Source organism: Thamnophis elegans, chromosome Z (genome assembly GCF_009769535.1).
Source record: "Thamnophis elegans isolate rThaEle1 chromosome Z, rThaEle1.pri, whole genome shotgun sequence".
NCBI lineage: Eukaryota > Metazoa > Chordata > Lepidosauria > Squamata > Colubridae > Thamnophis > Thamnophis elegans.
In genome coordinates this window covers 83,126,048-83,198,136 of record NC_045558.1, presented here as the reverse complement: position 1 = coordinate 83,198,136, position 72,089 = coordinate 83,126,048, and the positions used below count along the sequence as shown (strand labels likewise).

Genomic DNA, 72,089 nt, shown 5'->3' with positions numbered 1-72,089 from the left:
CCGGTCTATCACAGGAATGCTGGGTTGTGTCTTATTTTTAGAAACTTTTGATGACTGCTCTTTTGTAGGTGTCTGCATATTTTCTTCCAGGGGAAGGCTATGAAAGCAATTGTTCAGTTCCAGAGGGCTTCTTTGGAGTGAGCTCTTGTTTTCTGTTTTCTTCTATATGTGACATGTTCCATTAGTCTTGTTCTTTGGGTTCGTATATAGGGTCATTTTTTGGGGAAGCTGTTTGTTCCCTATTGTGTGCAATTTTGGTGTATCGGTTTTCTTCTTTTGTTCATATATGGGGTCATTTTTAAAGAAGCTGTTTGCTCCCTATTGTGTTTAATTTTTTTTTTTTTTAAATATATTTTATTCATTTTCACATTCCATTTTGCAATCACTTATATACAGGGTAAGAAAAGAAAACACAATCAAAAAGAAAACACAACTCATCGTTCACAACCCCACCTGACGCTTTCATCCTCCATACACCCCATCTACCCCCTCCAACTTTCCTTTCTCCCTCTAACACTCCCCGCCTACTTCCCTTTCCCCTCAAACCTTCCTTCTCCCCTTACTCCCAACACGCCCTCCTTTCATTCCCCTTACTCCTTCCTTACTCCTCCCTCTTCTTTCCCTCTACCTCCCTCCTTGGTGTATGCCTTTATTCAAGTGCTGTTTAATCTGATAAACCAAGGAAAAAAAAATATAAAGAAAGAAAAGAAAAGGAAAAGAAAACAAAAAAAAGAAAAAAGAAAAACAACCGTATATAAGTACATTCTTGTTCTTATTGAAACTATGTTAACACCCACCCACCCACCCCAAGAATCCCCATCCCTAATCCCCCCGACTTCCCAGGGCCCACACCTGGCACTGCCTTCTGTCTAAAGTATCTTGTGTACGTATGGATTAAAAATAAAAGTAATATATTAGAAGAAAGAAAGAAAAAAAAAAAGAAAAGGAAAAACTCTTTGTGTTGAGCTCAGCCCCCCATCTTTATCTATGCTTAAATAGTATAAGTCATTCTATCTATATTTTATTCTCGTCTCTTACTTCTTTGTTATTTACCCCAACCTCCTGTAGACTCTCCCGTTCCTCTTCCTTAACCTTGTATTCAGATAAACATTTACCGTATATACTCGAGTATAGGCCGACCCGAATATAAGCCGAGGCACCTAATTTTACCACAAAAAACTGGAAAAGTTATTGACTCGAGTATAAGCCTAGGGTGGGAAATGCAGCAGCTATCGGTAAATTTCAAAAATAAAAATAGATACCAATAATGTTTTTGAATATTTATTTCAAAGAAAACAGTAAACTAGCGGTGTATTCAATGAAATACTTCACTCACCTCATGATGCTGATGTCCCGCTGTGATGATGATGTCCCGTGCAGCCGCGGGAGCGATGTCCCGCCTCCTATGACACACGGCACAGTGATTCCTATCATTGGATCACTGTACCAGAGGAGGTGGGACATCGCTATGTGGCTGCTTGCCATAACAAGGAGGAGGTGGGACATCGTTGCAGAGCGGCAGGAGGGGGAGGAAGGGGAATCGTAAGACAGCCCTGCATTACATTAGAACGTGAGGAGGGGGGATGGTGCGGTGCGCGCTGTGCGGCAAACTGACACAGAGGGAGGGGAAACTCACAGGGGCACTGGGCCATTCACGAGTGTCACCCAGCGGCATGGCCCCGCCCCTTTTTCTCCTCCATTTCGGGCAAATTTTTCACTGACTCGAGTATAAGCCGAGGCGGCTTTTTTCAGCCCAAAAAGTGGGCTGAAAAACTAGGCTTATACTCGAGTATATACAGTATACAGATTTGTGTAGGCATCGATATACAGTCTAACCAAAAATAGTCCCTTCCGGTAAAGTTTAAGCAACGTGGCTCATGCCACATATTCAAATATTACTTTACAGAGGAATAATCAAACTTTCCCTTCTAATAGAATTTAAACAATGTAAATAATCTTTCTTAACCTCATTTTAAAACAATAATTCAAAATAATCTAACCAAACTTTGTTTAAGCAGCGTGTATCAAGTATTACTTTACACAAAAATCAGTTTACGTTCTATCTTAAGATAATCCCAACCGGCTTTCTCTTCTAATAGAATTTAAACAACGTAAATCATTCCGCATGCATTTTACCCTCATCCCTTGCTTGTCTGATATTTACCACTATCAAATTTATGCAAACATTAGTTTAAAATCTAGCTCAAAGTAATTTCACCCAACTTTCCCTTCTAATAAGAATTAAATAATATGGATCATTCCACATATTCAAATAATACTTTCAACAAAAGTCAGTTAATCTTCTGTTTTCAAACTTTCCCTTCTAATAAAATTTAAGCAGCGTAAATAATCTTTCTTAACCTCATTTTAAAACAGTAATTCAAAATAATCTAACCAAACTTTCCCTTCTTAGTAAAGTTTAAGCAGCATGAATCAAGTATTACTTTACACAAAAATCAGTTTACGTTCTATCTTAAGATAATCCCAACCGGCTTTCTCTTCTAATAGAATTTAAACAACGTAAATCATTCCGCATGCATTTTACCCTCATCCCTTGCTTGTCTGATATTTACCACTATCAAATTTATGCAGACATTAGTTTAAGATCTAGCTCAGAGTAATTTCACCCAACTTTCCCTTCTAATGAGAATTAAGTAACATGGATCATTCCACATATTCAAATAATACTTTCAACAAAAGTCAGTTAACCTTCTGTTTTAAGGTAATCCCTTCTAACAGAATTTAAGCCACATAAATCATTCCACATTCATTACAATCAATATCACCCCACCAATAAGTTCCGCTTTTTCTACCGGAGAGAGGTCGCAAACCCCCATTCAGTCCACAACTTTGGCAAATATTTTAAAATGTCTAAATCCTCGATCTCCGCTTTTCCGCTTCTCCAAGGGAGGAAAGGCTACCCCCTCCATCTTGCAGCCACGCGGCCTGCCGCTTGCCTTCTCCTTCCGCTTGTCTCTCCTCTTTTCCAAGTGAATCAGGAGGTCCCGCCTTCAAAGTCTTGTAATAGAAATCTCGAGCCTCCGAAACAGAGTTAAGACGAAATCTTTGATTCTCAAATGTGACCGTAATGCCGGCTGGGGCCTCCCATCTGTATTGAATCTGTTGGTTCCTAAGCTCTTTAGTTAAAAAGGCGTAGTCTCTTCTTGCTTTCAACATCTGGAAAGGAATTTCTTTAAAGACAATCAAGTCCTGATTATCAACTCGCAGACTGTTATTATGAAACTTTTGCATAATCGCGTTTCTGGATTCTTTTGTGGAAAAATATATAATTATGTCCCTCGGGAGCTGTCGCTGTTCCGCTACCAATGAGTTCTGGCGATAGATTTTCCGAATCTGCCAATCAAAGTTAAGTCCCGGGCTTCCCACCACATGGCTGAGGGCTTCAACAAAGGTCTGTTTCAAATTCTCTCGCTCCTTTTCGCGGCGTCCTCTGACTCTTATTGCAAATGCCTTCCTATTAAAATTCATCATCACAAGCTGTTCTTCGGTGTCTCTAATTTTTTGTTGTAATATTTGAATATTAGTAGTCAAATTAAAATTAGCCTCCTCCAAGCTTTCCAATTTATTCTCTATTTCAGCAGAATAATCTGACAGGGCAGACACGGCTGCAAACGTATTCGCCTTCATTTGGTCAATTTTAGACTTTAAATCATCATATAGCTCCAATACAAATTCCTTGATTTCTTGTTTAAAATCCTTAAACATTTGAAAGAAAGATTCCTGTATTAAAAATTCTCCAGTAGAGGGCATAGGAGACAAGGGCTGTGACTCCAATATAAATTCTTTAGATTCTTTAGGCACATTTGTAGAGAGACGCTTCGATTTTGATCTGGGTGCCATAATAAATAAACAAATAAACAGCGCCTTCGCTCCCCTCTGTTTCCAAGGAAAAAAAAAGTTTATTTTGTTAAGGAGCGGTCTGCAGGAAGGTAAAACCGGCTAAGTACATCCACTATCAGTCACCAACGGAGAGAAATCGCCATTTTGAAGTCCGTTTAGACAAAGAAGTCTCTAAGACAAATGGTGCTGGTATTTAAGATAGTAATAAAAGCATAAATCTCGCAGGAGTGGGACCCGCCCGTATTAATCCTGGCTTGAAACAACTTTGCTTTGTCCTGGGGAGGGGCTCGCCTGTCTGGGGCTGCAAAAAAAAGCAGCTAAGGAGAACTGGCTGGAGATAAAAGCTCCGCTCCTGCTGGGTCTAATCTCTGTCCACAGCCGAAAAAAAGAGAAAGGCTGTGGATTACGAATAGACCCTAGCACACAGAGCACGCAGAGCTACTCCCTGCCCCTTTCTTAGCCAAAAAGGGGTGATATCTATGATCTTATTTAGATATACAGACCAGATCTCTGAGAGGAGCTCGGTTGAGCCCTCCTCGGCAACAGGCTCCGCCCCTCGGATCCCCTATTGTGTTTAATTTTGATGTAGTCTTCTTGTTTAGGTTGGAGATTCTCACTTTGTTCATTGAATTTCGGAGTTCCTAAGAGTTTCTTCTAGACCCTTTACTTTTTCTTCTAGTAATTTATATGATTTACATTTGATACATATTTGTAGTTTGTAGTGATCCAGGCAGCACACAAGCAAATAATTCAGCAGGATTCATTATATAGAAGAAACTTCTTTATATATAAAAATATAAAACATGATGCATATATACAATACCCATGCAGCTCTTACAACGTTAAAGGGAGAAGTAGTAGCACGTACACTCAAGCAAAGACAAACTGACTCTCACAGCACAGAACAGTTAAGCTAAGCCGTGCCCAGGCTCCAAGCCATCTCACATGGCTCACACAACAAAATCCTATGTCTCAGTCACCAAACAGTTCCCATTGGCTGACTTGTTGCTATAACTATTCCAGTTCATAAATTATTATATACTAACAATACATATACAGTTTGGGTCTTCTGTGAGCATAAGCTCAAATATATGACGTAGTTTCCTGATCTAATAAAAATATTAGGTCAGAAAAATAGGTTACTTTGGTGTCTTATCCCAAAGTGATTTTCTCCCTGCTGCAGACAGCTGATTTACTGCCAAAACTGGTATTTTTGGCTGCACATAGCTCCCTAGATTTGAATGTGAGCTCCTAGAAATGATCCAAAATTACCATTGCAACTACCTGAAAAGGAATCTTGATGATTGCAATTTTCGGTAGTGGCCAGAGCATTGGGTTTCCACCATTTATTTTCAGCTATATATTTTTAAACCTGCTTTGATTTTAATCCCACATTTTAGTTTTAAATACTAATCAATTTGTTGAATGTTGAATTATTCTAAACCCTTGGTAGTATTTAAAGTAGATTCTCTGTACTTTCTCTTATTCCTTGATAGCAGTTCTAAATCAATTTCATTTTTTCTCTATGGAGTTGCATGGCAATTCTCTGGAATCAGGAATTATTTGCATTTGTATTGGACTTTCACATTTCACATTTTATTAATTTTTAAAAGCTCTGGTCTTCTGTTTTTTTTAATTTTTCCTTATATCTCTTACTATGGAAAAGATTTTTTCAATCTTCTCTGAATTCCTTTATCATGGTTCCTCCCTTGTCTTAGAATTGTTTTGACTAGCTGTAAAAATTCAGATACAGGACAGTCCTGTATTAAAACAAAAATGCAAACAATAAGTCAACTTAAAGACAAGGCTCTTTGGGAAGCTTTCAACAATAAAATGTTTTTCAGTTTACAAGCTCTAATTGAAACTTTAGTTTAAAAGTTTGATTAATTAACAATGGTTTTAAATTCACCTAAGGATGATCAGTTATGAACGACAATTATTGAGTCAGTTTGACCACCAAGTGAATTGGAATTTAATTTGTTGCTGGCAGGATCTGAAGAAGGATCCCGGTTTGAATGCAGGCTCCTTGGTGACAGCTGAAAGGCTATGGATCTTAAAGACTCAAAGCTGATAGAATTAATGACTGATGAAATGGGTTATTTCAAGAAGATTGATGGAGATTGGGGAGTTGAACTATTATATTTAATTGGAAAATAAATATTAAGAGACATTGTGTCTCAACCTAGAGAGGATCTATGACTTTGGGAAATGAGAAGCAATTGTTCAGAAAAATCTTAATTAAAATTTTAAGGAAATATATTATTATTAATAAGCAAACAAAGATATTTGATCCTGGACGGTTCTGAGACCATGAACGTGGTAGTCAGTGGTAGATAAGAAGCCGTTGTAGACCTTCTACAAGTTAAATATAATAACATATTGTTAACAGAAGGTTTTGAAATTTAACTTCATTGTTGGATTACCTGTTAATTACCTTTTTTATACAAAGATAGCAGGTCAATTGGTTGCAAATAGATTTGTAGATTTATAAATTATGTCCCTGTTTTGCAAGGGGGGGGGAACATTGCTACTAGTATTCAACTAGGGAGGACAAGATATATTATGTATTTTTGCCTTTTTTAATGCACATTTTTTTCTAATAAGCTTTGACTAGTTCCTTTTATCGAAAGGGTTTTGAAGTTTGTATTTTAATTTTCTGAATGAAATAAATTTTTTTGAAGAAAAAAAATTTAAAACATTAAAACCTCAGAAAAAAAAATGATTAAAGATGATGAAGTGACAATCAATAATATTCACACAAGAGAGATCTGTTGTATAGACTTTGTTGTCAGGGCCAAAAAATAATAATAATCAAAAGTTATTTTATTCAAAGCTGGAAGAAAATTAAGGTTGAATCCATGGGACAGACATTTGCATATGGTTTGATTTATGCAGTAGACTCCTATGTATATACCAAATGACTTTCTTATCTGCATTAAAACAACTTTATTAACAAAAATCCTTGAAATTTCTGCTTTTACCTAGTTTTATTAGAGATTTGAGATTTAGAACTGTCTGATCTTTGATAATCTAAAATCAGGGTAGGGTATTTTTTTGGGGGAGTTCTAGTTGTTTTCCCTGCAACTGGGAAAATATATGAATATATTTTCATATTATTTATCTTCAGGCAATGAAAAGCATAATCTTCAGGTTGATTCTCAAGAGGATAGTCAACCAACAGTACATGATTTGGCTTTACTAACTGAGCAAGTAACTGGAGTTCCAGTTTCTTTTCAGAAACTGATATATAAGGGTAAGTACAACTTCCATGTATATTCAGGCACAAGTCCTATTAAGTTCTATCCAGCTTACTCCCAAGATATAAAAATGTAAGTAAGGTGCTTGATGTATCCATTATTAAAGATTCTACTTAGTTGGAAGATTGTGATAGTTAAAATAACTCCATATTTTATTCATCTACGGATTGATTTTAAAATCAGATAAAATTATTTTATTGTTGAGGAAAATATACAAGAAATGTTTACAAAGAAATTTTATAATATTTCATAACAACTTTTTTACTTAGGAATAGTTGAAAAATAAAGATGATGTAGATTAACAAAACTATCTGTAATATCCAAGAATAATGAAACTATTCCAAATTATTTTAATGGCTTTCCGTTTTTAACAATATTAATGAAAATTAAATTTTAAACTATTTTTTAAAATTTGAAATAAAATTGAAATGTTAAAATAATTGTTAACTTAGTGGATTGAAAAGAACTTAATACAAAAATTATTTTGGTTTAAAAATATTGTGGTGGGGGAATCTTTGTGTAAAATATCTCATTCCATCAATGATACGTCAAGAATTTTTGGAGGTCTGCTGTTGTTTAAAGCAGACCTGTTCTGAATTCAGCATGCCTCCAAACTGCTACCTCCTTCCAGTAGACTGCATTTGAGATAGGAGGTTAATAATCCTATTGGAAACAGGCTGTACTTAGGTTTTTATAGACATATACTATATATACAAAGTACAATTTATATTTTAAAATAATGCTGTTTCATACATCATATTTTGAATACATTTAAAACTTTGTTTTTGTTTTTGTTTGTTGAATTTCCAAAAATAAATTTGAGGTTTTGGTTATTCTTTTTCTATTAGGAAAGTCATTGAAAGAAATGGAACAACCATTGTCAACGCTTGGAGTGAAAAATGGTTGTAAAGTTATGCTGATTGGGAAAAGGGTAACTGTTTTTATGAAGTCTATATAGAATTTTGCAAATCAATGACATCGGTGAATATCCCTTATATAATAAATATAGAGTAACATTGTTTTCTAGTCTAACTGTTTTTGGAACTTTTCCATTATTTTATTTTGTTTTGTTTTATGTCCTAAAGGAATCATCAGAAATTTTAATTTTACAATTGTTGCTCTTGTTCTATTTAACCTCTAAAGCTTTTACGGTTATAGCAATACAATTGGCCTCACATATTGTTCAAAGTTGTTTGTTCTTGCCATGTGTTGTTGAATAAACCAGTGTGGCATGGTTCACATTATATAGGAAGTAAAAACCTAATAAATTATGTTAATAACTTAATGTATTGATGAAACATGAAAGAGTTCAATTAATGGAAAGTTGTTTTATAGTATAAGAAAGTCAATAAATAATCAAGATAAAGCTTTTAGGGAGGCCTACAAAATGAAGAGTGTAGTACTATCATTACTACTAGCAGCAAGGGCCTGTTCCTGACTGTGACATTGCATTGATACGGGTGTAAGGAATATCAGCCTCATCATTCTCTGACTGGGTGTCAAATTATTTCTTGTTGTACTCCTGCCCTACATCTAGTCAAGCTGCTTCCCTACATTTGGTAGTTACTTTATTGTTGCATTTGAAGTTGATAACACCTTTCAGTTTATTTTAAATTAATGTTACAAATTAAGAAATTAATGTTTAATAGCATACTGTAGTGCTCTTCATATTTGCCTCAGTTTATGAAAGAGCTTCTGTGTTGTAGTCCTTAACCTAATAAGCTAGTTCATATTTTGCAATTAAAACAAATTGGAGAAGGGGGTTGCGCAAGTGCCTGTTCGGCCCCCAGCACGCTTGTCTCTTAGCCTCAACATGTCCAGGCCCAGCTCTCCCTACAGCAGCCGCCTCGTGCTCTGAACATAACGTCTTCTCCGGTTCCAAACTCCAAAACTCGGCTGCCGAGTCTTCCAGCAGCAGCCGCTCTAAGAGTGCACTCTATGGTTGTGGGCTGGCTGCTGGAACTATCTGTAAGAGAGTCTTCTGAACAGAGAGTCTTCCAGCAGCCAACCCACAACCATAGAGCGCACTCCTAGAGTGGCCATTGCTGGAAGACTCGGCAGCCGAGTTAAGGAGTTTGGAACTGGAAAAGACATTATGCTTGGAGTGCGGTGGTGGCTCTGCAGGGAGAGCTGGGCCCGGACAAGTTGTGGTTAGGAGGCATGCCTGCTGGGGGCGGAACAGGCGCTTGTGCAACTCCCTTCTCAAGCCTGGTAGAGTTCCATGCACTGACCTAGGGGGTATCTCTAATGTGCCAAGCTGCGGGAGCTGGGGAGCAGGCAGAGCGCTACATGGCTTGGTGCCTTAGGGATACCCCCTAAGTCAGTTAATGGTGCTCTGCCCGGCTGGAGAGGGGGTTTGCCGGGCGGTTGCTCATGAGCATGGTCACCTCATAGCTGCTTCTCCCCTGAGGCTGTGCCTGGCTTTTGAGAGCCAGTTCGCAAGGGAGCAGCCGCCTGGCAACTCCCCCTCCGGCCAGGCAGAACGCCACTCCCCAACCTAGTGGTATCCCGAAGGCGCCAACAATGTAAGCGCCTTTCTCCCCCCTCCTCGGGCTCCTGCAGCTTGCCGCCTTCAGGATACCGCTATGTCGATGAGCGGTGCTCTGCCTGGCCGGAGGGGGGGGGGTTGTCCAGGGGGTTTATTTTCGGGCTGGGCTTATATTTTTGCCCACGCAAAAAATGTGGCAAGGCTTTAGTTTCAGGACAGGTCATATTTTCGGGGAAACACAGTAATAAATTAAAAATAAATTAAAACATAATTAAATTTAAAATTAAAGTTTAATTAAAATGTAATTTTAATTAAATTAATTTTTAATTAAAAGCTTTGTATTAAAATTATTTTAATCAAACAATTAAAAGGTTGCAGGAAATTATTTACACAGAAAAAGATCTTAAAACGTTTTCATGCAGTACTGACTTAGAAACTACAGTTTTATGAACAGAATACTTTTAATTCAGAATCTTCATTTCAGTGGTACAGTTTATTCACTATAGGTAGTCCTCAACTTATGACCACAACAGTGACCAGAGTTTCCATTGTTAAGAAGGACAGTTATTGTTTCTTTTATATATTATTTTATTAAATGTATCAAAAATAACATATACAGGAAAAAGAAAATACAGGGGAAAGGTGAAAAGCGGGGGAATGAACTGTAGCATAAAGGGGGGGGGAGGAAAAAGTGTTAGTTCCAACTTTTATAAAGCAGTACTAATACTTCACATAGTTATGATCTATGCCTCTGATTCTACAACCAAAAATTGTATTAGATTTTTTGGCAGTTGTCACTTATTGTTGGCTCATGTTCAAGTTATTACCCCCTAGGCTCATGTTCAAGTGATTATCCCCTAGGACTCCAAATCTTTCTAACAGTTACTGTTTTGAACCTTGTTTTGCTTAAGCTGTACTTGTACTTTTGATTTTTCCTGTGCAGGTGTAAAACTTTGCTTTTGTCCACATTAAATTTCATTTTGTTGAATAGAGCCCATTGTTCCAGTCTGTGAAGATCTTTTTGGATCCTGAACTTCTGGGGTGTGCGTATTCCTGCCAGTTTAGTGACATCTGCACATTTTATGAGTTCCCCTTATATCCCCTCATTTAAGTCATTTATAAAGATGTTTAATTTAAGGGCCTAAGATAAGAACCTTGTGGTACCCCACTGCTTACTTTCCGCCTTTTAGACATAGTACTATTCCAGAGGTTGGTTGCTGCTGGTTTGGCCTGGATCAGGCAAACCGGTAGTAGCGGCGGCGGGAAGCTCCGCCCACCCACCCAGACGCTTCTGCACATGTGCAGAAGCTTCACGCACATGCAGAAGCACATCTGAACCGGTAGTAAAAAAAATAGCAATCTACTTCTGTACTATTCTGAACTATTTGTTAGTACAGTTTGTTAGCCAGTTACAAATCCATATAGTGGTGAAACTGTCCCACATTTTTCTAGCTTACCAAGAAGTAGGTTGTGGTCTACTTTGTCAAATGTCTTGCTGAAGTCTAAATATACTATGTCCATGGCATTTGGTCACTTTATCAAAGAAGGAAATAAGATTGATTTGGCATTATCTGTTTTTAACAAACCTGTGCTGGCTACTAATTATAACTATTTGTTTCTAGATTTTCTCAGATCTGTTTTTTGATTAGTTTTTCCAGTATCTTCCCAGATATTGATATTAGGCTAATTGGTCTGTACTTTCCTGGTATTTTTTCCTGTTTTGAAGAACCACATCAGCTCTTTTCCAATCCTCAGGTAGTTCCCCAGGTGCTGCAGGATTTTTGAAAGTTATGGTACAATGGTTCTGAGATAACATCTGCCAGCTCCTTCAGAATTCTGAGATGTAATCCACGAGATCCCGGTGATTGTTCGTCTTGGTTCTCTCTTGTGGTCAAATATCCCATCACAGTCAAACAGCTTTAAATCTGATATTAATTTCTCCAATCATAATTTCTCCGCAACAAACTTCTTAAAATAACTAGTTATATAGTCTTTATTCAAAACTTCAGGAAATCAGGCAGACTTAATGTAAAAGGAAAAGACTCTTCAAAAATGTTTAATTCATTATGTTTCAAAAATGTAAAAAGTAGTTTCAAGCTTCTTTATTCTGGTTCAGTGCCATCATCTTTCTCTCTGCCATTTTAAAATCATGGAATTTCCATAATAATGCAATTTGAAAAAAAGAAGCAGGCTGCAGCTGAAAAATGGCCCATTTAAAGTAGAAAAAATGAACAAAATTAAATGCCTAAGAGTTAGAAGAAACATTTTATTTTCCATTATAAAATAATTAAACATCTCTGATTCTTCCATGGTGATCTTCTTGGTTGCCTGCCCCTAGCTGAAGACTAACCCAGCCTCTCCAAAATTTACCACAGGAATCCAGACACCGAGAGGATTGAGACAGGGAAGTTTCTTCTTCAGTTGCCTAGTGCCCATATTTTTATCATGTGCCTCAGGGGATACTTCAACAGTTCTTAGTTTGAGGACCAGTTATAAGTCACTTTTCAGTGCTCTTATGACTTCAAATAGTCACTAAACAAATGATTTAGGATAACCGGTAATTGCATCCAGTTTCCTTAGTAAAATTGTCTAAATCTTACTAGTTGTTTAAAAAAAACTTATCTCCATTGATTTATTATTGTTTAAACTTTTACCAGAATTTTTCAAATAAAACTTTACAGCTTCAAACCGTAATGTTTTTTTCCTGCTGGGTTATAAGTGATAGGAATGGAGTCTGAAACCTTGGACATCTTTTCTTTATTATGTCTAGCCATGTCATAGCAATTTGATGGAAGCAAATATTATTCTTATAGCGAAAGACAATTCAGATTTAATGCAAACAAAAAATTATATCTTTATTGAATGTGGACTAAAAATTATATGCTTTAATAATAGCAGAGAGATTTAAAAGGTTTTTAAATGTATTCATACATGTAGATCAGAATGGATTTTTGCCAAAGAGGCAGATTAAAAACAATATGAGAATGATTTTAAACACATTAGAGTATTATAAAATACATCCTAGAAAACAAATGGTGTTGCTCTTTCTAGACACACAGAAAGTATTTAATAACATTAATTTGCAGCTTATGTTATTACAATTAAAATTCATGGATTTTGGGGAGAGATTTATTAATATAATCAAAGCAATATACTACAAACAATCAGCTAAGGTGATGGTAAATGGGAACATGGCAGAGAATTTTAATACAAAAAAGGCACAAGGCAGGGATGTCCACTGTCCCCTCTACTATTTATTTTGACCTTGAAAGTATTAATTAGAAATATTAGACAAGGTGAAGAAATAAAAGGTATGGGGTGGGGAGAGAAATATAAGTTACAGGCATTTTTGGACAATTTGGTTTTTATATTAGATCATCCACTAGAAACTGGACCAAAGTTAGTTAAAAAAAATAGAAGAATATGATGAAGTCGCAGGACTGAAAATAAACAAAAAAAGGACAAAAATACTAATTAAAATCTTATAGATACACAGAAAAGAGTGCTAATGGAAAACATTGATATACAGATAATCAAGAAAGTAAAATATTTAGGGATACAACTAACAGCAAAATGTGCAATGATTAAAGAGGATAATTACATGAAACTGATGCAACAAATCAAATCAGATTTTGAAAAATGGAAAAACTTGCAATTGTCATTGACAAGAAGAATAGCTATTATAAAAATGAATGTAGACTAAGATACATTTGGCTAGGAGGAAAAAACAAGAATAAGTCTGAAAATATTTGCAAGATTTCAAAAAAAGGGGGTTTTGGGTTTGCCAGATTGGGAATTGTTTTACCAGGCCTCGGTACTTACATGGGTGAAAGAATGGATTAATCTGATGCATAAAATATAACTTTAGAGGGACACGACCTTCAGTTAGGTTGGCATGCTTTTTTGCGGTATGGGAAGAATAAGATCTATAGCTATTTTCAAAGACACTATATTAGAAATGCAATTATCAGTATGGGTAAAAGTTAAAGAACAACATTAGCTGAAAATATCAATCTGGCTTTCCACAATGGAAGCATTGATACATCCTAATGTTATCAATGTGGGAAAAAATATAATATAGAAAGATACTTTGATTGTAAAGGGGGAATTAAAAACTAAGCAAGAGCTGAAGAGATGGATATAACATGGTGGCCACAAGTGCAGATACAATCTCGATATGAGAAAGATGCTAAAATGTAATTCTTTAATAAAGAATTAACAGAATTGGATTACATATTAACTGGAAGAGATGAAAAATTAATAAAGAAAAAATGGCTTTTTATTAAGCATCAATTTGGAAAGTGAGCAAGTAAAGGGAAACAATGATAGCTTGGTCTAAAAACTTTGGATATTCAGTAGAACTGGATAAATGAAAATTATGGAATAGAAATGTTAAATTAACTATGTCAACTGCGTATAAAGTAAATCTGTATAAAATGTTTTACAAATAGCATTTTTCACCAACTATATTGACAAAAATATTTAAAGACAGGTCCGCTAAATGTTGGAAGTGCAACCAGACACCTGGTTCGTATATATGATGGGCATGCCCAAAGGAAAAAAAAATGTTGGACGAAAATGCATACTTGGTTTAAAAAAATGATAAAGCAGCATATAGATTTGCAACCAGAAATATTTTATTGGGCATCCTGTTGGAAAAATATAATAAAAGGAATATCTATATCTATATCTATATCTATATCTATATCTATATCTATATCTATATCTATATCTATATCTATATCTATATCTATCTATCATCTATCTATCTATCTATCTATCTATCTATCTATATATATATATATATATATATATGTTATATTTATGCTGATAAATAAATAAAGGAAGACTAGTATAGATCTATTTCAAGCTATTTAGCTCTCATCAGCTAGCCACACCCTTGTTGGGAATCTGGATGGTCTCTTGTGACGAGCCGAAGACAGAGAGTGGAAGTGTGACCTTCCTCCCATATTTGGGCATACCAGGGGTTGTGACTTTAAATATATATATATATATATAAATATATATATAAATATATATATATAAATATATATAGGCAATAGAGCACAGGTTCAATTCCCAACATGGGTATGGCTAGCTGATGAGAGCTAAATAGCTTGAAATAGATCTATACTAGTCTCCCTATATGATTTTACATGTATTAACTGCAGCCAGAATTGTATTTGTACAACAATGGAAAAGCGAAGAGATACCAACAGATGAGAGTGTAATAAAAAAAAAATTAGAATGTGCAGAAATGGATAGATTAATGCTTACAATTAAGGAAAAAGAAGGGACTGAACATTTCTTGACATGAGACTTATTTTACCAATGGTTAGATAATAAAAACAGAAGTTAGAAATGTGGGGATATAAAAAGAACTAATGTTATAAAGGAGATTTGTTAAAGTAGACGAGTAAAATATAATTATTATAGAATTAATACTATTGTGATGAATACTATTGCAAACATTTTGATTATGATTTCCTAAAAATAATTGTACCCAGACAACACAGTTTGATTGAAATTAAATGTTTACATGTTATATAAATAAAACAATTTTTAAATTTAGAAAAAGGAATGGAGTCTAAAACCTTGGGCATCTTTTCTTTATTATGTCTAGCCAAGTCACAGCAATCCCTTGTAGCTCTCCATTTAATTATGTCGATTTTGAAATACCTTTCATACAGAGAAGGGCTAAGATTTATGAAATTTTCAACTTTGTAGTCCAAAACCCTAAGACCTATGGTCTTAAAACTCATTAATATTGGCTTTTTTAACTTCTCTGTTACAAAATCTGTTAGTTTATCAAAATATAAAATATAAAGAAAATGAAAATAATGAGAAACTAGGGGAGGAAAAAGAGAATGGGAACAATTATGGGCTAGAAGGGGAAAAAGAAAAAAGGGTTCTGACTTCCAACTCATTGTATCACAATAAAAAATAATAAAATTACACTCAACTTTCTACTTTTACACAATAATAAATACCAGCCTCTTCTAATCACCACAAACCCATCTAATCAGCAAAATTTCATTTTTTTATCACAATCACAAAATCCAGAAGCGATTTGCAAATGGACACAAGATTAGATATGTTGTTTTTTAAAAATAAATCAATCAATTTAACCACCTCTACTTTTTTCCCTTGCTGTGAGAAATAATATATATTTCTGTTTGTACTTATTAATTTTATAATCTATCATATTAAATTTATTAATTCTTTAACTTGTAAGAAGAAAAGCCTTTTATTTAAACCCATTTTAAGACTCCAGACTTTTCTTTGAAAATATTGCTAAAATCAATAAATTTTAGTACATCTTTTTTACATCCTCCTAACATTCAATCTTTCAAATTCACTTTCAATAGTATTTTTAAAATTTTAAGAATTACTCAAGTATTGTATATGTATATTTTCAAATCCACTTTATAAACACAAAATTACATTAGAACTTTCTTTCAATTACATATATCAGATTTGTAAAGACCCGTTCTAACTTCAATTGCTTCATTAAATTTAAGGCATTCCCTCTCGCTTATCCTCATAGAATAAAATTTTATTCTTCTCTGGAATGTCTATCAAGTCTCTTTTTCTCAAATAATTGTCAACTTTGTTAGTATCCATAAAGAAAAATTCCCAAACTTGTGCTCTTCGGAGCTGTGGATTTACTTGGAACTATTGTTTCAGTTGTGCTGAGAGGATTGGATTTAATCTATGGTGCTATATTTGTATTCCATAGTTGCAATTAAGTCCTTTACACTGTCAGTTTTTTGTGAAATTGCCTCAGTGCTTTGATATGTGATTTTTTACAGGATTGCACCTCTTGCTCCTCTTTCGTATCATCTATAACATTCATATCTTTCTTTACGACATTCTTAGAACATAATTGGTCTATGAAGTGAATGATTTTCTGTAAAAATATGTTTGTTTTTAGCCATTTTTCTAGCTCTCTCTTGTGGTCAAAGAATATATATTTTTTTTATAAAGCAGTTGCTGATTCCTAGCTAATAGGAGCCGAGGTGGCGCAGTGGTTAGGGTGCAGTACTGCAGGCCACTTCAGCTGACTGTTATCTGCAGTTCAGTGGTTATAATCTCACCGGCTCAAGGTTGACTCAGCCTTCCATCCTTCCGAGGTGGGTGAAATGAGGACCCAGACTGTGGAGGCGATATGCTGACTCTGTAAACCGCTTAGGCTGAAAGCCCTATGAAGCGGTATATAAGTCTAACTGCTATTGCTATTGCTAATCAGAGTTCATAAAAATCAAAAAATTTCAGCCACCCACAACAAAGCAATCCAAAGTTACAGATTATTTAAACATAGTAAAATAAAGTCACAGATTTCCATCATGTTTCTCCTTCAAAATTTTAAAAAATGATACTCCACAGTTCTTTATTTTAGCATGTCTCTAGAAAACCTCTTCCTTGTAGTTATAACAATGAAATCTCAAAAATGGCATAGAGCTTCAAAAGGGGACAAAGACTGTGACTTAAATAAGCCTCTTTTAGCTTATACAGATAATAACCCCATAAATTAAGAAATGAAAGGCACAATTTATTATCTGTTTGAAAAATAAATTCCAGAATGGTTTCTTTTTCAACATTGAAGTGATTGCAGCCCCCCCCCCCCAGCAGAAACAGCTCACCAGTTGCTCTGAAGGACAGTTCCTGAAACTTCTTGCAGACTACTACTGAATGAAGGATCTTGTAAGGTGATTCTAGGACTTTCCCTAACCAAGGAGAATCATATAAATTAAAGGAATGCCTTTTCCTTCTTGTTATTAAAAAAATGGCATGCAGAGACACAAGCTTCGGGCAAATACAGGGAGTGGCATTATCCCAGTGGGCATTATCATCTGTCAGCTATTGTCATATAACTGTTTAATATTGGCCATTAAGATGTTTAATATTGGCTATTAAGGTTGTCTAGATATTTTGTTATTTCAGTGTCTGCTGCTTCAGGCTCAAGGCGTACTTTCTTCCTGTCAATCAGGAGTAAATCCTGAAACATGCTAAAGAAAATGATTATGTTTTGATTAGCAAATATGCAAAATGCAAAAATGGTTTGCAAAATAATATATTAGTAGTGTAATATTCAACATTTGTAATAGGCATAAATATAGCTTAACTTATTATAGCATTAGGAATCAAGCAGAGATTGTACTAAAAACCTTATATTTTGACAATTGGAGATTGGCATCGATAACCTAGCTATAGGTAAATATGTAGCAATTTGAAGCCAGAAAAGCTAGTTTAGCATCTCACTTTTTCCATAGATTGCAGAGCAGTTATACTCAGGCTGTAATACTAGGCATCATTTTAAGGCCAAATAGAATAGGATGTACTTATGCCACATAACTTGTTGCTCATTGTATGTTTCACTGTAAATTTTGTTGTGATTTGTGGCTGTTCCCTTATATATTGTTCTGTGATTATAACATTTTTACCTTTTATTTGAATGCATCCACCTGAGCAAATCAGGTACTTCATTATAGTAATTTCTCTTCTCTTAACAGAACAGTCCTGAAGAGGAGACTGAATTAAAGAAATTAAAAGTTTTAGAGAAATCAGTGGAACAGCTTGCTAAAAAAATAGATGAAGTAAATAAAGATCTTAGAGAGATTCAGAAAGTAAGTTATTTTACATTTCTATCGTTAATATATATTTGTAAATGTCAAGTATAGATTTATCAGTTTAGAATCTGACAAAATCTGGCGAAATGCAGAGTGCTATGACTTTGACCATGAGTGTTTTTAATATTATGTTAGAGACTGGATCTGAAAGTAATCCTCCCAATTAATGATGCGGACGTGTAAGAGGATGTGTAATCTGTACATGTGATATTGGGGAAGAACTGCATAGATTCAGAGTTGAGACAGAAGACAGCCAGCTTGTACAGCAGAAGGAAAGAAGAAAATATGAGAGAATAGAATTCTGCATATAAAGGAAGTTTGAATATGTGATGTTGATGAACAAATGAAAATGAATGGTGTATCCAGACTTATTGATGTATATTAGTAAACTTTGTTTATATTCATATGAGTCAGTTCTTGTCTGCATAGAAAGTTGGACACATTGCCTTTTGTATACATGGAATTAGTATGGATATTATAGGAACATGGCTCTTATAGCTGTTATAATAAAAATGCCTATCCCAATTCAATTATGAATAAGCATAATGTAAACAGTGTATTTTTCATATAGGGTTTTCTTGCAAAGAATAATCAAACTGAAGCGCTTAGTCAGTTGGATAAGCGGATAAAGGGAACTGCTGAGCAGTTTATGAAAATTCTGGAACAAATAGATGCTATTGTAAGTAAATAATGACAACATATTGTGGTTAACTAAAAGAAATCTCAGTTCTTTAATTTTAAATGATGTTGACCTCAGAGTTATTAAGCATGATTAATCATAATAGTCAACATAAATTAATCTATAATCATCACTAAAGTGATATAACACTTTGTCACAGGGGTTAAGAAGCTTCAGTAGTCTAAGGAGTTCCTGTACCCCAACAAAATCTCCTGAATCATTAAAAAAGATTTTTAAATCCACAAAATTTGTTGAAATTTATATCAAGATTTTATAAAGTTTTATGGAATGTCAAATTCTCATGAGAGTTTGGCCATTTTATTTTATTTTCAATTGAATTCTTGGTGTTTATGGACATGATTTTGGAAGATAAGCCATAGTTTCATAGATGTCTTGTAACCAAATCTTAATCTTTTAAATTATTCGTAGTAAAATCTCCCTTTTGAGAAAACTGCATTTTATTAGTTAAGTTTACTGTTAACCAGTTTTAATGCAGACTGTCAAGCCCTTAGAGGCTGGAATGCTCAGGAACAAAGAATCCCTTGGATTTCTGGAAATATATTTATTGCTGGTAATTTAACTTTATGGAATTTTGAAAGGTAACAAAAATAATTCTCCTACTTACAGTTGTAACTAGAGTGAGTTTCTTTTTTCCCTTTCCCTATCAAACATCTTTTATATAATGGTCTTGTTTCTTACCTAAACTGTTTTGCTTCTCCCACTCTGTTGCCAAATTCTGTATCTCAGGAATTCATAACCATCATGATTGCCATGGATTTATCCCAAGACATTCATGACTAGATGGTCACAGTCCAGATATAATCTTCATGTTGGAACAGTGGCAAAGTGACCTGGTGGGGGACCTGTCAATAGCTCCTTTGTCATGATCAGACCATGTTCTGATGATCTTGAGATTCACCACTCCCCACTGTGGGGAACACTAGACTTATTCATGTCATCTGTCTCAGTGACTGATGAAACTGCTTGGGCTCCAAAAAGAACTGGGAGCGATCCTGGAGACACTGCAGTATGTTCCTTTGGGAGCTTTGGCTGCAACCTGGAGTCAGAGAATGCCTGAAGCCCTGAACAGAATTGCACTTATGTGCCTTCTCTTGACCCATCAGATTCCACACTCCCCAAGGTTCTCAGAGGAACCGAGCAGAGTTACGACAAGAACACTACTGGTGGAAAACAAAGAATAAATCCAACCAATCACATATTAAAGTTGTGATTAAAGCATACCTTGTGCAGTGAGAACATTGAAATGTCAGTCTGCATCCACAGGGTGTTGTCCAATGGTCCTGTTCAGGATATCTGGTCCCTTCTTGGGGAAAGTTCTCAGATGGTCATCTTCAGGGCCTCACAGAAGAGTTTGTGAAACATTTGATGGATAGAATCACTTGGATTCACTCTTGATTGGAGCTAAGTGTGCTGCAATTCCATTTGAAATGCTCAGAGAATGAAGTTACCCTATTAGATGGGAGGAGTTTGAGGAAGTAGATAGGATCTTTGGGGTTATCAGTGCAATTACTTGCTGATTTGATCTCTGTCCCTCCTGATTACTCAAAACTTCCAGAACAGTAACTTCTGGAATGAGTGCAAGCTATGATTAAAGCATCACTGCAGGAGGGTGAATTCCTGACATCTTTTAAGGCAGGAGTCACCAACCTTTCGGACCTCAGGGACAACTAAATTCCTAATTTTAAATCCCACGGACCATTAATATGATCTGCCTAATGACTGGATGGGTGTGGATAGGTGTGGCCAACTCGATGTCACTTATGCAAGGGATGCCTCGTTGGCCTCTACTCGCCTCTGCCCTGCCAGTCACTCCTCACCTGCCCGCCTGGGTTCCTTAGGGCCCCAACAGGAAGCAGTTGTTAGAGCTAAGCAGCCACCACAAGAAAAAGTTGGCAAAACAGCTAACTCAGTTCAAGTTGGATCTAGCCAAGAAGGAGGCTTAGCAGAAGCATCTAACTGAGGACTATAAGCACAGGCTTTCCAAGCAAAGAGAAGACCTGCAAGAGTGCAAGGCCTGGTACCGGCTCCTGGAGGCTCAGCAGGCTGAGATGGTCAGCCAGTTCCAGGCCATGATGCAGTCCCATCCCACTGGAACAAGGCCCTCCGGTTCTTTGCCACCAGCACACTTCCCTCCAGTCTTCATCCATAGCCCACACTAGGAGAGTGAAGCAGACCCTTCCCTCCTCCGACCTGTACAAAAAGACACCGACTCTCTGCAGCAACACAAACATTCATTGCACGTATCCAGTCCAGGGGCCGTAGTTTGAGGACCCCTGATTTAGTGCAATATAAAAAATACAAATAATTTTTCTGCATCCCACCAAAATTTTTGCGTGGATCACCAGTGGCTCACGGACCACTAGATGGTGACTGCTGTTTTAAGGAATCCATGGTCTGCCCCTCCGTTAAGAAGCCATCATTCGAGTCCACTGTACTGGACAATTGTCATCCAGTTTTCCATCTTCCCTTTCTAGTTGGAAAAAGTGGTTTCCAGCTCTGGCTGGAGAATTCTGGGAGTTGAAGTCCACAAGTCTTAAAGTTGCCAAGTTTGGGAACCACTGACCTAGGGTGATATACAGGTGAAACTCGAAAAATTAGAATATCATGTAAAAGTTAATTTATATCAGTTATGCAACTTAAAAGGTGAAACTAATATATGAGATAGACTCATTACATGCAAAGCAAAATAGTTCAAGCCGTGATTTGTCATAATTGTGATGGTTATGGCTTACAGCTCATGAAAATCCCAAGTCCACAATCTCAGAAAATTAGAATATTGTGAAAAGGTGCAATATTCTAGGCTCAAAGTGTCCCACTCTAAGCAGCTAATTAAGCCATAACACCTGCAAAGGGTTCCTGAACCTTTAAATGGTCTCTCAGTCTGGTTCAGTAGGAATCACAATCATGGGAAAGACTGCTGGTTTGACAGTTGTGCAGATAACCATCATTGACACCCTCCATAAAGGGGAAAGCCTCAAAAGGTAATTGCAAAAGAAGTTGGATGTTCCCAAAGTGTTGTATCAAAACACATTATTAGAACGTTATGTGGAAGGGGAAAGTGTGGAAGAAAAAGGTGCACAAGCAGCAGGGATGACTGCAGCCTGGAGAGGATTGTCAGGAAAAGGCCATTCAAAAGTGTTGGGGACTTTCACAAGGAGTGGACTGAGGCTGGAGTCAGTGCATCACGAGCCACCACACAAGACGGATCCTGGACATGGGCTTCAAATGTCGTATTCCTCTTGTCAAGCCACTCCTGAACAACAAACAACATCAGAAGCGTCTTACCTGAAAAACAGACCTGGTCTGTTGCTCAGTGGTCCAGAGTCCTCTTTTCTGATGAGAGCAACCTTTGCATCTCATTTGGAAACCAAGGACCCATAGTAGGGAGGAAGAATGGAGAGGCACACACTGCAAGATGCTTGAAGTCCAGTGTGAAGTTTCCACAGTCTGTGTTGATTTGTGGAGCCATGTCATCTGCTGGTATTGGTCCACTGTGCTTCATTAAGTCCAGGGTAAACGCACCTGTCTACCAGGAGATTTTGGAGCACTTCATGCTTCCTTCCGCAGACGAGCTTTATGGGGATGCTGACTTCATTTTCCAGCAGGACTTGGCACCTGCCCACACTGCCAAAAACACCAAAACCTGGTTCAGTGACCATGGGATTACTGTGCTTGATTGGCCAGCAAACTCGCCTGACCTGAACCCCATAAAGAATCTATGGGGCATTGCCAAGAGAAAGATGAGAGACATGAGACCGAACAATGCAGAAGAGCTGAAGGCTGCTATTGAAGCATCCTGGTCTTCCATAACACCTCAGCAGTGCCACAGACTGATAGCTTCCATGCCATGCCGCAGTGAGGCAGTAATTGCTGCAAAAGGGGTCCAAACCAAGTACTGAGTATATATGCATACTTATACTTTTCAGAGGTCGATATTGTTCTATGTACAATCCTTGTTTTATTGATTGCATGTAAAATTCTAATTTTCTGAGATTGTGGATTTGGGGTTTTCATGAGCTGTAAGCCATAATCATCACAATTATGACAAATCACAGCTTGAACTATCTTGCTTTTCATGTAATGAGTCTATCTCATATATTAGTTTCACTCTTTAAGTTCATTACTGAAATAAATGAACTTTTGCACGATATTCTAACTTTTCGAGTTTCACCTGTATGTAACACCACTGTTATGTGAGCTGCATTGGCTGCCAATGTGTTTGCAAATGCAATTCAAGGTGTTGTTTACTATCTTTAAAACCCTTTATGGCATGGCTCTCAGATTTCTATGGAACTGTCTTTTCATCATAGGATCAGCCCACTCCACTCATGCTGGTGAAAAGGGCCTACTGAAATTCCATCAGCCAAGGAATTTCGGTTGGTGTGATCCAGGAGAAGAACCTTTTCTGCCATGCCTTTCGCCCTTTGGAACTTCTTACCCCCGCCTCTCTTTTAGCCTTCAGAAAAAGCCTATGCTGGATGGCATGGGGTCATGAGGGAGAAGCTGTTGGCTGGAGGTGATTGGTGCATTAACAAAGAAGACCCTCACCTTCAAGCTTATGTTTTTAGTTTGTTTTAATTTTTCTAATTTTAATCTCTTTTCATAATTGTTTGGATAGTTGTGTATTTTATCTTACTATAAGATGTGTTCTGACCCAGGCTTCCTCAGAAGCAAAAGCAAAGTCTCAGTCCCAACTTTTATTTACCCAACTGCGAATTACTTTCATTCAGAGTCAGCAAGGCTTATCAGTCTTTCAGAGGAATGTTTATCCATACACCTTATCTCATGAGGAGTGCTGCCAGATAATTAGTGTCCACCCAGAGAGCAAAATAAACCATGGCACAGAGTCTCTCACAAACAGAATTCCAGACAGTTGAACGAATTATTTCCTGCAAAAGCCCACTCCCCGTTCCTCTTTTGTTTCCTATGGGAGGGGCCAATCACCTCCAAGATGTGGCTTTACTCTTGAGTTGACCCTGCTTTCTAAGTTGTTCTTGTCTTCTGGCAGCTCTGCACATGCGCACACTGGCAACAGGCTCCAGCTGTTCCTCTGCCTTGCTGCTATCTAGTTCCCTCTCTGTCTCCGATGCAGAGTCCTCGTCTGAGCTTTCTTCAGCTCTCAGGACTGGCCCCTGCTCCTCCCCAACCTCTTCACTGTGCAACTGCTGGTGGACCACAACAAGCTGCTCAGTGTCACCTCAAATTGCAAGATGGGCACAAATAAAGGGTTTGGGACAATACTTCACTGCCAATGGACCCTGCATTTTCCAGCATGGCTGATCCACCACACTTTGTCCACAGTTGTGTGCGAATTTAATCCCCAAATTGTAGTGATACAACTGCTAGCAAAAAGTCTCTGGCACTCCCTCATCACCCTATCCAGAAGCTGCCGTCAAAACTCCTCCCATGCTATCTAAACACTGCTGACAAAGCCTCTCTGTCATCCCCCCACCCAATGCAAATGCTACTGCAAAGCCTTTCTGTCACCTCTTCCCTCGCCACCCAAAACTGGCGAATGTGACACTGCAGATCTCAGCACCCACTATACCACCGCTGCTTTCCAACCGCACTCCTGCCAATGCCTCCTCTGCCTCTCCTCATCAGGCGTGTGGCAACAGTGCACCAGAGGCTAGAAGCGCCAAAGGCACATTTAATTCTCCTGGGGGAGGGGGGCAGAATTGGCAGTGAAAATCTTTGTGCGCACCGAACCAGCAATAAAGCAACCCACTCCTGGAGTCTATATATATATTTAAAGGACCAATTTAATCCTTATAGTTCTTTCTGAACATTAGACAAAATAGTTAGCTAAAAGAATCTAGCCCTGATGTCAAACAAAATATATTTGAAGATTCCCATGTCAATTGTAAAACATTCTCAGAACAGAGGTAAATAATTTTAATCCTAAAACCTAGACCTGCAAATAGCCCCTTTATTTAAATTTAAGACATTCATTTCCTTTTGTGAATTCTTAGCAAGAATTGTTGCAACAATGTTGTAAATGGAGCAGAGGGTGGCTCAGGGGCGACTCTTGGAGACCTAACAAAGGTCCAGAATCATTTGCCCTGATCCTCCCAAAGCTTCCCCACTATCCAGGATGTCCCATGCTCCACTTTTACCCTTCCCAGAGATCTTTTCCCATTACTACTGGGCCACCCAGGTTTTAGGCCTGATTTCCACCCCACCTTCCTCCTCACCTTTGAAGAGTTCCGAGGCCTTCCAGAGGACTGGAACAGATTACTTGATTATGCATCAGCATGGAATGATTTTAAAAGCAGCTGTCATGTTTCCAGTGGTTGAATTACATTTTGGTGTTGCCACTGTTTCTAGAATCGCCCCATGTGGCCACATAATAAAGCAATCAATTTCACTGCTACAACCTGGTTTGCATAGCTCTGCAACTTTATGCAGCTTTCAGAAACTTATGCACTGTTATATAGATTTAATAAAGGCAGCAAAATGGAATACTTCATTCCTGGCTGCATGGAAGTGACCACTATTTGTTCCACCCAGAAAATGGTGGTCACTTTCAAATCACTATCACGTAGCCTGGGGATAAGCTGCTTTGTATTTTTGTCTTAACAAGATCTGCATAGCATCATGAAGCAATCAGAAACTTCTGCAGCACTGTGCAGACCTCATTAAGGTAGCAAAACAAAATAGTTTGTCTGGCGACTACCATTTTGTCCCCGCCCACAAACAGGTGAGAGAATGGCAGCCATGTTTGGGTTGCCGCTGCATGACCCAGGGCCATATGGTCATCTGTTCTTCCCTAACATGAGGTCCGTAGAGCTTCAAATGATGTGCACATGGTAATGTGCATGTGGGGAACAAGTCTAAGTGCTGTGGGGTCCTGTGGAGTAGGATGAGGGAAGAGAGGTGCAGTGTCCCAATGGTCAGTCATAATGTAAATGATCAAAGAGGCACTGCAGCCATCAATCTTGAAACAGAGTTGTATGTAATCTTAGAGCATGTGTTATAACTTTGAATAATCATGATCTGTTGTACTTTGAGGATCTGTAGTTCTTACTAAAAATACAGTGAAGTTAGAAAATAGGAAACTAATAATGAACTTGAATGAGATCAGAAGGCATTTAGCACATTGCCATGTCAATTGACCTTTGCTGTCTATATGCTAATTCTCAGAAAATGTGAAAATAAGCAAGATGAGCTTAGTATAAAAAAGCACTGTTATATCCAGCTTATGATCTACCAAGGCATCGAGATTCGTATACATGTCATGTCTTTAATTTTTACTACCCAAATAAAATTCAACTTGGTAGTGTTTATTCAATGTTCCAGCTTATCAAGATCTCATGAATCTTGCTAATGTTCTCTTTGCTGCCCTTTCTGTTATTGCAAATTTAGTTATCATACTTTCTAACACTCTCATATCTGAAATTTATAAATATATTTAAGAACACAATACCTAGAACAAGGTCATGTGATATCATACCTGACATTTCTCTCTTAATAAAGAGCCACTGATGTACAATCAAAAAATACAGTCACTCAACTAGCTCTGGGTTTATTTAAAGATAATGTAGTCCCGTCCGCATTTTGAGAATATTGGAAAATAATGGGAGATTGTTTTCCAAGTTCATTCTATCCATCTTGGGTATTTTTTAATCAAAAAAAGGAGATCTGGTTGGTTTTGAATGTTTTATTCAAAATCATTCATGGCAGAAGCACATGCGGGTTTCTGCCAAACAATGCATTCTTTTCAAAATAATTTGCAAAATACAAATAATTTGTTTGTTGATATTAAGTTCACCAGTCTATATTTTTTTCCTTTCCCCCCCCCTTTGAAGATAGGTATAAATTTGTACTTCTTCAGTCCTCTGGCATTATGCAAGTACTCCATGATTGTAGAGATCACAGAAAGGTATATTGGTATTAGAGGTGAATGGCTGCAGGTATGGCCCGGTACAGCAGTACCAGGAGTGGCCGGGAGCAGCTGAGAGTGTACTGGTACAGTGGCTTGCTTGGCTGCACTCTCTAGCTGTTTTTATGGCAAACAGCAAAGTGCGCATGCACGCACAGTGTGCGTTGCCTGCGGGAGCCCCAACAAGCAGTTGGTTGTTGTAGGGGCAGTGGATTGCGCATGCATGTGCAGCGCACATCAGGTGTGTGCGCAGTGCACATCAAGCCGCGATCAGCGTACTAGTAGCTGCAGTAAGAGCAACCCACCACTGATTGGTATCTGCAAACTCTTTCAAAACAGCCATATGTCTGAAATGATGTAGTATCCTGCTTGAGCTGGGGGTTGGATTAGAAGTTTACTAACCATTCAAAGTTAAAATGGCACTGAAAAAAGTTATTTATGAATGTTCTTCACACTTACTACTGTTGCAGCATTGTCATGGGTCACATGATCAAAATGCGGGTACTTGGAGATATATACAGTTCTTTAACTGAAGATGGCGAGTGAGACCTCACTGAAACATATATAAAAATGTGTGTTTGTGTGTGTGTGTGTGTGTGTTGTATTTGTGCTGATAAATAAATAAAGGGAGACTAGTATAGATTTATTTCAAGCTATTTAGCTCTCATCAGCTAGCCATACCCTTACTGGGATTAGAACCTCTGCTGTACTACATTTTAGGCAGATGTGTTAACCACTAAGCCACAAGGTTTTCCTCCTTTATCAGCTGAGCCAGGAGGAGAAGGAGGAGAACCTTGTGGCTTAGTGGTTAACACATTTGCCTAAGATCTAATACGGGACAGGTTCTAATCCCAGTAAGGGTATGGCTAGCTGATGGGAGCTAAATAGCTTGATATAGATCTATACTAGTCTCCCTTTATTTATTTATCAGCACAAATACAACACAAATGTAACAAAGGCAACAGTAAAAATATTGGGTTTCTGTCCTGATGGTGTCTTGTGACGAGCCGATAGACAGAGAATGGAAGCAGTAGACTTCCTCCCATATTTGGGCATACCAGGGGTTGTGACACTAAATACATACATATATATCCCCTCCCTTTATTTATTTATCAGCACAAATACAACATATATATATATATATATATATATATATATATATATATATATATATAGATAGATAGATAGATAGATAGATAGATAGATAGATAGATAGATAGATAGATAGATAGATAGATAGAGAGAGAGAGAGAGATAGAGATAGAGATAGAGATAGAGATAGAGATAGAGATAGAGATAGAGATAGAGATATATATTTAGTGTCACAACCCCTGGTATGCGCAATTATGGGAGGAAGCTAACTGCTTCCATTCTCTGTCCACCGGCTCGTCACAAGAGACCCTCCAGACAGAAACCCAATGTTGCCTTTATTACATTTACAAATACAACATATGTATGTATGTATGTATGTATGTATGTATGTATGTATGTATGTATATATGTATATATGTATATGTATTTGTATATATATATATATATATACACACACACACACACATACATATATACATACATACATACACACTTATACACACACACACACAAATGTTTTCGTAGATTTTGTATATAACATCATGATCATGTTTTAAAACCTTCTGACAAGCAAAGACAATGAGGAAGCCAGATTCTCTTAACTGTGTTGCTAATTTAACAACAACAATAGTTCAATTAAGAACAGTGCCAAGAAAAATCATAATAGGGGAGAAAACTCACTTAACAACTGTCTTGCTTAGTAATGGAAAGTTTGTGCTCAATTATGGTCCTAAATCAAGGACTACATATAAACTGATGTTTCATATCTATTCCTTTTTTGCCAGTTGTTCTTCCTCATTCCATTTAAATACATCTCTTTTGAGGAGAAGACTGAAGCAAAATAGGAGATGAACTCTGTCTCTCAGTAGTCAGTACCTTACCATATCTCAATACCATGCCATGCCAACCAGCAGCAAGTCCATCCTGCTGTTTTCTTCTTACTATTGACCTAAGCAAAAAAGAAATAAGAAATACTGCTTTTAGCCTCATTTGCAAGTGCAAGCTTTTTTTGCATTGTTCTTTAAGTTAGCTGCCTGATGGTAAAACACCTTGATAATTATCTCCCTCCTTCATTTCTCATACTTGTCCTTTTTATCTTAGTTCAGTCAGAAGATTCCTATGTGTCCATAATTGTTTTCAAAGCTGCCCCTATCTCATGTCATTTCAACTGTCTTACTGTCAAATTTCCAGTCCTCTTTTGCTTCCTTTAATCTGAAGATTTCTGACCATGAGATCCTGTTGTAGGTCTCTAGATTGGGGGTTCACAAATACTGGGCTGTGGCCCACTACTTGGCAATGAGCCGTTTGGAACCATGCCACAGAAATGATGGCTGAGTCTGTGCATGTGCACGCATTTCCATTTGCACGAGCAAGGGATGAGTGTGCACATGCTCCATTTACACAACCAGCAGCATGCACGCCAGCCATACATGCAAATGGAACTGCGTGTGCCTGCTTGCTGGCTGCTTGCGTGGAACCATCCTCTCCCCCCGCCCCTACTCTGATTACAGAAAAGAACATAAGTACTTTTGTTTCCACATGGAAACTGCTTCTTAATTCCGTTCTTGATGTGGATGTAACTTTGACTTTGGGTTTTACAGATTAGATTGATAGATCTTTATAGAAATGAGTTGTTCATATTATGGAAAAACAAAAAGCTGTGATTTGATTTTAATGCCCTATTCTACTGCAACAGAGTCGGAAGTCAGTGCTTCTTTTTCTTTTCTTTTCCGTACCTTTCGTCACTTCTCCCCTTTCCCCTCTCCTCTCACTGCTCTTTTATTTACTTTTGTATTTTGCATTTTATAATACTTTATAACCTAATAAAAAATGTTTGCATAAAAAAATTGAACATGCATTTACAGTTATGTCCTAGTTTTTCTTTTGATAATATTTGAAACTTAAGATGATAGGATCAATCTTTCCAAGCTGAGAATTGGGGACTCCCAGCTAATTTTAATTCTTCTATTTTGATTAGACTCAGATTACTAATGAGGGTTTAGGATCTTGCAGTCTTATAGGAAAAATACTTAATTAGAAAATAACGATTAAAGGAAACAGTGTGCAAAAGAAACAGAAGCAATAGAAAGGAGAAAGAATTAACTATTTGTTTAAAAATACCTACACAAAAACCTTGGCAATACTGTAGAGAGTATCTTAGTTAAAATGAAAAATGAACATTCTTAAATAGAAGAATGCTTTAAATATCATGTTGGTATATAACCTCACTTATCTATCCAAAACAAAACTGTAAATGATATTTTCCAAGAAACAAATTGCAGATCTTTCAATGGAACGGAAGTGATAGTGATTTTCATTAAACTAATATATCGACTGGGAACAAAGTTAATTATACCCCTTCTAGGAGATTCCTGACCTGTCCTATGAATAACTTTTTACTTCAGAGAATAAAGAAAGGCATAAAGTGAAGAATAGTTTAGATCAAACGATAAATGAAGTGAAACATCAAAAGAATTCTTGATTTTGAGGAAAACTATGTACGTAGTTAAACACATAGCTTAGACTTGGTCAAAATAGATTATAGATAGTCACAAGGATTTCATGATAGGAGAGGCTACTACTAAGGCTATGTCTTCATTTTTGTAGAGCTAGCTTTAGTCTACTATTTTTTCCTGGAAGAACCAAATCTAACTGAATTGTTAATTATCTGAGGAGGCAGAGCAGGAAACATAATTATTTCAGTGTTTTCCAAAGAATATACAGTGGGGCAAAAAATTATTTAGTCAGCCACCAATTGTGCAAATTCTCCCACTTAAAAAGATGAGAGAGGCTTGTAATTGACATCATAGGTAGACCTCAACTATGAAGGACAAAATGAGAAAACAAATCCAGACAATCACATTGTCTGATTTGGAAAGAATTTATTTGCAAATTATGGTGGAAAATAAGAATTTGGTCACCTACAAACAAGCAAGATTTCTGGCTCTCACAGACCTGTAACTTCTTTAAAAGGCTCCTCTGTCCTCTACTCATTACCTGTATTAATGGCACCTGTTTGAACTTGTTAGCAGTATAAAAGACACCTGTCCACAACCTCAAACAGTCACACTCCAAACTCCACTATGGTGAAGACTAAAGAGCTGTTAAAGGACACCAGAAACAAAATTGTAGACCTGCACCAGGCTGGGAAGACTGAATTTGCAATAGGCAAGCAGCTTAGTGTGAAGAAATCAACTGTGGGAGCAATAATTAGAAAATGGAAGACATACAAGACCACTGATAATCTCCCTCGATCTTGGGCTCCATGCAAGATCTCACCCTGTGGGGTCAAAATGATCACAAGAATGGGGAGCAAAAATCCGAGAACCACACGGGGGGACCTAGTGAATGACCTGCAGAGAGCTGGGACCAAAGTAACAAAGGCTACCATCAATAACACACTACACCGCCAGGGACTCAGATCCTGCAGTGCCAGACGTACACCCCTGCTTAAGCCAGTACATGTCCGGGTCTGTCTGAAGTTTGCTAGAGAACATTTGGATGATCCAGAAGAGGATTGGGAGAATGTCATATGGTTAGATGAAACCAAAGTAGAACTGTTTGGTAGAAAGACAATTCGTCGTGTTTGGAGGAGAGAGAATGCTGAGTTGCATCCAAAGAACACCATTCTTACTGTGAAGCACAGGGGTAGCAACATTATGCTTTGGGGCTGTTTCTCTGCAAAGGGACCAGGACGACTGATCCATATACAGGAAAGAATGAATCTCATGTATCATGAGATTTTGAGTGCAAACCTCCTTCCAGCAGCAAGGGCATTGAAGATGAAACGTGGCTGGGTCTTTCAGCAGGACAATGATCCCAAACACACCACCCAGGCAACGAAGGAGTGGCTTCGTAAGCATTTCAAGGTCCTGGAGTGGCCTAACCAGTTTCCAGATCTCAACCCCATAGAAAACCTTTGGAGGGAGTTGAAAGTCCGGGTTGCCCAGCGATAGCCCCAAAACATCACTGCTCTAGAGGAGATCTGCATGGAGGAATGGGCCAACATACCAGCAACAGTCTGTGCCAACCTTGTGAAGACTTACAGACAACGTTTGACCTCTGTCATTGCCAACAAAGGATATATAACAAAGTATTGAGATGAACTTTTGATATTGACCAAATACTTATTTTCCACCATAATTTGCAAATAAATTCTTTCCAAACCAGACAATGCGATTGTCTGGATTTGTTTTCTCATTTTGTCTCTCATAGTTGAGGTCTACCTATGATGTCAATTACAGGCCTCTCTCATCTTTTTAAGTGGGAGAACTTGCACAATTGGTGGCTGACTAAATACTTTTTTGCCCCACTGCATAATCCAGGGAGCTGCAAATTACTATTGTGAGTTGTTGATAAAAGGAATTTCATTAAGCACGACTTCAGTTTTAAATTAAAGCAAAACCCTACATTATATGGAATTAATTTCCTGATAGTATCTATTTTGTGAAAAAAGCTCATTGAAAAATGCCTTCATAAAGATATTTAAGTGGCTATTAATATTTTGAGATCTTGTTTCTAAACTATTTGTTTAGTGCTTTTATTTGTTTTCAAATCCGTGCCTCATGTAATTATCTTTAATTTTCATATATTTATGAAATATGTTCAGCAGTATTGTGTTGACATTAGCTGAATGCTTTTATAAATCCTGAAGAGATTCCAAAACACCAAAAGTTCCAAATAAGAAAGCTTAAAATAAGAATATTGATAGGATTTGGAAAGAGAATAATTATTTCTAATTAAGCAATATTTATCAGCAGTTTATTGACAGCTTCTTTAAAGCCTTCATTATACATATATTTGTTAATATTTCTCTTCAGCAGACAAAGTGGGAGCAGGGAATTTATTTTTCCCTTGTTGGCAAACTTTTGAAACCATTATTCGTCTACCAGAATTCAACTGTTAATAATGGGAGTCAATTTACTTCTTAAATAACAAGGGCTCCAAGATGTCTATGGAGATTCTCAGTCATCCAGGTCATGGTTGTCCCAAAAGTACTTTTCCAAGAGGCAACTGGACTTTTCCTTAAAGGCATTTCACTTCTCATCCAAGATTTATTCTTTTCAGATTGTACCAGACAATTTTAATTATATTTATTTTTATTCTTCTCAGATTCTACCAGACAACTTTAATGATAGTAAACAAAAAAAGAAAGGGCTAGTGAAAAAAGTTCAGGTAAGTTTATAATAAAGTTAGAGTGTATTGCATGTAAAGCAGAGATTAGAAATCAGAAATCGTAAATAGTTAAAAGTGGTGTTGAGAGACTTGTACCTTCAGAGTTGCAAGATACGGTGTAGCTTTAAAATAGATTTAGCTCATCAAGTCTTATTTCCTGTCTGGTGTACTTGGGAGGCTGACAGATTTCCAGCACAGAATCCTTTTTCACTTATATAACAAGACTGTAGGATTGAATAAGAAAGTTCATTTCCACCCAAGCCTTCACAGCTACAATTTTACTGAGTCAGCACTGAAATAGCATCACATCCTTGGCCCAGGATGAAGTTGTATCAATCAATCAGTCCAAATCAAGGAAATAAAAGACCAGCAAACAATACAGTGACTGAGTAAGTAGAGGGTACTGATGATACTGCATCCCATGCCATCAAATGACCTCACTCAGCCATTTCACATAATATTTAAAGATGAGTGATCAGAACCTTGCAGCATTCCACCTAGGTCTAGTTCTCTCTTCCTCCACTAACACCTCCTGGAAACAGCTGCAGAGACAAGAGAACAACGACTGCAAACAGTTCCTCCCAGTTCCCGAAGCCTATCCAGCAAGTACTTATCTTTATTATTTCATGACAGTTAAATACACATTCATATTTGAAGAATAAAAAATAATTGAACACAGAATTTAATATTTGCAAATTTTTGTATTACAATAAATGACATTGATTACATAGACCTTTTTAATACAACTTATGTATTCTTATGTAATAATAGGTAAGAATTGAATACCTTTGTGTGTGTAAGCTTGTGTGCTTGTACATTTGTTCCAGAAACCATCTTCAAAAAGGATTATGATTATTAATTGAATTAATTAACAATTAAAATCAATTATTGATAAAATAAATAATCAATAATTTATAAAATTATTTCCATGTGCATATGCCACCATTCTTTCATAAAGAAAAACAGACCTGTACAATTCCATCTTTCTTTCCAAAAAAGCAACAAAACAAAAGATAATAGGATGTAAATAGGATAAATGAAAAACAGAATAATAGAATTGGAAGGGACATTGGAGGTCTTCTAGTCCCTGCTCAAGAAGGAGACTATATATCATTCCAGAAAACTGCCTGGACTCTTAAAAGTCTCCAGTGACTAAGCGACCCACAACTTCTGAAGACAAGCCATTCCACTGGTTAATTGCTCTCACTCTTAGGAATTTTTCCCTTAGTTCTAGGTCCTGGATGGCGAACCTATGGCATACGTGCCCCAGGTGGCATACGGAGCCATATTTGCTGGCACGGCATCCCTTGGCTATGGTGTGCACGCGCACATTGGCCAGCTGATTTTCGGCCTTCCAGAGGGCCAGGGGAGGCCATTGTGAAGGCTTCAGGAAAGCCTCCAGAGCCTAGATAGGGTGAAAAACAGGCCCAATGGCCCAACCAGAAGTTTGGGAACTAACTTCCAGTTGGCCCATTGGGCATGTTTTTCGCCCTCCCCAGGTTCCGGAGGCTTTCCTGAAGCTTGGGGAGTACAAAAAAATGGCCCAACCAGAAGTTCAGGAACAAATTTGCCCGTTGAGCCATATTTCGCCCTCCCCAGGCTTCAGAAAAGCCTCTGGAACCTCGGGAGGGCAAAAAAAGGCCCAACATTTCTGAACTGGGGGTTGCTCATGCATGCATAGTGGGGTTGCTCATGAGCAGGTGGGTGGGCACGTGTGTGCACGCGATAGCGTGCCCACACAGTTTTGGCACACCTTTAGAAAAAGGTTAGCCATCATTGTTCTAGGTTGTTTTTCTCTTTGATTCATTTCCATCCATTGTTTCTTGCCTTGCCTTCTGGTGCTTTAAAAATTAGATTGACTCTCTCTTCTTTGTGACAGCCCCTTATACATTGGAACACTGCTATCATATCACTCCTGGTCCTTTTCACCAGACTACATATTCATTTCCTGCAACTGTTTTTCATATGTTTTAGCCTCCAGACCCTTTGTTTCTCTTCTCTGCATTCTATCCAGAATGCTCAACATCTTTTTGATAATATGGTGATCAAAACTAGATGCAGTATTCTAAATCCGATCTTACTAAAGCTTTATGAAGTGATACTAATACTTCACATAATGATCATGTTCTTCTGTTAATGCAATTTAGGATTGTATTGGCTTTTTTGGTGGCTGTCGCACATTGCTGCCTCATATTTAAGTGATTGTCCCCAAGGACTACAAGATTCCACTCAAAATTACTGCTATGAGGCAGGATTCACCTAATCTGTACTTATACATTTTGTTTTTTCTTAAGTGTAAAACTTTACTTTTCTCTCTATTGAATTTTATTTTATTAGATAACATACAGTGTTCAAGTCTATAGAAATCCATCTGGATCTTAAGTCTATATTCTGTGATATTGGCTATTCCTGCCAGTTTAGTGTCATCTACAAATGTGATAGTTTTCCTCTAATCCCTCATTTAAATTATTTATGAATATATTGAAGAGTCTTGGGTCTAAAATGCAACCTTGGGTACCCCACTGCTTACTTCCCTCTATGTAGATGTGGTTCCATTAAGGGCTACATGTTGAGTGGAGTTTGTCAACCAGTTACTTTGTTAAATGAAGGGAGCTACACTAGGGGTGGGGGTGGGGGAAATGAAAGGGAGGAAGAAAACTGTATAATAAAGATATGGAAGAAGATGCTCTAATAGTATCATCTCTGATGTTCGGTGTATAATAAACTAAACTAAAATAATTAAACTGTCATTTTTATCTTAGAAATGTAGTAAGAATATAACATTTTGACAAATATTGCTTGTCTTTATTTTTGTTTTCAGGCTTTTCTTGCGCAGTGTGATACAGTGGAAGGAAATATTGGTCAAGAAATGGATAAACTACAGTCAAAGAATATGGTCCTTGCAGAATGAAGCTCTTTTAAGTAACTAAGATAATGAATTGCTCTGTGAGCAAAAAGTTTGCTCTTGTTTTTGGAACAGTTATTCAAGTGTTCAAAATTTTAGTTTTAGCAGAATTTTGTGGAAGTGTTGCATGTTAGCTATTGTTTACTCATCAATATGTATTCTGGTCATGTTTAAGGATAGTCTTCAGACACACAACCCATCTCTATTTTGTTTATTATTTTTTCCTTGCTACATTTCAATATATCTTTCTATGAAACACATTTCAGCTGTTGTGGTTTCAGTATTTTTATTTGTTCTTTTAATAACTTCTATGGATGTTGTCCAATCAAATATATTTTATCATTATCATTTAAAATAAACTCAATAAACAATGTATTACTTTGCAACAAATTTCCTATCACATTATATGTGTATGAATGTATGACATATATATGATTATATATGTATGAATATATATGAAATATATGATTATATGTGTATGACAGTGTGCACGTGTATGAATATATATGAGAATATATATATATACCGGAGTGCCCACAGCAATGGCTGAGAGCAGCGCAGAGGAACAGCTGCGCAGCAGCAAAGTGGAGTAGAATGCCCAGATCAGCACACTTACCTCAAAACCCCAGCAGTGGCCAGTCATCCGAAGGGCAAGAAGGCAGGGAGGAAAAGAAGTACTTTCAAGGTAGGGAGTAGAGGGTTAAGAGGAAAGCATTTCCTAGAAAACAGCCTGTTTTTTTCAGCAAAAAGTAGTTATCACTTCATAAAGGGCCAAGAACTTTTGTACATTTTAAAATCTGCAAATGTTTCAAAACATTCTTTTTTCAAATTTCTATTTTTTTCACTTAGTCATTTTTTATTTTTAAATTCTTCCATTATTAATATTTTCCAAGTTTAAAAATTATTTTTTCAATTTTATTTTTTTTTCAATTGTAAATTCTTTTTCAGTTTTTAAATACTTTTCAATTCTAAATTTCTTTTTTCCCAAAAATTAAAAATATTTTTTCAATTGTAACTTTTTAATTGAAAATGTGGAGGATGTCCAGGGACATTGTCCAGGAGTAGGAGAATTCTGAAAGGGATGTTCTTTAAGCAGTAGGGCCTTACCCAAAGCAGATCACTAATCCTCAAAGATTACTTGTTTCATCCAAGCCTCCTGATTGGATCTGTAATATACTGGGAGACTATGCTTATTTATCTTTTTGAAGGCATGAGAGTTCTCTGATTTGTGGATTAGCAGTGGCTTCAGCCACTGAGAGATTTCTGCCCAACAGCAAATTTATTCTATCCTTAAATGCTTTATATCCAGGCATTGTTTTTGGCTTCTTTGTGGATTTAAGTCTGCTCTGACTTTTTCTTTCAACATAGACCAGTCACATTCATATTTTAGATCTGAATAGTTGTCCTCTACTATAATCTCATGCAGTTTGTCTGGAAAGTGTTAGGCAACTTTTTCATCAGCACATGCAGCTTCACCTGTTGTTCGTATGTTATAGCAATTCAATCATTTTTGAAATCACATAAACCCGCTATGGCTGGTTCCAATGCCTCACTGTACTTCTCATCTACGCCTTGCATTAGTATTTCAAAAAGGCTGCATGCCTTTGCTTGAATCAGATGAAAACTAATTGGATTTTTTCTTTTTGATCTGATGATCAATCCAAAGCATAAGTAGCTTTTCTGGTGTCGAAACGAGGCCTGTTCTACTTCTGGAGCTGACTTAATCACCTCTTTTATCTTTATCCTTAAGAAGAGTGCAGATGGTGGAATGAGTCAATCCTTTCTCTCCTATGGTTGTTATCTTCTCTCCCTCCTCATGGGTTTTAATTATTTTCATGTTCAAGTCAAATTGATACTTTTCCTTTGTTGCCTCCACGTTGGACTGAGGTGGAGCTCAGCCATTTTCATTTATAGCCAAAGAAAAAAATGATAGAAAGAACAGTATCTTGTCCTGTAGATAGATCGAGAGACTGGTTCAGAATATAGTAACATCAGTGTTATGATGGGGGGGGGGGAGGGCAGCAGTGCAAGAATGTGTTTTTCTTCCCTATCAAAAATTTGTGAAATTAAAGACTTTTTAATCATGTCTTCTGACTGCCAGTTGCTGTTCATGGATGTATTCTGCCAATCTTCTGCCTGTTTGTCCTACATAGTGGTTGTTCCAGTTCTTACATTGTATGTTATAGATGACTCCTGTTTTTCTTCTAAAGTTTCTGAGTCTTTTGTATTAAATATTAAGTAAGCCTAAAATTTAAAAGAAAACAGAGAAGTAAGAAAGCAAACTAAGCTGGGCAGGTGGCACATCCATGGGCTAATAACTCAGTATTATAAAGAACTGGAGGATAAACTGCTAGAACTGTTGACAAAATAGTGAATGAAATTAGAAATAAAGACAATACTATAAATGTAGGCAGAAACATATTATTTTGATATAAAGGAAACAAAGAAACTACAATCATCTTCTTGAATGTTGAATGTTACTTTTTTTTAACTTACAATATAAACTAAACATTTAAAGAAATATGTACCAGATATAATTCATATGAACAAAACAGATTACATTCCCAGAAGGAATATAAATAAATTGGAAAGAGGTAGAGTGGCTGCAACCAGTAAGCAAAGGGTGACAGATCATCAGGGTGAGTAATGAGAAGACAAGCAACAAGAGAGCAAGTAGTGAGAGGACAAGCAGCTGGAACCAGTTATCAAAAGGTAACCAATGAGATAGCAAACAAGAGACCACTAGATGACCAGTGAAAGATATAGACCATCAAGAGAGCACGTGGCTGCAAATTGGTGAATGACAGGCTAAGGGATCACCTAGGTGACTGGCAAGATGGTGAGCGGCTCTGAGGGTGACCAGCATCACAACAAGGGGTTTAGAGTGCAGGTGTTGACAGTGGAGGAGGAGGAAGAGTACAGATAAAGTTAAATAAACTTTAAAAATCAAAGGAAAGAAAAAGAGATAGAGAGGTGGAGAGGAAAAGGAATGGCATCAGAAAGAAAGTGAGATGTGCAGTGCGATACTTGAAAATGGTGGCAGCATTCAATGAGGCAGATGAAATGGAAGAAGTAAAAGAAGGATGAATAGACAGACATGACTACTTTTAATTAACTGAGATCCATATCTATCTATCTATCTATCTATCTATCTATCTATCTATCTATCTATCTATCTATCTATCTATCTATCTATCTATCTATCTATTATTTTTCACTGTATTTTTTCTCTCCCCCTTCTGAAGAGTACCAACTTTGACTTCAACACTAGCCACAAGATGTAGCTGAGGAGTATAAACTTTCATTTAACTTAAAAAAAATCTAGGTCTTTACAAATCTGAAGTGGCTGGCTGGCTTCGCATTGTGGCTCTACTGTAGCACATTGATCCTTAGTGTGGCAGGGACATAGAGTTTGTCCTCTTTCTAAGCCAGTTCATCCCTCATTGTCATTTTGATCTGGTGGGCCTTGAGTCACCCATCTTTCCTCAGGGCTTCTTTCATTGTCATTTTGATCTGGTGGGCCTTGAGTCACCCATCTTTCCTCAGGGCTTCTTTCAGATGACGTGTTAATCCTTTGTTGGGCCACTGGAGTTTGGTCGCCCTTTGCTGTTCGTCAAAGGATTGGGCTGCCAGCTGCTGTGATGATATGATGGAGTCAATTATTTCCTCTCAAGTGCTTTTGGGACATCCGGAAGAGTGCATCAGCTAAGAAGTTTGAGAACAAGCCAAGAAGCAATAAAACATAATAGTGTCTTAGATTTTAAAAGAGCTGATTTTAACAAACATATATAAGGCTTGGGAAGGATTCCATGGATGAAAATTTTAACGGAAAAAAAGAAACATGGGAATCTCTTAAAAATATTATCATAAAAGCAAAATACAGCTGAAAAAGAAAAACAAGAAAGCCAAAAAGAAACCACTCCTGTTGCACACAACAAATAGCCAAAACTTGCAAAGATGAAGTCAGGAAAGCTAAAGCTCAGAATGAAGTAAGACTTGCAGCAAATCTCAAAAATAATAAAGTTTTTTTCAACATATATCTATAAAAGAAAAAAGTCAAGGAAATAATTGGTCTTGTAATGGCAGAAAATGGCAAGGAAGTAACAGGTAGTAGAAATCAGAGCTTAATTCATTTGCATCTGTCTAATGATAATGCACCCCAACATACCAAAAACAATCTTAAAAGACAGACTAGGAATACAAATTGAAATAAGCAAGAAAATGTTAAAATAACACCTGTCCACTCTAAATTAGTTCAAATGACTGGGACAGATTGCATTCCAGAGTTCTGAAGAAGCTGATGTAAATGTAAAAGCAGCTTTCCTAAAACATTTCATTCCTGTAATAGCTAACTTTATTTATGCTTTATTACATCTGTGTTTGGCACTGGTAACAAGGTGGGGATGAATATGCTTTTATTAGGAAGTATTACCAATAACAAATCTAGTGGAGGTGACGATATTTCAGCTGTGCTATTTAAAATCCTAAAAGATGCTGCTGTTAAAAGTGTCGTACTTTTCCTGCAAATTTGGAAAACTCAAGAATGGCTGCAGGATTGGAAAAGGTCAGTTTACATTTCAATTCCAAAGAAGGGCAATGCCAAAGAATGTTCCAACTACTGTACAATTACACTGATTTCACACGCTAGCAAGGTCATGTTCAAAATCCTACAAACCAGACTTCAGCAATATGTGAACGAGAATACTAGAAGTACAAACTTTCAAAGAGACAGGAACTAAAGATCATATTGCCATCATTTACTGGATTATGGAGAAAGCAAGGGAATCCCAGAAAAACATCTACTGCTTCACTGACTACTCTAAACCTTTTTGTAGATCTCAACAAACTGAGGAAAGTTCTTAAAGAGATGGGAGTTCTAGGACACTTACCTGTTTTCTGAGGGATCTGTGTGTCAAGAAGAAATGGTTAGAACCAGACGTGGAACAACAGATTGGTTTAAAATAGGAAAAAATGACAAGAAGATTGTATATTGTCACCCTGCCTATTTAACTTATATACAGAGTACTTTTGAGAAATGCCAGGCTGAATGAATCACAAGCCAGAAGATTGCCAGGAGAAATATCAACTACTTAAGATAGGCAAATGATACCACTCCAATGGCAGAAAATGAAGAGGAACTAAAGAATTTTTTTTTATTTTTTTTAAAATTTTTTATTCTCTTACATACCATTTTTATACATTCACATAATGGTTATTCTTCGTTACATTTATCATTCTTATACATTTATTATTTCATTTAATAGGTTATAATATGCAATTTGGGTTGCTTTGTTTACCATCCCTTCCTCCTGTTGTAGCACCACCTTTTTTTCCCTTTTCTCCCTCCCTCCCTCTATTTTCTTCCTCCTCTCCTTCCCCTTCCTTCTTCCCTTCCCTTTCTCCTACTCTTCTTCTTCCCCTCCCTACCCTCTCTCCTTCTCTTCCTCTCCCATCCTTCTCTTCTTACCTCTTTCTTCTTTCCCCCATCTTCCTTTCATTCTCTCCTCCGCTCTCCCTTTCTTTTCTATTATTGTAGGTGTCTCTTTCAAGTCTCAGTTTATGTTTCCTTGGGATGATATTTCCGCAAACCCAAATATAATTTAATATCATTTCTTATTCCCTTACCTTCGCTAATCTATCCTAACTATATTTTCCCCCCCTCTCCCCCCTCCCTCCCCCCCCTCTCTCTCTCTCTCTCTCTCTCTCTCTCTCTCTCTCTCTCTCTCTCTATCTATCTATCTATATATATATATATATATATATATATATATATATATATATATATATATATGTTTTCTGAGGTTTTCGCGGGTGTTAGTATGTAGGTCTCTAGTTGTTCGGGTTTTCTCCCGCGTAGAATTGGAGATGTCTTGGCGACGTTTCGACGAAGTCACATTCGTCATCTTCAGGCTGCTGCTGACTACTTCAGGTTTGGTGTTTCCAGGAGTAGTGTGGGATCTTGGCTGTTTGTTCCTTATAACTGCTGGTAGGGGATTAAATTTTAACTGCCAGTAGGGGATTAAAACTGATTGAATGGGGGCTTGGGTGTGTCTTGATTAGGTGGAAGTGTGTCATTATTTGGTGGAGGGGTGTTCTGTTCTGATTGTTTGGGGGGTTGTGTTTCCTGTGAGGGTAGGAGGGGTTTTGAAGAGGCTGATTGTGCTTTAGCAGTCTGGCTTCTGCTTCTGGGTCGTGCCTCCTCATCAGTTTGTGTTTTTGGTTGTTTTCTTTGTGGATGTTTTTTGGTAGTATTCTGTGTGGCTATTGTGAATGTGGGCCTGGTCTCATTCTTCATGTTTGGGATTCGTTTGTTAATGAGGGCGGGTTTCCAAAGAGCTGGCAGGCGGGAGGTGTCGTCTCGCCTGTTCATGCTATGTGGGTGTTTTTCTATTTCGATTGCTTCCCTGATTATACGGTTGTTGAAGTGTTCGGCCTTGGCGATGGTTCTTGTCTTATTGAAGTCAATTTTATGTCCTGTGGCTTTGAGGTGTTGGACCAGGGAAGAAGTTGGTTCTTCTTTTTTGATTGCATTTTTGTGTTCTTCAATGCGTGCACTTATTCTTCTGTTGGTCTGTCCGATGTATGTGGCGGGGCAAGTAGTGCATGGGATTTCATATACTCCTTGATTTTCTAATTCAATTTTGTCTTTGGGGTTTCTTAGGATGGTGGATATTTTCCGGTCTGTGCAGAATGCTGTCTTGATGTTGTGTTTGCGGAGGATTTTGCTGATTTTGTCTGTGGTGCCTTTTATGTATGGGAGGAGGGCTTTTCCATTTTCTTGTTCTCTGTCCTGGACTTTAGTGGGGGTTTCTTTTTGGATTAGGTTGGTGATCTTATTTCTTTGGAATCCATTGGATGTCAGTACGTTGGTGAGAGTGTGTAGTTCGGTTTTTAGGTGTTGTTCATCAGCTAGGCGTTTTGTTCTGGAGATGAGTGTCTTGGCTACGGAATTGATCTGGGCTGGTGGTGGTGTGAGAGTGCGTGCAGATAGCGGTTAGTGTGTGTTTTCTTCTGGTAGATGGTGTGTCCTAGGGAGCCGTTAGATTTCCTGTAGACTAAGACGTCCAGGAAGGGGAGTTGGTTGTTTACTTCTGTTTCCATGGTGAACTGTATTTTGGGGTGTAGGCTGTTGAGGTGTGTAAGGAAGATGTCCAGTTGTTCTTTCCCATGTGGCCAGATTATGAAAGTGTCGTCTACATATCTGAGCCAGAGTTTAGGTTTGTGATCAGATTTTTCTAGAGCTTGGGTTTCAAAGTTTTCCATGTAGAGGTTGGCAATGACAGGTGAGAGGGGTGATCCCATGGGTGCTCCTTCCATCTGTTTGTATCTTTGTCCATTGTGAATAAAGTATGTGTTAGATAAGCAGTGGTTGGTTAGATCCAGGATGTGTTTGGGGGGGTTGTATTTGTTTTGGATAGCTGTTAAGGCTTCTTTGATTGGTACTTGGGTGAAGAGTGATACAACATCAAAGCTCACGAGTAGGTCACTGGGCTGTAAGTTTTGTTTCTTTAGTAGAAGTCTTTAGTCGAACTCAGCAACCAGATCCACCCCACACTTTGGGACAAATCGAAACAACTCGCCACCTGGAGAGCTGAAACAAAGACCACCCTCAAGACAGAAACACACACCAACAAACTCCGAAGACTAAAAGAACGCCAGAAACCAACCCCCCCCGCACACACAACCACACATGAAACAAACAGTGCATAACATCTCAGATAGGATCCTCACCAAAGCCGAAACCAATGTCCTTTCAAAAGGATTCAACTTTGCAGTCACCCCCAAATACATCCCCACTGAAACCATTATATGCGGAGTTGAAACCAGCCTGACCAAAATCAACCCTGACGACGCTAACAGAATCAGATCCGAAATCACCAACATACTCTGCACCAGCAAGCCACCCAAAAGCAACTTACCCAAAGAAGAACAGACAGCACTACATAATCTGAAAGAAGCCACCAGCATAATAATCTTACCAGCAGACAAGGGCAATGCCACGGTGGTTATGAACACTTCTGACCACCAAACCAAATTAACCAACCTACTCCAAGACTCCACATACAAACCCCTAAACACGGATCCTACCACCTACCTGGAAAAAACCACTAGAACCAAAATAAAAGCCTCCCCCATCAGTGAAGAGATCCAGCAAAGAATCATTCCCAGAGAAAAATCATCCAGATGTCCCAAGCTCTATGGTCTACCCAAGATACACAAAGAAGGAACTCCACTTAGACCAATAGTCAGCTCCATAGGCTCACCTTTACAAAATCTAGCCAAATTTCTTGCCAAACAACTACAGCCCTATGCAGATTCCATCACCTCACATGTAAAAAACTCTTTCCACTTCATAGAAATCATAAAGAAACAAAACTTACAGCCCAGTGACCTACTCGTAAGCTTTGATGTTGTATCACTCTTCACCCAAGTACCAATCAAAGAAGACTTAACAGCTATCCAAAACAAATACAACCCCCCCAAACACATCCTGGATCTAACCAACCACTGCCTATCTAACACATACTTTATTCACAATGGACAAAGATACAAACAGATGGAAGGAGCACCCATGGGATCACCCCTCTCACCTGTCATTGCCAACCTCTACATGGAAAACTTTGAAACCCAAGCTCTAGAAAAATCTGATCACAAACCTAAACTCTGGCTCAGATATGTAGACGACACTTTCATAATCTGGCCACATGGGAAAGAACAACTGGACATCTTCCTTACACACCTCAACAGCCTACACCCCAAAATACAGTTCACCATGGAAACAGAAGTAAACAACCAACTCCCCTTCCTGGACGTCTTAGTCTACAGGAAATCTAACGGCTCCCTAGGACACACCATCTACCAGAAGAAAACACACACTAACCGCTATCTGCACGCACTCTCACACCACCACCAGCCCAGATCAATTCCGTAGCCAAGACACTCATCTCCAGAACAAAACGCCTAGCTGATGAACAACACCTAAAAACCGAACTACACACTCTCACCAACGTACTGACATCCAATGGATTCCAAAGAAATAAGATCACCAACCTAATCCAAAAAGAAACCCCCACTAAAGTCCAGGACAGAGAACAAGAAAATGGAAAAGCCGTCCTCCCATACATAAAAGGCACCACAGACAAAATCAGCAAAATCCTCCGCAAACACAACATCAAGACAGCATTCTGCACAGACCGGAAAATATCCACCATCCTAAGAAACCCCAAAGACAAAATTGAATTAGAAAATCAAGGAGTATATGAAATCCCATGCACTACTTGCCCCGCCACATACATCGGACAGACCAACAGAAGAATAAGTGCACGCATTGAAGAACACAAAAATGCAATCAAAAAAGAAGAACCAATTTCTTCCCTGGTCCAACACCTCAAAGCCACAGGACATAAAATTGACTTCAATAAGACAAGAACCATCGCCAAGGCCGAACACTTCAACAACCGTATAATCAGGGAAGCAATCGAAATAGAAAAACACCCACATAGCATGAACAGGCGAGACGACACCTCCCGCCTGCCAGCTCTTTGGAAACCCGCCCTCATTAACAAACGAATCCCAAACATGAAGAATGAGACCAGGCCCACACTCACAATAGCCACACAGAATACTACCAAAAAACATCCACAAAGAAAACAACCAAAAACACAAACTGATGAGGAGGCACGACCCAGAAGCAGAAGCCAGACTGCTAAAGCACAATCAGCCTCTTCAAAACCCCTCCTACCCTCACAGGAAACACAACCCCCCAAACAATCAGAACAGAACACCCCTCCACCAAATAATGACACTCTTCCACCTAATCAAGACACACCCAAGCCCCCATTCAATCAGTTTTAATCCCCTACTGGCAGTTAAAATTTAATCCCCTACCAGCAGTTATAAGGAACAAACAGCCAAGATCCCACACTACTCCTGGAAACACCAAACCTGAAGTAGTCAGCAGCAGCCTGAAGATGACGAATGTGACTTCGTCGAAACGTCGCCAAGACATCTCCAATTCTACGCGGGAGAAAACCCGAACAACTAGAGACCTACATATATATATATATATATATATATATATATATATATATATGTGTATGTGTATGTGTATGTGTATGTGTATGTGTATGTGTATGTGTATGTGTATGTGTATGTGTATGTGTATGTGTATATGTATATGTATATGTATATGTATATGTATATGTATATGTATATGTATATGTATATGTATATGTATGTATATATAGGCAACAGTAAAAAATTGAGTTTCTGTCGTGATGGACTCTTGTGACGAGCCGATTGACAGATAATGGAAGCTATTAGCTTCCTCCCATAATTGGGGCATACCAGGGGGTTGTGACACTATATATATGTGTGTGTGTGTGTGTGTGTGTGTGTTGTATTTGTGCTGATAAATAAATAAAGGGAGAGTAGTATAGATCTATTCCAAGCTGTTTAGCTCTCATCAGCTAGCCATATATATATATTAGTTTCCTTTCTCTAGCCAGTCATAAAATCTTCCTCGTCTTGAAGTACTCCGATTCCTCTTTATCTTTTATTTTCATTGTCAACCTATTCATCTCTGCACAGTCTAATAGCTTTTTTATTATCTCTTCATCGGTTGGTAGCTTATTTCAGAATTAAAGAATCTCTTGATGAAGGTGAAAGAAGAGCGCAAAAGTTGGCTCGAAACTCAACATTAAAAAAGCTAAGATCATAGCATCAGGTCTCATTACTTCCTGGCAAACAGAAGGGGAAGAAATTGAAGCAGTAACAGATTTCATTTTCTTGGGCTACAAGATCATTCCAGATGGCAACTGCAGCCATGAAATTAAAATATACTTGCTGCTTGGGAGGAAAGCTATGGCAAATCTAGACAGCATTTTAAAAAGCAGAGATAGTATCTTATCAACAAAGGTCTGTATAGTCAAAGCTATGGTTTCCCTGGTAGTACTGTATGGCTTTCAGAGTTGGACCCTAAAGGTGGCTAAGCAACAAATAATTGATGCTTTTGGATTATGGTGTTGGAGAAGACTTTTGAGAGTCTCTTGGACTACATAGAGATCAAATCATTCAATCCTAAAGAAAATCAACCCTTTCTGAAGGACAGAAGTTGAAGCATAAATATTTTGGCCAACCAATAGGACCACAGTACTCATTGAAAAAGACTTTAATGTTGGAAAACATAGAAGGCAAAGGAGGAGACAGCAGATGATTAGATGGTTAAATAGTGTCATTGACGTGGTAGGCATGGGTTTGGGCCGAGATAGTGGAGGATTGGAGAGGGGGCTGGTGTGTTGTTCATGAGTTTGCAGAAAATTGAGCAAATTGAGCAAGACTTAGCAACTGAATAATAAGAAAAAGTTCACAGAAGAGCAACAAATATGAGTAGGAAAAATGAAGTAGTAAGTGAGTGAATAGGGAGAATGTGATGGTTACAAGAACGTCTAGTGTAATAGAACAGCATGGGTGATATAGCACTCTTCCAATGTTTAATGGACTGTCACAGAGAGGAAGGGGTCAATCTATTCTCCAAAATACCCGACAGCAGGACAAAAAATAATGATGAAAGATTAATAGAGAGAGATCTAGCCCAAACTAAGGGGACATTTTTTTGTCAGTGGGAATAATAAATCAGTGGAACAGCTTGCCTTTAGAAGTTATGGGGGCTGGAGGTTTTAAAGAAAAGATTAGATAGCTCTTTGTCCAGAATGGTATAGACTGGGCATGGGGTTGGACTACAAGACTTCCAAGATCCCTTCGAACTGTTATTCTGTCATATATAAAATATTTTGCACTTTTTTCAGTAAAAGTGTGGAAGAAATTTTATTTTTTCCAAAATTTCCCCCATTGTTTTGTTGTAATTGCTTCTTTAAAAAATTGCCTCTATTTATCATACAATTGTTTACTTGTGTCAGGAGACTGAACTACAGTAGAAGACTTCCAAAATCCCTTTCAACTCGTTATTCTGTATTGTTTCATTAACTAAGTGCTGATTTATTTAGTTGGATAATGCTCATAGATTATAGAACTATTTATCTATTAAACTTTTTAAAATAGTAATTTTCCATTTATATAAAACCTGAATTACAGCAGAATCTTATAGCTATATCAAATCTCATTTCTTCAGAATCAGTCAGGCCTCATATCTAACGCGGGGAAAAATAAATATACGTCAAAATTGCATTTTCCTTGGTGGATCAGTTTTGAACCGAGTCCCGTCCCCCCGCATTGAAGCAGCAATCAGGATTGTTTTGAGACAGACTCCGCGTGACGTACAATCTCTGCGACCATGGCGCAATTCTGATTGCGTGCTTTTTTTTTACCTTGGGTCTTGTGGCCGAGAAATCGGCAAAGGGGAAGGGTTTTGTTTTGCAGTCATGGCTACTTCGAGTTCGGGCCGACAATCGCGACGATCTGTTAATACTTTGGGACAGGAGGAGCTGCGGAGATTAATGCGAGCCAAACAGCGCGAGTCTACTGCGGGGAAAAGGAAAATTGACTCGCCCTACGTTAGATATCCTATCTTATCTTCGAGCGAGATCCCCCCCCCCCCACTTTTGCACCTTTCTGCGACGGAGTTTTTTTGAGTTTTGTCTGTCTCGGTTACTCACTGGAAGTGATAGTGAACCAAATCTCGTTCCGCGCTTCTTTTTCTGTAGGGTAGGCATTTTAGTTTATTATCGCTATCCTGTATGTTGTGTTTTTTGAAGTATAGTAATCAATAGCGTGTTATTCACGTCTGAAACAAAAACGCAAGACTGTACATCAGAATTTGCAATCTGATCAAAATGTCTTCTTAAAGGAATGGGTTAACTGGATGGAAAAACTTTTTCATTTCTTTTAAGTTCCTCCCTCTTAGTTCTTAGACATATGTATGTTTTCCTTTCTGCTACAACAAATCTGGCAGGATGTTTAGTATGCTATACTGATAAGAGTAAAAGGATTTGGTAAAATACCTAAATGTGCCTAGTAGCCAGTTTACATTCAAGTGAAGAGCAGATTCCTCCAGCAATCAGTTTCCTCCATTCTGTTACAGGTAATCCTTGACTTAATGACTACAGTTGAGCTCAAAATTTGTTTTGCTAAGGGAGACATTTAAGTGATTTTTGCCCCATTTAACGACTTTTCTTGCCACAGTTGTTAAATGAATCACTGCAATTGTTAAGTTAGCAGCATGGTTAAGTGAATCTGGCTTCCACATTGACTTTGCTTATCAGAAGGTCACAAAAGTGATCCCATGAGCAGAGGACACTGCAATAAATATGAGTAAGTTGACAGGCATCTGTATTTTGATCATGTCACCATGGGGAAGCTGCAAAACTCATCATTGTGAAAATCAGTCATAAGTCACTTTTTCGGTGCTGTTGTAACTGAATGATCACTGTTGTAAGTCGAGGACTATCTGTAATGTTCAAATGACAAATCCAGTTTATATTGATTCGCTGGTAAAACAGTATTAGTATATTTTGTTTCAGTAAAACATAATAAAAGAGATAACAGTCAGGCTCATGAGGGAATTTAAAGCCTGAATTTAACAGTGCTTACAAAGCCAAACTGATTTTTAAAAAGAAAATATAATTTGTGACCAGATTGCTTTAGTTAGTGCATTTGGTTCTTCTAGAGTTTCAGTTAAAAAATAGCAATTATGGTATTGTACTTCAAGCTTTAGTCACAGAAAAAAGTGTAGCTGCATTGCAGTGATAATTTCTCAGAATAATGTTTAAAAGAGTGCTGTAATTTTGAGAGATCATTTTTGAATTAATTTTCTTAATTGCAATACTACATATAACAGTTTGGGGAATTTAAGTTGCTGCCTGTGCAATGTGACTGTGAAGAATGAACTGCTGTGGCAAACACATGTTCTTGGAAAGCAGCACAAGGAGGTAAGAGAAGTTTAATGTGTATCATACTGTAAGAATACATTAATTTTTCACTTTTAATATATCTGATTTAATTCCTCTAGCTATTCTGTCATTTAATCAATATATTGTTAAAATAGTGGAAACATAGTGCATCCACATGGACCAAGCTTTCTTGGCTAACTCGATAGTCCATTTCATCCAGCACATGCAGGAAAACCTATACGACAGCAATAAAATAATGGTAAATCATAGCCCGTTAATGAAAAATTATCATAGAAAATAAATGGGATGAGGAGATACACTTCTGATACTATATATAGTTTTTTGATTCGATAGGTTTTTGTAATATTTGTATTTTTTTAATTTGGGCAAGGCAGAACCATAGAGTGAGATGGATTGGAGTGGAGTAGAGTAGAGTACAGGTAATCCTCGAGTTACGAATGTAATGGAGCTTGTCAATTACATTTGTAACCCAAGGATTCATAGGAGTGAATTGCATAACTTGGCCGTGATCACTCCCTCCTTTTGCGCATGCATTCACTAATCAAATGTGCAGGTTGTTAAGTGCACATGAGGTATCTCAGAGTGCGGGAGGGTCATGGATTGCTTAATGGTGGAACAGGCCACCTGCTTCAGAGTACCCAAGGCCTCCCCCCACTCACAGTTACCTCATGCAATTGCTTTCCCCCACCATCCTGCTTTATTGTGTCTCCACAAACAGGCCTATGAAGACTCCTTTCCCTTTCAAAGATCTAGTGAGCCTCTCTTGTTTCTTTGCCTGTGAGCGGTGAGAACAGAGGGAGAGCAGGATGAGCATGCCCTGCTCAGTTTCTCTGACTCACCAAGACTGCCTGCCACTTCTGCAATGGTGGGCAGGCTCCATGAGTCTCCTCCAAAGGCTTCCAGGCTTGATTGGAAAAGCATTTGCATACTGAAGTGAAGCTTTGGGGCAATGAAATTGCATTGATTCAAGCCTCCTGTTGGTCTGCAAACACTTTGCATACAGACAGGAAGCTTCTCCCAGGACTTCAGGCACCTATTATCTGCAAAAGTGGATGGGTACCTGAAGTTGTTTGAGACCATGGCCCCTAGAATTTCCAGTCTCCGGACAAAAAGTGTTTGAGTGCCTATGGGGCACTTGGAAATGGAGTGATGTCGCTCCACTTCCAAGCGCATAACTGGAGCACAAACATTCCAGGGCCAGAAAGCAACAGAGAAAGCTAGCACCCGGACAGTTCGCTTATGTGATTGTCTACTTTCTCAGTGTGATTGTCCAGGTGCTTGATATGATTGTCCAGATGCTCGATGTGATTTTCTATATACAGATTCATTGCTGTCTCAAATGAGAACAATGACTGTTGTATCATCTGAAAACTTAACTACTTTGTCAGAAGAATCCTTAGAGATGCAGTCATTGGTATATAGAGAGAAGAGCAATTGAAGGAACAAACAGGCCTGAGTGGCACCTCAGCAGCACCAATTGTCTGGGTGCTCAATGTGATTTTCCTTAGCTTCCTCTGTTGCTTCCTATTTGTCAAAAATCTAGTAATCCATCTACAAATATGGAGAGGCACAACTAGCTGAATCAGTTTAGAGTAAAGAATTTCTGGAATGATGGTATTGAATGCTGAACTGAAGTCTACACAAAGGACCTGTGAATAGGTCCCTGGGGATTCAAGATGTTATTAAAACATAGATTGCAGTGCCATATTGATAGCATCATCTGACAGTCTATTTGCTTGATAGGCAAACTGCAAGGGGGTCTAACAGCAGATGTGTGATGATTTTCAGTTGAGCCAGTACTAACCTCTCAAAGGTCTTCAAAACTGAAGATGTCAAGGCAATCAGTCTGAAGTTATTCAGCTCCCTAATAGAGAGTTTCTTGGAAGATCATAAGATCATGGGTTTATTTTTATAGTAAAAGAATCAATACATTTTTCTAATGATGTTAGAACACAAATAGATACAATAGATAGCAATAGAACAGAACAGGAAATCCTCAATTTGCAATCATTTATTTAGTGACTCTTCAAAGTTACAGCAGCATTGAAAAAAATGACTTATGACAGTTTTTCACATTTAATACTATTGCAGCATCCTCATGGTCATATGATCAAAATTCAGAAGCTTGGTAACTGATTCATACTTATGATGACTGCAATGTCCAGATCTGAAGTTATCAATTTTTGTGATCTTCTGACAAGCAAAGTCAATGGGGAACAGGGCCGTCTTAACAGCATTATGGGCCCCAGGCAAAGCAGTGTACTGGGGCCCTTATGATAACTATTCACAGGAATAAAAATCTAAATAGTCGATAAAATTAAACACATATTTGCATGTTAGTATTAATTAAAAAATGCAGTAAAATGTAATAAATAGGTTGCTGTATTTATATATTACAAGGTGCATTGAAGGGTTAACATGCAAAGATGCTCGTAGAACCCATGGGCAAGTGCCCATCAGGCCCATGTGTTAAAGCCAGATTCACTTAATACCATGTTACTAATTTAACGATTGGAATGATTCACTTAACCAGTGTGTCTAGAAAGCTCATAAAATGAAGTAAAACTCACTTAACAACTGTCTCATTTAGTAATAGAAATTTTGGGCTCAATTGTGATTGTAAGTCGAGGACTACCTGAATTTTAAAATACGATTTAATGCTATATTGAATACAAATTTGTTCTTGTAAACAAAGAAATGGAAAAGAGATAATCTTGGAATTAGGTTCTAAGGATGTTGAAGACTTTCCCCCTCTATTTTAGTTTAAAACTCTTCTGATATGATGAGTCAGTCATTTTCTGAATACATTCTTTGGAATTCTTATGAATTTACTCCATCCCTTGCCAGCAGTGGATAAAAATTGATGATTTTTTTTAAAAAAATCAGATTTTTAAATTTTTAAATTGAATTTTTTTTATTTTTATCAAGTTAATTTTAATAAAATGCTTTTGGAATAGAAGTCTATCAAAGATAGCTTTCTATTTAAGATACATTAATAATTTAGTTTATGCCACATGAAATGAAGCTTAGTTATGTAACATGAGGCTGCATATTCTGCAATATTTACATTTTTAATAAACTCATTTAATGAATCCAAGCTCTGTAAGCTGAAATAACATGCACTGCATTGATGCATTCACACAATTTCAGAATAACCATGAGATAAATCATAAAACAAAATTCCAGAATATTCCTTCATCCCATTGTTTTGCAAACCTATGTACACTACAAACTGTACAATTATTTGAAGAGAAATGCATCTGTACCACCAGGCTCTAAGTGAGGAGGAAGGGCAAGCAGTAAAAATGAAAGTGAAACCTTTTATGCAGCTTATAAATATAATATTAAAGAGCATCTGCTATTTTAGATCCATTATGGCAGTGCCTGTTAGCGGACATCTACTCATCTGCTGCCTGCACATGTCCCTCACCTTGTTGTGCCACTGCTATATCATCAGCCATTCCATTAAAGTGAATGGGACTGTCGGTGAGTCAATAGCAGGTCAGTGGAGAAGCCGCTACAGGACAGAGATGACAGTTACTCTTTAAAAATTATGATTTAAATCGCCTTGATTTAAATCAAATCCACCCTGCTTGCCAGTGGTGCAGACCAGAAAACTCATAAAACTTAAATTTTTAAAGAAGTCAATTGACCATCAGCATTTGATTAGCAGCATCTGGCTGTTGTTTAGCCTCTTCATACCAATGGAAGCAGTAAGGGTGTACTTAGTTTTTCACATGTGGCTTCTCCATTTTAGCTTTAGAAAAAATATGGTGTAATATATCGTTTTGTTGTTCATCTGAAGTTGTGTTTTCCTATTTTTAAGAACTGCTAAGGATGAGCTGATTTTTACTATGTTTTAATATGTAAATCGGGTGGGTTATGCCCGGCTTTACTGCTGGTTTGCTCATGGGTGCACTTTGTGCAGTTCAATTAAAATTGATCTGCACATGCGCAGAACTGAAAAACAAGATGGCGGTGGAGACCAGGGAACCAGTTTGGGGCATGGCAGGCCTGGGTCACTGCTGGTTCCAGCGGCCCAGGCCGCCATACCACTACTGGTTCAACCGAACCAGTAGGAACCCACCACTGATGTAAATCCATAGACGGTGCATTTTCTTTTTCACATGACTGCATAAAGGTTCTTTCAGTTGCACTTTTTCCTTCTTGATATTGGTATTTCTGATATGATTTTGAGCCCTGCAAATAATCCTCAGGTATTTTATTTGCTGCTTTAATTTTTTTTCTAGAATATTAAATATTCTACATCCAAATCATTTACTGAAACTTCATCTCCTCTCAAAAAAAAAAAGTTGGAACCAAGAATTCTAGATCAAAAGAAAGGACAAGGTATGAAAAACTCCTTTGTGCTTGCTATATTTCTAATTTGATGTGTAGCTTTTAAAATCTGACAGTTAAGGTATGCTGCATTTAAGTTTGACTTTATTCATAAAATTTCTTGTGTACTGGCTACGTCCAGTTAGTTAGATTGTAGAATGAAGCAATGCTTTATGGATGACGTCAATATTGTCATTTCTGGAATTTCTAATTTGTATTTAGGTGGTGGACATGCCCTTCTCTCTAGATTCCTGCAGGCCCTTCTCTTGTTGTAGCCTGGTAATGTAGCAACAGACTATCTCTTTTTTCAGGCTTCACAATATTGAAATTATGAAGCAAAATCAATGAAACAAACCCAATGCCATGGCCTTTTGATTGAAGAACAAAGCATAACATGAGAGTACCACATTAAAACACTGGGAAGGGAGAGCAATAATATGCTTATTGAATTGATTTAACTGAATTTAATTTGGTAGGTAGCTAATTGAAAATTATGAGATTGGGTAATTGTAAATCTTCAGTTTGTGACTATGTATGATATTGCGCAAACTGATGTTACAAGTTGGCTTTGACTGCTTGTGGCTGTAAACAAATTGATCAAACTTTTGTCAGAAAAAAATATTTTGACTGACAGAAATAATTGTCATCTGAATTTGATGTTGAGCTAATTGGAAAAATGAGTGTTTAAATCTCCATTATGAATTGAGTTTGTTGCACAGAATAGATTTAAATCATTTGAAATTTTATTTATCATATTTGTTTTTGATGGAATCTAATTAAAACAACACAATTATTTTTGCATGTAATTTCTATACAAGAGGAGGGGAAGTAGGGGTGATTTCACTAATTCTTGTTCTTACCATTCTCTTTGTGGAGTTTCTCTTCTTCTCCATAATTCTCCAAATTATGATGAGAGAGAATATGTTCATTCTCATTTCTCTCATTATGTATAAAGCTACGGTAGATAGAAAGAAAATGCCATTTGTTTGTATTTAACACTGACTTTGCCTAAAGAAGAAATGTTCAGATTTTATTGATTTATTCAAAAAAATATTTTAAAATGTATATAACTTTCTGTCTTGTATCAAACTCTGGCAAGCTCACAATTAAGAATTAAAACAACATAATAATCATATTAAAAGCTATTAAAACCATAAACATTAAAAACCATAAACTTGGCACTATGTCAAGCTTTGACATGTAGACATCTCATTCTGTTCTAACACTTTGAGGGGGGGTGCTTTTCAGAAGGCTAGGAGGTTAGAGGCTTGTTGAGGTTAAGAGAGAAGAGTACTCCATAAAGCAAGAGTTGCCATAGAAAAGGCACACTTCTTAATTCCTATATAGTGGGCATGTTTAAGAGAAAGATCTAGCTGCATTTCCCTTAAACCTGCCACCTGCCCACCTTCCCTTAAACCTGCACCTTCCCACCTTCCCTTAAACCTGTCACTTGCCCAGCTAGGGGTAAAGATATATAACTGGGTCTCATTAACATATTCACATATATTAGATACCAGACTCCATACCAATAAATTATCTCCCCTAAAGATTTCATGTAGGTGGTAAAAAAGAAAAAGAAAAACTCCAGCCCTGAGGCATCCTACATTGCAGGGCTTGACTCTTTTCCCCAAACAACACTAACTGGATGTAATTAAAGAAGGAGGAGAACCACTCTTAACACAGTGTCTCATTCCCAATCCCTGAAGGTGGTCTTGAAGCATTCATGGAAAACCACTGAGAGGGCCAGAATAGTTGCATGATTCCTATCCTAGCCCTCCAAAGGTCATTGGCAGGTGCAATCAATTCTGTTTCAATGTTGTGCCCTTCCTGAATCTAGTTTGAAAATAATCCAGATAATCTGCTTCATCCAGGGACCTTTGTAGCTATGAGTCAACCAACCTCTCAGCAACTTTCCCTAAAAAGGGAAAGTTGGAGACCGAATAAAAATTGTCTAATATTGTGAGGTCCAAGGATGGCCTCTTGAGAAGGATATGCAAGTACCATCCTTCCAGCAAAGAAACATTAACCACATAGAACTTCTTAGGAAGCTTTAACCAATCAGGCATGGGCTTAGTACCATGCTTACAGTTCTAAGGTTCCTTTCCACTTCCTCAAGAGCAACTGGCTTGAACTCTTCCTAGGACAGTAAACAAGGCTCAGATGTGACTCTATCACCTCCAAAGAGTCTGGCTGACCAGAATCTAGCTCTATGCAAAGTTGAGCAATATTGCTACATAAATCCTAGGTATATTCCTCACAGTGACACTGCATTGGGTGCATCAAGGCGCTTGGAGTGGATTGATTGAATAGGCTCTACAGGTAATCTTCAACTTAACAACTGTATCAGAGCCTGGAATTTCCATTGTAAGACTCATGACATGGTTAGCCAAGGCACCCATTAACCAAATCATAAAGATTTTACAACTACTTTGTGAAAGTCATTAAGTGAATCTGATGATCATTAAGCAAATTACTGTATTCCCATGGGTGGGTTTTTTTGTTTTTGTTTGGTGTAATCTGCATATTTTCTCAGGTTGCCTAACCTTGGAATGCTGGTACAAACTGGGTCTGGGGTGCTCTGGTCTTTATCACTAGTCATTCCCCCCTTCCCCAATTTCCCATTACGTACACACATAGCTTTATTGCCTTTACATTCTCCCTCCCTCCCTTTCTAGTCTTTGATGGCAGGATGCCTGTGAAGCACCAAGCAGAACCAGGCAGAGTTGAGAGCTAGGTTGTAGACTTTAGATCAGTCACTCTATCTCATCTCAACCCACTCATAGGCTTATTGTTATGAGGAAAATGGGAGTTGGGAGCATTACTAAACCATGTTTGAGTTGATAAAAAATAAGGATGGGATAAAATCTTATATAGTATATGCAAAGCTGCTATTGATATAAATCTGATTAATATCTTTATTTTCAGATTGTAATGACCACCAACCACAAGCAGTTTCATCTAAGTAAGTTGTTACCTTTTTGCATTTCCCCCTTTTCACAAGTAAAGATATAAAATAGAATTTGCTTTCTATATTTTTTGTACAAAATTACTATGCAGAGGAAATGGCTCTAAATTAAGTTTTGGTGTGACAAACTAGTAGGTTTATTAATGGTTTTATTGCTGATTTCAGTTTTCTGCAGATGTTTAAAGCATAGTGCCATTATATTAAGGAGTCTTAACAGTTTGTTGCTTTGTGCCATACAATCAATAAAAAATGGCAAACCTTCAGGAAACAACTGTATTACAGTTGAAATGCTGAAAACTGGTGATCACAGTTTAAACAAGATGTTAAGAAAACTATACTCGAGATGCTTCAGAGAAGAAAAATGCCTGATACATGGAAAATGCTGAAGGGAATCTTATATATAAGAAAGGGACCCAAGATGATTTAAAGAAATTGTTCAATAAGCCTCCTTTCAGTCATCTGCAAGGTTTTCTCCAATGTAATAGTAAAAAGAATATTGAGAACATTAAATGATGTTTGGTCAAAGGAGTAGGCAGGGCTCAGAAATGGTTACAGCACAATAGATCACATCCAGATTGTTCAGCAAGACATTGAAAGGCACAATGAGTACACAATGATGCTGTGCATGGCTTTCATTGACTACAAAAAGGTATTTGACTCAGTATTTCAGCAAGCAATAATTAACGCATTGCTCAACCAAGGTGTAAAGATTTCTTACAACTTACTACAATCAGTAGTATAGTATAGTATAGTATAGTATAGTATAGTATAGTATAGTATAGTATAGTATAGTATAGTATAGTATAGTAGTATACGAAAAAACATGATGACAATTTGTTTTAATTATCTTTAAAGTGGAAATCAAGATAGAACAAAGTGTACGACAAGGTGACACAATATCATCTATTCTTTTCTCAGTCTACCTTGAAGTATTTCACAAACTGGACTGGGCAAAAGATGGAATAAAATCAATAGTGTCTATTTAAATCACTTAAGATTTGCACAAGTCTCTTCTCACAAGTCCCATAAAAGTTACCAAGACACATACAAGAGCTGCACAAAGTAGGAGAACCATTTCCTTAAAAATAAATCTGAAAAATAAATTCATTAAAGTAAGAATAATTGTTATATCTGGACAAGATCTAGACATAATAGACCACTATATATACCTGGGCAAACAGATCTCAATGGAAGGTGATATAATAAAGGAAATAGAGTGGTGTGTTAAATGTGATTGGCAGGCATTTGGCAAGCTAAGCATAATTTTCAAGAACAACCTTCCATGCCTGATCAGTGTGCTATAGACTTCTTTTATATGCCAGTGAAACATTGACACCAACCTCACTATCAGTACAAAAGCTACGAGTGGCACAAAGAACCATGGGAAGATAGATGCTCAGCATCACAAGACAAGATAGAAAGACCTGTACATGGATTAGAGAACAAACGAAGGCATACAATATTAAGAGAGTAAAAGAATTGCAATGGAAATGGACTAGTGACAAAGAAAGAACTGATGACAGATAGACTAGGGCAGTCATAAATATATTCCATTTGATAAAAAGCATCCACAAAAGAGCCTAAAACAAGATGGATCAACATTGGCAAGTATTGTGGGATCAACTAGTTCAAGACTGTATTGGATAAAAACGTGTGGAAAAGGACATCCTTCAGTGGATAGATAGACAATGGTTAGAATGATGATGATGATGATGATGATGTTGCGGCTTGGATCTATCATGTCTGTTACAATAAAACTTTGCACATTATTCTATAAACGAGTAAATTTTTAAAAGTGTTCAGGTTGTTTCTTATGCTCTGAGTATTAATTCCTGTGTGGTAGATTGGCATGAGAACTGAGACTATAGATCAAACAGTTGGCTTTTTGAACATTATGAATTGCATGCAAAAACAGTGAATGACTGATTCAACATGCATTGCTATAGGACAGTGATGGCGAATCTTTTCGACACCAAGTGCCCAAACCAGAACATGGGTGCATATATATCCATGTGTGCATGCTGGAGCGCCGGAAACATAAAGATTAGCCGGCCGGCATGCGCATACCTGTTTTCTGGGCTGTTTTTTGAGCCATTTTCAAGCCGTTTCCCAGTGCTCCAGAAAACAGAAGAGCAGCTGGCAATGGCGTGGATGCTCACAGAGAGGACTCTGTGCCACACATGCCAGAGGTTTGCCATCACAGCTATAGGACAAACCATTTTTGCAGCAGCTTTGTGACCACAATAATGCATTTTTAAAATAGAAGTAGAAAAACTAGTGGAGTTGATTGTCCAAATTCTGATTTGCATTGTGATTGCATTTAAAAAAATTTTCCTTTCTTTTTTAGCTTGCCAAAAACCTTTTTTGACAAAATTGAGCAAACAGAAGTAGAAATAATATCTTCAAAAAGTTCAAGTGTTGTCTTACTAGGAAATTATAAAACTGAGGAAGGAAAGAAAGAAGATATGACAAAAGAAATTAGAGAGAGGGACAGCAAAACTTCATTGCCAACCCCAGCTCAGTATGAATTATCTTCAGATCTTGTTCCAAAAGCAGAACTTGTGGCCTGTTCATCAACAGGTAAGATTAGTATTTTTAGATACCATCAAATAACGAAACACACAGCCCCCCCAAAAAACCAAACACCATTATCCAAGGTCAATAGAGCAAAGATGACATGAATAATAATACAAGCTTAATTTATCTTGAAGAAATTGTGTAGCTTTTAGGTGTAAGCAAAGCACTTTGACACAAAATCTTTGACTTTTGCAATTGCTTTTGGGGGGAGCAGTTCTTTCTGGGCCAATATGGGAGTAGACAGTTATGTCTCTACTATGAGGTTATCTGGAGGGAATTTTGAAGTAAAAAAACAAGTGTTTAAGTAGTGCCAACAGTAAAGAAGTCATTCTGTACATCACGAACTGACTAGAGTGTAAGATATGAAACTAATAATTGCTGCTTGGAACCTTTGAATTTAGTGCTTATCTAGTATTTCTCTAGTGTGATGTCTGGTGATAAATAACAGGTTGCCTGCCTATTTGTCTCTGAAGTGATCTCCATATCCCACTCCCTTTTTATTTTATTTAGTTTCATTTTAATCCACTATTGTAGAGCAGATTATTGTTTGGCTAAATAATAGTGAGAAAGAGAAGGATTTCCTTATCCTTTTCACTGTTTTTCAGGCCAACCCTTATTTGAGTTTAAAAGCCTGCCTCCTCCCCTGAATCAATACGTGAAGCAGTCCTCAAGTGGCAGTAACAGCATAGTCCAAAATCATCAGTTAATGGTACTCCATAAGCATCACTCATTGAGATGGAAGGTGACAGATTTTGCTACCTTCTCTCTTTGATTGGTTTTGACTCCAGTTCTTTCATGAAGTATTTTCAGCAGTATCATGGTTGCAGGACAGAAAGAGTTAGGTGTTCTGCATGGTGTTTAAACAGGCTGGGTTTCTTATTTCTTCCACATTTCTTCCCTGGTGTTTGTGCTTAGGCAGGCTCAGGACTTTTCATGTCAAAAGGCTGAATATGACTGACATGACAGATCAGGTGTGCATGGGTATGAACTAACAGTAGACCCAGAATATGAGTCAATCCGGAGTAATTTATTAGCATCCTAGTTAGTGCTAACATGATCACCAGTGCTTTCACAGACACATGCTGTAGTTAACTAATTGTTAGCAGTGAATGTGAAGAAGCAGGAGAAGGTTAAGCCTGCAAATAAAGCTCAACCTACTTCAACAGTGGATCTCTTGGAATGTCTCCATAAATGGGCATCCACACCTGGGCAAAGTAAGTAAATATTGAAATGAATAATGAAAATGCTGGGTTGCAAGAATAGAATAGTTCTGTATAGAAATAGTAGTGTCATTTCTGCAAAGATGACATTGTATTTATTGTCATAGTTTGCCATGGGTCTTGTTCTTTCCACCTATCTATTCAAATTGCATTTAATCTCAAACCAGAATTTCATGCTCAGGTCCTTCTAAATTTGATCCAATGTTGATTTACATGGAAAGAATCTTAAATCAATGTTTTTTCAGTTTATTCCTTGTGCTATTCACAATTAATATATCTATTTTGGTAGTAAATCACATGTGCTTAAGTATAACCTTGTGTTTTGTAGACTACTTGGAGAACAATGCTTTAGCTACTCCTCAGTTATCACATTCCGAATCTGTACAGAAGGCAGAACCACAAGAAAAAAACCATCAAAGGTCAAGTATCTAGAACAAAAAATAAGTCTAATATTTTAATCTGAATTATTTTTCTCCTTAATTAGAATTAAATATGGATTAGTAATATTTAATTAATATTATCAGAAAATTAAATTACCTATAGCATTATACATAGTTTTTGCATAATGACTACAACTGAAAGTGGCAACTGTCACTAAGCAATTTGATTGCTAAGTGAAATATTATGACTGTGATAGACTTATAATGTCATTTCCCATTCAGTTAAGTGAAACAACAAGTTGTTAAGACATCATATGACTGCAACTTGTGATTTTATTGCTGGCTTCTTCATTGACTTTGCTTTCCAGAAGTTGGTTTTGAAGTGCATAAATATTGATTATAATGCAGTATTTGTAAACACCCACTGGTTGAAAAGTGCCCACAAACTGATCATGTGACTGAGGATGCTGCAATAGTTGTAAATGGGAGAACTGGTTGTAAAGTTACTTTTTCAGCACTGTCATAAAAGGTTAGTTGTTGTTTAATTGTTAAACAGAGTAATTGCTAGGCAATTAATATAATATGAACAATGCAAGATAGTGTAAATTATCACAGAATGTGTGCCATAATTGGGGTGGCATAAACAAGCAAAAAACGGCCCATTTTTCATCAAAAAAAGAGCTTGAATAGTTTTATGGAGGCTTATAGAGTGCTCCTGGGGGCTGGGGGAAATTGAGCAAAAAATGGCCCATTTTTTGCTCATTTCTGCCCTCCCCAGTCTCCAGGAGCTCTCTGAAAGTCTCCATAAGGCTATGCACAGCCATTTTGGTGAATGGGGTGGGGCTTCAGGAGGTTAAAAATGCTGTATTCAGTGTATAAGATGCACCCAGATTTTCAGCTTCTTTTTTGAGGGAAAAAGGTGAGTCTTATACTCTGAAAAATATAGTACTATAATACATATTGCTGCCTCCTTAGATGGTAGGGAAAATTGCCTTTCCAAAATGGACCACACATTTCCATTCCTTGACAACTGGAAAAATTTCCAGTTTCTTAATATTACTTTTGTCACTTCTAATACTCAGTACAACCTTGATTAAATGTATTATGGTATATCTTTATTAGTCGTAGACCAGCATAAGGTGTAGCATAAAACCTCACGATTTAAGCCACAGAACTTGAATACTTTAAAATATTAAAAGCATTAAAATATTTTTAAAATATTAAAATAATTTAGATAAGATTTGGGAATTCTGACTTCAGGATTCTGGTTAAGATAATTTTCATAATTTGATGTTAAGGCTTGGAATAACTAAACCTTTATAATATATCAGTAGTTATAAAATGAATGTTAATATTTCAGGTAGTTGTCACCTAACCACCACCATTAAGCCAGGAATTTTGGTTGTAAGTTGCTACAATCATTAAGACTTGATCATTTTTATGACATTCATAAAGTGAGTCACCATGGTTGTTAAGCAAACCACATGGTTCAAATCATTTTCTTAAATGGGCATTTTTTTGTTTGAAACCAGCAAAAAACATCAGAAACCAGAAAAATGTTGCATATCGCAGTCATGTTACTGTGGGACAGTGCAGCCAGTCATAAATATGAGCTGGTTGCCAAATATCTGAATGCAATATATGATTGCAAGAGGTGTTGCGGAAGCCGAAACATCAAGAACAAGTCATAAGTAACTTATAGGGGTCTGTTTTAACTTCAAATGGCTATTAAATGACTCGTCATTAAGCAAAGACTACTTGTATTGTATTTTAAGATGGCTTTATGTTGGCTTAATCTTTACTTATTCTCAGTTTGAATAGTTCATTTATTACAGCATTTCGAGATGGGTATTAATTATTGCCTTAACATTTCAGAAGAGAAAATACTGCAGAGGCCTTACCAGAGGGATTTTTTGATGATCCAGAAGTGGATGCAAAGGCAAGTATTTAATTGTTTCAGCTCATATGAGTTCTTTGGCATGTGACATATTTTGTGTTTTACCTACATCATAACTTACATTATTGCTGTAGCAATAAATAAAATCACCATCTTATTTATTGGAATAAGAATACCATCAAACCCCTTTCAGGTCATAGAGCAAAAGGCAGGATATATATCAAGAAAACAAATAAATGAATGATCCAAGGACTTCTAGTTGCTGTAATTAAATAGGTCCCTAAAAATATTGATATGCTTCTTGGTGACTTGAGTGATACTATAAAATGTAACTGATATTTTAATATTATTGTTATAGTAAAACCTGCATGGTTCTTTCTAGATCTAATCTTCCATAAGATGATGTTGAATGCCTTTTCTGATGTATTAATTGAAATCTCAACAATTTGAATGGAATGAGTAACTATACATTTGTGGAAAACGGAAGTGCTATGGACATAATTTATTTAGAATACAATAAGATATTTGACAAAGTAAACTGCAGCCTATTTCTTAGTAAATTAGAACAATATGATATAGAGCAGTGATGGTGAACCTTTTGTGGCTCGCGTGCCAAAAGCGGGGGGAGCACGTGGGGGAGTCGTACGTGGGCGTGCCACACCCATAATGCTATGCGCACAACCCCTTCAGAGGTTTTATAGGAGCCTGGGGAGGACGAAAACAGTCTCCTCCCTGGAGGCCCTCTGGAGGGCCTCGGGGCATGGCGGGGGAGGCTGTGGTGGTATACTCTATATCCGTGATGGCGAACCTATAGCACACGGAGCCATTTGTCTGGGCACGTGAGGCGTTGCCCTGTCGGTTGCCTTTTGAGGCCATTTTTCACCCTCTGGAGGCTGCAGGAACTTCCTTAAAGCCTCCAGAACAGACTTACGGTTTGCTCGTAGGGCCTGTTTTAGCCTTCAGGAGGCTTCTCTGAAGGCTCCGGAGGGCAAAAAATGACTCTACGAGCAACCCGGAAGTAACTTTCGTTTTGCTCGAAGGGTCATTTTTTGCCCTCCGGAACCTTCAGGGAAGCCTCCTGAAAGCTGTGAAGGGCTAAAACAGGCCCTACAAGCAAACTGGAAGTCCGTTCCTGAATTTCCAGTTTGCCCGTAAGGCTGGTTTTTTGCACTCCAGAGGCTTTAGTGAAGCTCCTGCTGCCTCCGGAGGGTGAAAAATGGCCTCTAAAGAAGGCCGACAGGGCAATGCCTCGCGTGCCTGGACAAATGGCTCCGTGTGACATAGGTTCACCATCACGGATATAGAGTATACCACCACCAGATGAATTTGAAACTGGCTGACCAACTGCACCCAGCAGGTAGTCTGCAATGGAACTACATCTACATGGAGAGAAGTAAACAATGGAGTTCCTCAAAGTTCTATCTCTTCAAGTACTCTTCAACATTTTCATAAATGATCTAGATGAGGGGATAGAATGGGTACTCATCAAATTTGCAGACCAAGATGATTAGAATAGCCAACACTGTAGATGATAGACTCACGATTCAGAAGGACCTTGACAGACATGAACACTGGGCCCTAGCCAACGAAGTGCAGTTCATGTGAAAAAAGTATAGTCCTACACATAGGCAAATACACAGCTATAAAATAGATGGTATCTGACTCAAGAGTGGTAACTTTGAAAAGCATATATTGTTCTAGTAGATCACCACTAAGCGTGATCTAGCAATGAATTGCAGCTGCCAAAAATGTTTATACAGTCTTAGGTTCATTAGCAGATAAAAAGTTTCAAAATTGTGTGAAATGATAGCTTCGCTTTATGCTGCACTGGTGGGGGAACCATACTTGGAATATTATGTCTAGTTCTGATGACCACAATAGAGGAAACCTGCTGAGACCATAGAAACAGTGCAGAGAAGAGCAACAAAGAGGCGTCTGGAGGCTAAACCCTATGATGAATGGCTGCAGGAACTACATATGTCTAGTATAATGAGGAAAAGGACTAGGGATAATATGATAGCAATATTCTAGTACTTGAGGTACTGTCATAGAGACGAGGGGATCAGCCTGTTCTCCAAAGGACCTGAGGGCAGGATACAAAATAATGGGAAGTGGTTATTAAAGAGAGATCCAACCTAGAACTAATGAGAAATTTTCTGACAATGAGAACAATCAATGGAATGAAGTTGTGAGAGCTCCATTACTGGAGGTTTTCAAGAAGAGACTAGAGAGATATTGTCCAGAATAGTATTGGATCTCCTTCCATAGACTTGGTCTAGAACATGGGCCTGCAACCTTAAACCCTCAAAGAGCCATTTGGACCAGTTTCCCACAGAAAAACAACAACACAGGGAGCCATAAGACCTGGGTGAGTGTGGCCCAACTTGACGTCATTCACTCCCACCCAGTCACATGACACCCCCCAAGCCATTGCAACCCAGCTGGTCATTAAGGCAGAGAACTGCCTTAATGACCAGCTGGTTGTTAAATTATTTGCAACGCCCAGCCCTGCCTCACCCCTCCCCTCCAAGCCACCTCTTGTCATGCCCAGCCTTGCCTCAAAGGCCTCAACATATTTATAGTTCTGTAAAAATATTGTTCACCTCTCTCTCCCTCCCTCTATTTCCATCTCTACCTCTTTGTCTCTTTCACTCCCTCTCTCTCTTTCTGTCACTCTTTCTGTCTATCTCTTCTCTGTGTTTCTCGTCTCTCTCTCTTTCTATGTCGCTCTCTTTTCCTCCCTCTTCCCCCTCTCTCTTCCCACCCGAACTGGTGCTGGGTAGTGGAAATCTGAAGCCTGGAGCCCGACGAGCCCAGGAGCAGTGCACTGAAACTCAGCTGGGAGGCACGGAATCCCAACACAGGCAGCTCTGCTGGAAAAGCAACTGACATTTTTTGCCGAGCTGAGATGGCGCAGGGTTATATTGTGTCTCTGCGTTGTAATGGGCTTCAGGAGGAGGAGATTCCATCTCCCCCGTTGTGAAACACCTGGGTGAAAAAGTTCACTCAATTCCAACTTTGCAAGATCTTTTTCTTTTGCGAGAAGTTGGAATTGATTAAGTGAATTTTTTTTAGTCTCACAAACATTTGTTTCCCTGCCAACGACAGCGGGAACCATGACAGAAAAACCCGATGAAGCTGGGCTGCGGCAAAGGCACGAGTGCCCACAGAGAGGGCTCTGCATGCCACCTCTGGCATGTGTGCCATTGGTTCGCCACCACAGCCTTAGGCTATATTGCAGTAATGATAGATAAATGCAATAAATTATCCACAAACTGTTATTTATTATACAAAAATAAACTGATCACATTACAATATTTACATTACTAATAAAAATACAATTTCTTCTTCTGCTTAGCATACAAAACCTAATTCCATTACTTTCTTCTCTGTTTATTAATCTTAATGTGCTATTTACATGCTATTCTTCCTTTCAGTCAATCAACCAATTATACAAAATTTAATCACATCTTGCAAATATACAATTTACTGATATTTTAAATGGATGCATAATAAGGCAAAGATTTTGCCCATCAATTTTTTGTGATGCCAGAATGCTGATGTATCACGTAATCTATATTGCTTGATATTTAAAGTAAGCAAGCAAGAAACCTACTAGAGATTAGTTTTTATGTTAACATTTTGAACACCTAGCCTGTCTTCCTAATATGCTCCTTACTAAACACACTTTTCTTTGCCATGAGGCAGATTTGCTATATATGATCTTGTGAGATTACCCCCCCCCCCCGTAGCTGTGAATTATTGAGTTGAACTTGATAACCAGACTCTCCGTTGCCTGTAACATCTCATACATTTGAAACAAAATGTATTTTTAGTTGTTGATAAGAATTAGGAAAATAAGGAAGAAAAATGTGTGTTTGTGTACATGATATATTTGAATGTGTGTGTTTGTGTATGTGTGTACATGATATATGTGTGTACATGATATATAGTGCAGTGTGTGTGTGTATTGAGTGTGCATCTTTGGTTGTAATAAAATTGTCAGTATTGGCTTTTTCAGTTGTCCTATATTCTCCCTATTAAATTTTTGTATGTTGGATACTTATTAAAAACTTGTGTATTTCTGGAAATAAATTTGTCTTTGGTGCTCATTTCCACTTTCCCCATTTTTTTGCTGGCCACACAGCATAGTAAAATTGACCTCTGGACTTCCTGCATGCAAAAAAAGTAAGTCTGCCACTGAAGTGAAAAAAAAAGCATTTTCAGTGAAACTTAATTCATAGAGGAAAAGAGTTAGGATAATCATTATTGAACAAATTTGAGGAAGAAGGAAAATCTATCACTGAAAAAGTACATGTGACAAAGATAATAATGCTTGTTGAATTTTAATTTTGCCTTGTATGTGTATGTGTGTTCTAGGTGCGCAAGGTTGACACTCCAAAGGATCAGATGGATAAAGAATGGGATGAATTCCAGAAAGCTATGAGACAGATCAATACAGTAAGCTAGTATTCCGTTTTGAAATTAATGCTTATACAAAAATGAAACTTGGCAGAAGTGATCTTATCTGGCAGTCTCAATGCAGTTTACATGGTAGATGAGTGGACAAGCAGGAATTGGAAGGGTTGTCTCATATACAATAGCCATCATACAGAGGAATTCTGATGGCTCTAAATCCAGATCAAACATTCCTTTATAAAGATGTTAAATTAGTCCAATCCTTTGAACTTAATAATAATATACCATGTTACCCAAATGGTTTTCAATTGATACATTGCTTTTATCTCTTTTATAGTGTCCATGTCAACAGGAAATTCTGAAACATATTGACTTTTTAAAGTATTTTCTCACTGTTACTTGGGACATTTCTCTTCCCTTTGTTGGCAGGGGGGGATACAGTCCCTGATCCCTGTTTTCTTTTTGCTTAATTCTTTCAAGAGTTAAGACTCAGGAGGGAAGATTTTGCTGCCAGGGGAAATTTATATGGACTGGCAATTCCAGAGTTTTAATTATAGTGAAAAGAAAGGAAACTTTACATTGTTGTATTTTTCTGTATTTCATGAAAGTCAGAGAAATTCCCCCAGAAATTGAGCCTAAAATTGTTATATTTTTTAAAAATTCTGAATTAGATTTCAGAAGCAATAGTAGCTGAAGAAGATGAAGAAGGGCGACTTGACCGTCAAATTGGAGAAATTGATGAACAAATGTATGTAGCTCAAATTTTGTCTTCAAGTGCTATTTATGAACAGAATTTCTCAAAAACTACTTAAATAATTTCTTTATATTTCTTTGGTAAGACTGTACTTGAAATCATGCAGCCAGTTTTAGTCAATGCAAGATGAAAAAGATGTTGAGACTCTAGAGTGCAGAGAAGAGCAACAAAGATAATTAGGTGGTTGGAGCCTAAACCATGATGAATGGTTTCAGGAATTTGTTATGTCTAGTCTAATGAAGAGAAGGACTAGGGGAGATATGAAAGCAATCTTCCATTTGAAGGATTATCACAGAAAAGAGAGGGATCAACCTATTCTCCAAAGCAAGACAAAAGCAACTGATGGAAATTTATTAAGTAAAGATCCAACCTAGAACTAGTGAGAAAATTCCTAAAAGGGAGTACAGTTAATCAATGGTACAGTTTGCATCCAGAAGTTGTATGTGCTCCATCACTTGAGATTTTTAATTTATTTATTAAATGCTTGTTGGGGCCCAATGTAGCACTGAGGTCCCCTCCCATTTATCTCTATATGTTTCCCTATCCAGACTTCAATTATACATAGTCCACCTTTTCTCAACTCCTTTGGTTTTGGACTTAATTGATGTTCAGTAATTGAGTGTATAACGTGAATTAAACCTTCTCATTCTATCTGACTTTGACATTGGTAACATGTCATATGCATAAAGCAGAATGTTTACAAGTTTGTTTTTAACTTTAAACATATGCATATTGGTTCTGAATTTAATTATCAAAGTTTGTTCTAAATTTTCCCATTTATCAGGGAAATAATACATAGATATTTGTGGAGGTATATTTAACATCACAGTTAGAGGCCTTAAACTGGAATACTGTATGTATAACAGCTAGAAAAAGTGAAGAGGCACCTATGATCATTTCTGTTCTCTATTCATTTGAGTTCTTCCTTGATCAATATGGCCAAATCCCCAATTGCCTGGCCTTTTTCTTCTACATTCCATATTAGTTTGACCCAGGACTTAAAATCAGATATTGAAATCTGTTTACCTCCAGCTGTAACCAGGTGTCTTTTATTGCAATTGGAAAGAAATTCAGATAGATTACATAGAAATAGGGAGCAACATATTGTAATAGTGTATTTGGGCTTTTTTGATTGCAGCTCAAGAGAAAATTCTGAACTAATTTTAATTGTTTTCAAATAATTAAAGGAGCAATATAGAAATCCCTGTCTTTTATTCAAACTAGAGAGAAGGCACTCACAGACTGCATGGATGCAACTGTTAGACAACTAATTTTGTGAAAAATTATATTTTAGAAACAAAACATGTAGAATAAAGGTGATTTTTTTTTTACATTTTCAGCACATTGCTTATGCCACATTGATACTTTTTATCTGCTGTATTTCTTAGCCAATCTGTATTTCTGTAATGAAAATGTAGTTTAAATCCAAGCCAGAAAAAAATAGTAATTAACTGGCTCCACTGCAATTATATCAGGGTTTTAATAAAATGTTCTTTACATGAAGTTGCATTCCATGAATGCGTAAGGTTTATGTTTTTACCTTTTCACTTAATCAGAAAAAGAGGGCAAATTATTTAATTTGTTTTACCTTAGAGAATGTTTCCGTCGTGTTGAACAACTGCGGGACCGCCAGGAAATAAGAAAAGATCAATTAAAGGAAGCCATGAGTCAAACAGTCACACAGACTAAAGAAGATGATGATATTGATAGTAATGATGAAGATGAACTGCAGGACTTGCTGTCTCAAGACTGGAGAGCAAAAGGAACAATATTGTAACTGCCTGAGAAGAGGATTAAATTTTTGAATTGTGACGTTGTTTTATTATGTACTAACTTTTCTTACATACATGTATGTATATATATTAAGTCTTGTAGGTATTAAAACTATCTGTTGAATGTCATAAAATATTTTTTAAAAAACTATTATAGCTGTTATGGAAAACCTTTTATTCAAGCCACTACTGTGCTAGCAGAAGCTTTTAAATATGCATTGAAATGTGTTATTCAGACAGATGAATATAAAAACAAGCTTTTACCAGTTAGAACTGTTTTGTAATCTTAAATAGAAACCTGTTTACTTTTATTTCCTGCACTTAACATATGCCACAGTTGTTACCTCCATACTACATTGGAAACTTAATGTTAACTTGTGTTTCCTCAGATTCATAAATTAGTTATTAATCATCTTTTATAATTCTAAATCTATTGCTTCAAAGAAATCAGAGTTTTCAAATTGACTGAAATTTATTAGTGCATTTTGTAACTTGTATTGAATAATTGTTTATTTAATACAGACATTCATTAGCAAATGTCAGTGAATACTTACCAATGTATAATCCTGGGGAAGGATGCCCCATTAAATTGAAAATCATGAGTTTTACAATAAAATGTATTATTTTCACATGATGATAGATTCCTTCTTTCCTCCTGCATGATATCATGAGCACACTCCTAAAGATTATTGAATAATGCTCAGTAGGAAAAGAAGAGACTTAATGCTTTTAAAAACATCTCTATATTATATTGAGCCAATACTAGGAATGAAAATTTGGGACTGGATTAAACTGGCAGTAAATGAATGTTTACTGAATAAATTAGTTTCAGAAACAATTTGATAATATGCCCCCTAATCTAAAACCTCTTAAGTTCTACTTCTTTCATTATCATCACATTCATTCATTTTGTCACATAATACATGGGATTCTTTCTACAATCCTCTTTAAGAAACAGTAAATTTATACATATAAAGCTTCATTATTCGTTAAAAACTAATAATTTATAATATTTGCTGCCTGTATAGAAGAAATTAAGCTTAAAGGTTTTAATTTAATTTCCATATTAATTAATGAAATAGGGATGATATCGCACAATCATAACCAGGTTTTGGTATAACTAATATATGCTTCATTAAATTAAAATGATAAAATACCTCTTTCAGAAATGTCAACTATGTAGCTGATAAACCTTAGAAGTAAGTATATCAGTGTTATGCCATTCTACAGGAACTCTATCCAGACTTGATGCTTTATCATTACTCTTATTAAGTACTACTTTTTAACTCTTCCATAGTGAATTGTCATTGAAAATACAATTACAGATTTAAAAAGTTTTATCCATCAAATAAAATTTTAAGTTTTATCCAAAATTTGAGTAATTTCTTTTTTTAAAATAGAAATTTTAAGAGAACTGTATAGCTTGTTTCTATCTTTAATGGTTTTAACAGTCTTTTTTTATTTTTCTGCAAACAATTTGACAAGCTGCTTGCTCAGATTTTCACCATTTGATCCGTATTTTGAATACAGAATTTACTGTGATATTAAACTCATTTGTTGTCTCTACATTGTATATGGATTGGTGATAAAAAATCTGGTCATTACCCAACATTTTCAATTTATCAGATTCATCTAATGCATACTTTAAAATGTCTTTTTATATGATTTGTATGCAATAATTGGAAAACATAATTACATAACATTCCCACTCAAGATTAAGGAACAAGTTCTGCATTAAATTCAATGTAGTATATTGAACTCATCTACTTTGTTCACTATCAGAGGAGGCAAAATATCTATTTTCAGATAGTTTAGTAAGGAATTGAATTTCTAATCTAAATTAATTGAACTGTGATTTCACAGACATCAATTACGCATATTTAATACATTGAAATAATATTAAGGAACC

General features: G+C 37.2%; 2 protein-coding genes across 3 annotated transcripts in view; both read left to right on the top strand.

Annotated features, from left to right (window-relative positions):
• BAG1 (BAG cochaperone 1) overlaps positions 1–36,399 on the top strand; it is a 38,337-nt gene extending 1,938 nt beyond the window's left edge. The window contains exons 2-7 of the mRNA XM_032237039.1: positions 6,989–7,114; positions 7,967–8,049; positions 18,120–18,233; positions 18,808–18,915; positions 33,023–33,085; positions 35,907–36,399. Of these exons, the coding sequence (XP_032092930.1) occupies positions 6,989–7,114; positions 7,967–8,049; positions 18,120–18,233; positions 18,808–18,915; positions 33,023–33,085; positions 35,907–35,996 (584 nt within the window). The 3' untranslated portion in view covers positions 35,997–36,399. The remainder of the gene's footprint in view (positions 1–6,988; positions 7,115–7,966; positions 8,050–18,119; positions 18,234–18,807; positions 18,916–33,022; positions 33,086–35,906) is intronic.
• Positions 36,400–48,291: 11,892 nt separating this feature from the next.
• Positions 48,292–71,127, top strand: ZNF830 (zinc finger protein 830). 2 transcript variants are annotated; one of them, XM_032236987.1, is made up of 10 exons: positions 48,292–48,507; positions 49,777–49,876; positions 54,109–54,208; positions 57,122–57,158; positions 59,509–59,741; positions 61,287–61,377; positions 63,214–63,277; positions 67,616–67,696; positions 68,326–68,402; positions 70,002–71,127. In XM_032236987.1, the coding sequence occupies exons 1-10, from the start codon at positions 48,371–48,373 to the stop codon at positions 70,183–70,185; spliced, it is 1,104 nt and encodes a 367-aa protein (XP_032092878.1). In that variant the 5' UTR covers positions 48,292–48,370; the 3' UTR covers positions 70,186–71,127. The 2 variants fall into 2 exon arrangements, with proteins under 2 accessions (XP_032092878.1, XP_032092877.1); XM_032236986.1 differs by having other exon boundaries at positions 49,774–49,876.
• The last annotated feature ends 962 nt before the right edge of the window (positions 71,128–72,089 follow it).

What these genes read in the sequence shown, in the direction of transcription:
- ZNF830 (XM_032236986.1), top strand. Translation starts at nt 48,371, where the DNA reads ATGGCTACTTCGAGTTCGGGCCGACAATCGCGACGATCTGTTAATACT. An exon ending in CCACAAGCAGTTTCATCTAA is followed by an intron (nt 57,159 to 59,508) that starts GTAAGTTGTTAC and finishes TTTCTTTTTTAG; the next exon opens with CTTGCCAAAAACCTTTTTTG. An exon ending in ATCCAGAAGTGGATGCAAAG is followed by an intron (nt 63,278 to 67,615) that starts GCAAGTATTTAA and finishes TGTGTGTTCTAG; the next exon opens with GTGCGCAAGGTTGACACTCC.